This window comes from Physcomitrium patens, chromosome 18, assembly GCF_059467195.1.
Source record: "Physcomitrium patens ecotype Gransden chromosome 18, ASM5946719v1, whole genome shotgun sequence".
In the NCBI taxonomy this organism is placed as follows: Eukaryota; Viridiplantae; Streptophyta; class Bryopsida; order Funariales; family Funariaceae; genus Physcomitrium; species Physcomitrium patens.
Window position 1 is genome coordinate 3,924,935 of NC_143427.1, and position 68,379 is coordinate 3,993,313.

The following is a 68,379-nucleotide window of genomic DNA, read 5'->3' on the forward strand; positions in this document are numbered from 1 at the left end:
CTCATGCCTGAACTTTAATTAGTTTCACAAACATGTTGCACCAATCAAACGAAGGCTTGCAAGGATAAACCTTGCATGGAAGGTCTCTGGAAGCAGAATCAAGCAAAACGACCGCAGCAATAATGAGCCCTAAAACTAGTAAGTGTAAAGGAAAAAGAAAAAGAGACTGGCTAAAGACAACGAGAAACTCGAGTGGACAATGCACATTGATGAGTAGCAGGAAACAGAGCTGAAGAGTTCGCTACTCAAGGCATCGTCCCCCGTTATAGAAAGGCGAGGTGTAATTTTGCAGCTGATGCAAAGACGTGAAGCATCTACCCCACTCCCCCGGCAATAGGAACTCATTATCGAACCCTTGCATCACGTTGGAATGATATCCTAACAGCCGTCTGTGATAAGTGAAAGTAATTGCTGGTAAAAAGCCACCCGCAGTGTTTCGTGCAAGGTCATGTGAAGAATCCAGCCACTTGATGGTAGCTCACGATGATCTTAGGAGTTTGAACTCAGAACTTCGCAACGACTCCTGCGACCACGTCACGCAACTCTGGGCTTACAGATGCTTGCACCTTCCATTACTGGACCACTGGGCCTTTCTTGACTTTCATCCTCATTTTCAAACGCACGGCATACAAACTTTTGAAACCTAAGCCCTAACTACCCACCACATGCAAAGCTTTGGATAAAGGATGTCTTCAAACACGGCAACCAGATCCTGACTGCATCAGAAGATGGCTCCAATTTAAAACAGAAGTGTTGTGTTTGGTCACACGTGGCGCATACGTAAGTTCCAAGCTGAGTACCAGGAGACGCGTTAGAGTGTTCAATTTGTGTTGAACACTGTTGCACAAGGTGTTCGGAGTTACATCGGGGAGAGGTTCATGTGCTCACTCAATCTGTGCCCAACAATGTGCCCTTGCTGGAAGATGCGCTAGTGAAGCACTCCTTGCGGTGATGGTGCCGATGTTGAGGCCAAACAGCCTCAACCATGGGACCAATAAGTAAGTCTTGTTCAAAACCAATTCTCCGAAAACTCTGCTCTACTCTGGTCGGGGGGGGGGGGTTTCTTTGGCCTCTTTTCTTTTGTCAGTTCTTTTGTGAGTCCGAGGTTTCTGCCGGGCACCACAACTCTAACTCCTCTGTGATTCTTCTTCACCTTTACACCTCTCGCCTTTAGTAGGGAAGAATTAGTGGATCCTAAGTGTTGCTTCTCTAGCATCTGATTTGGGATGGGACGTTTAGTTGGAGGATTCTGCCTTTGACGAAGAACTTCACTTGAGAGGTAGTTGTCGGTTTCACATTTGGGTGTGGGCCAGTTCAAGGATCTTTTTGTGTCGAGCTGGACGCATTGCTGGTGTACTTGGCTACGAGCTTGGTTTTGAGTAAGGTACTCAGAGGCTGACTTTCTTACATGTTTATCCGCTTACTAAGGCCCTGAAAACAGTGCGTGGTTTTAAAAGCTTGATTGTTGAAGGAGCTTTTACAGGTTCTAATGTAAACCTACTCAATTAATACAACACGAAGGAAGATAATCGACCTTTCTTTGACTTGTTTGCTATGCAAAAGATCTCATAGTGTTCGTGTTTAATAATCCAAAGTCTGGATTAGCTGCCCTTCTTTGCCTTCGATAACCTAGAGCTGTTATTCGGACGTCCACGTTTACCGACTTACAGTGCTTGTGAAGAGGACTTCTTTCCATTCGTCTCGAAGATAATTTTAGAGTTAGCATATCCCGGTGGCTTGGAAGAATTAGTATCAGTCTTGTCAGGTACCGAATGATCAACTTGATTCTTCTTCGAGGTTGTCCCTGTCTCGATAAGCTTATTCCTTTATTTTAATCAGCATTCTAAGCGACGCTATTTGCATAGTGGTAGCTTTGAACTGCATTTCTAGTTTGAGTTTATACGAGTGCTTTCCATGTTTCGTGGCTCGAAGGAAGTCCTAAAATTGCAGGATGATTCATTCTATAGTACTGAATGAAGCATTCCTCATTCTACAGAATCGCACGGTGGAACTGCAAAATGAAATTTGAAGCAAACCACAAGAGGAATAGGCAGGAGCCCAGAGATTTTGGGATCGCTATATCGAATGTTTTGATTTACCTAGGGTACTTTGGATTGAGTTCACGACCTTGATCTTGACGAATTGATACAAATTGGTGTGCACAAATCATGTAAACGAGGAACACTTGGTATCATCGCCCGCGACTGGACTTGTTCGTTTGTAACAAGTGAAGGCATTGACGAAGAAACGATAGCTCCCTACCATGCACAATGGAATGAGAGCAGGGCCGTCAGGATCCTTGCCAGCTCCCGGTGCGCAGAGCATGGAGCCTCGCAGAGCAGGAACCTCATCCAAGCCAAGAAAAGCCGTGAAAGTGAAAGTCGTTGACCTCTACCAATTCGAAGTGGAGGTTACGAGAGAGGAAGCCGCAGTTCTGAATATGGTTAAAGAAAGAGTGAAAGAACAAGGTCGGGTATGGTGGGCTACAGAAGCAAGTAAAGGAGCTGGATGGTATTTGCAGCCTACTGTTTCTTCTCTAACTGAGAGCAACCTCGTGTCGCATCTTCCTCTCTCCAATTTCACCGACTCCGGGCATTTAAAGAAACTAATAAGGAAAGGAATTCCCCCTGCGCTGCGAGCGAAGGTGTGGCGGGCAGTCTCTGGCGCCATTAAGAAACGGTCAACTGTACCTGATAGTTATTACCAAGATCTCATAGAGGCAGTGCAGGGAAAGGACACCCCTGCTACTCGGCAGATTGACCATGTATTGTCTGTCCCCTTTCTCTTGGGTTGTCTTCTATCGATTGTAACGATGTAGTCAATTCAATTTGCAGCTTGGACTTTGTGGTCTGCGATGTGAGGAGACTTAAACTTTGTCTGCGGAAAAACTTCGAATTGATGCAAGGTCGAATACACCTTAAAACTGTTTGACTTGCAGGATCTGGATCGTACATTTCCTTGTCATCCAGTCATAGATTCTCCAGAAGGACAAGCATCGTTGCGTCGAATTCTAAGGGGTTACTCTTTTCGGGACTCTCGTGTGGGGTATTGCCAAGTAAGCTCCAACTCTTCTTTGAATTATTGGGATGACAGAATATCAATGCACTGTTTTCTTTTTCTTGCCTTGCAATGAAGGGTAATATACTTTTGTGCTAAGAACTAGTTCAAGCACAGCCCTTTTGATGTCACTTAGTGTTTTTCAATGGTTACAATTGATAGAAAACTAGGGTGTTTGCAGGGCATGAATTATGTGGCTGCCTCACTTCTATTAGTCATGAAAACCGAGGAGGAAGCTTTTTGGATGCTAGCGGTGCTGCTTGAAAACATATTGTATCACGACAGTTATTCCGAGAATTTGTACGGGTGCCATGTAGAACAACGAGTTTTTAAAGAGCTTTTTAAGAAGAAATGCCCCAGGTTGTATTTTTCGGCATACTTTTCATTTACTTATTTGGTCGAATAGAAGTAGGAAGTGGTACACATACTCTCTCAACACTTGGTATTTGTTACTGTTGTTCATTTTGTATTTTTTTAATTAAGGCACATCTATGTATTGTGAGTTATTCGTTCATGTCAAATTGCCTCCTTGTCGTGCTAGTTGAAGCTTGGCTCATTATGGTTTATGATACGTATAGCAGTTCTGTAGTGCGAACAATATTTCATCGGTCGGCATTGAGTTCTCTTCCTGAAACATTGAATCTTCAGCTTTTCCTCTGTACATGTGAAGAATTATGCTTTCCGCTCCCAGTTAAGGTTGACTTAGAAGTATGATGTTTTCCAGCGTGATCATGTGATTAACTCCAGCGTGTACTTATTTATCTGTTGCATTGTCGATGGTGTGGGCAGGCTTGCTATGCACTTGGAAAAAATAGATTTTGACTCATCGCTGGTCACAACTGAGTGGTTTCTTTGTTTGTTTGCAAAAAATCTACCATCAGAGGTGTGCATTCAATGTCTTCTTCTTTCCAAGAGACAGTCTGGACATCAGCTTTCTTAACTCCATTATCAGCAGGCATTGTTATGCAAGATGTAGGTTCTAGCATTTATGGTAAAGAATGTTTGGATCTGTTAGTGCGAGATTTGCAACTAAGTTAAGCAACTCGCTAGTACAGCTCATCTTTTGACCCCAAACCAAAATTACAATCCTTTGTAGACAACAATGCGAGTATGGGATGTCTTATTCAACGAGGGTGCTGGCATCTTGTTCAGAGTTGCTTTGGCGTTCTTTAAGGTACTTTCTTCCTCTGCGTTTTTTATCCTTGAAGTGTGCGTGTTTCGGAAAACGAATTCCTGCTGTGGTTGTTGCTTACTATTTGAAAAGGATTTATAAGCATATTTGCATTATGGCATCCTCGAATGTTTGGTTTTGAATTCCTGAAGTTCATTTTACTATATTGATTTTATTGATAATCTTCTCAAATGGGTTTACTGTAGATCAAAGAAGAACAATTGCTTCGCGCAAAGCATGTAGGTGAAGCGATCAATATCCTCCAAGAAGCAACACACAGTGCTTACGATCCTGAAGAAATCCTCACGGTAATTCATTTCGTATTGCCTTAATAATTATGCTGTGAGGTTGGCAATCGCGGGCCACCAAATGCCTATTCACTGGTGTATTCTTTCATTGATTAACACATAAGTATACATTTTCAAATAGGTGGCTTTTGAAAAACTAGGAGCTGTGTCAACTCAAAACATTACCAAGCAGCGCGAGAAAGAACAGCCTGCTGTGATGGCCGAATTGGAGCGACAAGTACAGCGGCTTGCCCGTAGTGACGATGACTCAGCTTCGAACAGTCCCAGACAACAGGCGCCTTGAACCATTAGGAAGTTATTTCTTGAAGGTTTCAGTTTCCTCTGTTCAGCATTTCTTTAGTCCATACGAAGGGTCCCAGCCGTGGGTTTTGATCTGAGAGTAAATCTCCATGTAACAACTTGTTTAAGGCAGGGCGTTCAAATTTTGCATCAAAGAGGAGGTGGTTATGTTCAAATTGTTGAAAGTTGTGGATAGATTTAGAGTCCACTAATAACTCGATGGCCAAACTTAACCAGTAGATCAACATCTGTACTACCGTTACCACACTCATGTGGAAAGAATACCAGGCGCTGACTTTGATCTTAGGTCACTGTCAACCTTTTTCCACTTTTGTAATGTCTTTTCATCTTGGAGGATCTAGATTTATAACCACTACCAGTTTTGTCCATCGAAAGGTCAATTGTTTGTCAAGTGGTTTGATGTTGACCATGTGAATGATACGACTGTGTCTGCATCAACTTCACCTCATCAGTGAAAGATGAGGCGTAACGCACAGGAAATCCAATAAACGAGTTCCATTTGCACATTACTGTCGGGTGACCATGGAGAATGTCTACTAAAGTTTCATGTTTAATTGCATTTTATGCTAGCTCTCAATAGCCCTCAAGGCTCATAGATAAATCTATCAAGGCAAACCAAAGCGGCATCATTTTCTCCTTCCCCAACAGTAATTTGAAGCTGGATGGAAAGCCTGAGATAAAGTTCTTCAAGAGCAACGTGATGATTCCAGCGACAATAGTGGCAGGTCAATCCTCAAATTTCGCAAATCGACAATGTAGTCTCCAACGGTTCCATAACGACAACAATTTATTAAATCGAAATCCAATACACCAATTAGGACTAGTATGCAGCATACTAGGTGGTTGCCCACAAAAAACTTCTCATATACAAACCCCGAACTAGTGTGCACACAAACTAGTCTCGACAAACCCATCGATCCACAGATGTCGGCAGTAAAAAATCCAATTCTCCTGCAACAAGATTCAACTTAGGTATACATGATACATACATTCAGGGACATGGGAAAAAAAACGAAAAAAATAAAAAAACAAAGACCTCTTGCAACCTGCCAAAATCAACTACGATTTTCTATTTTAATATAGAGCCACAAGTTTCTGATTCTCTCAAAAATGGAGCAGCATTACCTCTACACTCTAGGTTAGAAGAAAAAAATTAGAGTATTGGACAAGGTGTATGAAACAGGACACACGGCTATGCCAGAAAGCTAGAAAAACAGAACCAAGTGATAAGGGCCCTGATACTACCTGAAAGAGAGCCTTGTGTTGAGCTCCTTCTACAATAAGCCATAAGCCACGAAGAGCGCAGCTGATTTCAATGTCGAGTTGAAGACACGCCAGTATATCCCACTATATATAATTCGAAGCAAACCTCTATAATTACAGAATCACCACTTGCTGTAAACCTGCTCTCAGTTGACAATCGTACAGTAAGGAAATTTCAAACTTCACAACAGTTCAGTCGAGGACACCAATCGTAAGCGGATGTGAGACTACAAGCTCTCAATTGAGAATTTGGTGAAAACAAAACGTAGAATTCGAAAAGAAAACATGATTCTGGACTCAATGAAGAGAAATTTGCCAAGACAAAATCCTTTTTAGTTTCATGTGCCGAAACAAAATGACTCTTGACTTCGTACCATATCTTCTGTACATTCAGTAACTAGTCACACCGTCCAAAGAGGTTGATCAGTGAAAATATAATAGACAGGTAACCCTGTAAAGCCATGCAAACCAATGGATCACCAAAATTATTTAATAAAGAGTACAATGGTGTGGTGATTTACAAAAGAAATAATATTTCACATACTAGCTTTACGCACTAATTAAGCACTAAGCAAAGCCTGGAAACCACGTCTAGCACCTATGATTGGACGATTTCTGACCATGTAAATATGCAAACTCAAGTGCACCTGGTCCTCAAGCGCCCATGCCAGTGAGAGGAATGTATTGACGTTGAAATTCATGATCCTCTCCCTGGTGATCTTCTCCAAGCAAGTTTACCTGACGCGTAACGAAATACTCAAGGTGAGTGTTCCAGACATCACAATAAATCGACTCGAGATATATTTATGACCAAAAAACAGAGCAGGTTGCAACAATGGCTGAAAATTGCATAAACAAGTTACCACGACAAATTTTACACTACTATATAACAATACCTTGATAATCTCTGATCTTGAATGGGGATGATTGTAAGCCACGAGCATACAGAAGTGAAAATCCTGAAATTAACCAGTGAAATTTGTTTTAGTGTCGTAGTGGACCCGCCTGATCCCATAAAGAGGATTTCAGTGTTTCATCTATGCTATATCCAAATGAAGGATTATGGCAAATAAAAATATCTAACTTTATAAAAAATAAACGTATGGGCATGCGTTCCAAACTTAATTAAGTTAAACTACTTGCACGGATATCTTAAAAAGAAGAGAAAACGGGAGAAAATATTTAGATAGATCATAAGAGTCGAGAGTGAAAGAAAAGAACACGCACAAACATACGGAAAAAAAAACAAAAAAAAACCAAAACAAAAAACAAAAAACAAAAAACAAAAAACAAAAAAAAAGGCCAGAGTAGCGCAGAACAGATATGCTCACCTTGAATGGATCACCCCGTAGTGATTGTACGTACAAGGAATTTCTCAAACCTCGGCCCTGCAACATGAATGGCTCACATTAACCGCATCTAAAGGGATTCGTATTCTCATATATGATGAAAGTCAGAGAAAGATTTGAAAAAATTCAGAAAAATTATTGCATCCAAGGGTATTATGAACGCAAACATAATAAAATAAAATTTCGCATACTTCGAGAAATAAATAGATTAGCTACTATATCTGTGTTTTCGAGTGAAAACCATTCTTGGTTATCTTGATTAGTATCTTTAGAATTTATAACTTAATGATAGCATAATGCTGAATAAGAATTTTACCTCCACTGTTAGATCCCGAAGCCGCCTGCCAGTTTGAGCACAACAGACACGGACGACATTCTCTTCACAGCTGCCACTTATGATGTAGTCACGACCATTGAGATAATAAGAGCGAGTGTAATTTTGACTACTGCCCATTGGAGTAATGTCAAACTTCATGTGGAGTCTACCATCCACTGCGAGATGTTGCCTTACCTGAAGTAATGATTAAATATCATAATTACTCGAAGTGCTCAGAACAACATTGGAAGGAAAGAAAAAAGAATAAAGAAAAAAATCATGCTAAACGCTTAGATCCTTATGAGGTGGGACAACTACTACATGCTCCGGTTCTGAAGGGTCCATATTGGCCTTCAAAATGAACATACAGCTTGCGAATCATTTCTATGAATGAATTCCCACCGGAAAAAGCATTTTCAGTAATACAATTTCAGCAAACTCAAAGCATAAGCTTAAATCGACAAGCTTACCTCATTATCAACAGCTGATGAAAGAAGGTAGTGGTCGTCGCGTGAAAAACAAACCATTACATTGCCTCGATTACTTCTAACAGTGTAGATAGGCTGCATGATTCTCTGTCTTAAATCCCACATCTTAATCTCCTTGTCGAATGACGAAGTCGCAAATATTTGGGGTGAATGGTTTGCAAACTTCACCACGTTGATATGCTCTTTATGCAGATCACGAAAGATTTGCATTCGCGTGCCAGTGCGAAGATCGTAAAGACCAACATGATTGGAATATCCACTTGCCACAAAATAGTCATCACTTGAGTTTATGTGAACAGACGTTAACTGCTCAAAATCATCGTAAGTGTAAATTGTGGGACTCCTCCCATTTCTACCGCCAATGTTCCCAGAGTTAGATTGCCGACCCCAACGTCCATTACTTTGGTGTTGATATATACTGGAAACGCGTCTCTCAGACGAAATCTCAGAGGCTCGCATGTGGTTAACATCATAAAGTTGAATGCATCCATTGTCTGATCCAGCAATCAGCTGCACAGGACGATTAGGGAAATGAAGTTGATAAGAACAATTACATATGCACTTCAATACAGAAAGAACATTTTGTAAAGGAGCACATAAGAGCTGCAAAGTGTACCTTGTTTGGATCCTTGTTCAACCAACAGAGCCCAAGAATACTGTGTGGAGCACCAATGGATTGTACGTATCCCACGACCTTGTCACTCTCATGATTGATAACCACCACCTCTCCTTGAAGTGTTCCAAAAACCATGTAACTTGGCTCTGTAGGATGATACTCAAACTGGCGAGGTCGACATCGTCTACCACCATCTAAACTTGGTTTCTTAAACCGACAGATGGTCTTCATCGTAGGCCATGCATTAGATCCGAGTTTGGCAGCGGAAAGAGAGCGGGTATATGCATCGGAACTCCTCTCATTATTTACGTGAATTAACTTACTACCACGACCAGCTCTAATACCAAAACCACCCACTTCTCGTCGATTGATGACCTGCAAAGTAACAGAGATATTCAGGACAAACAGTACTAGGTATCACACTCTCGCAAGAAGTAGAAAGCTGAGAATTATTAACTGTTTCTTTCTGAGCTTCTAATCCTACGTACGGTTTCAGTACCTGAAGTAAATTCTCCATTACCCTTCGATTATTTGCTACAGGTTCAAATCGCTGTTCATACACATAACGAGCTTTTTCCCTTTCATTCTCGGTTATAGCCATGTTGTCCAGTACTTGAAGACCTGGAAGCATATTGATCAAAAATTCCCGGTAGTTCTTTTCGTAGCATATAGGTGATGCGGGACGAGCACCGGGCCAAGCATTTGATCCTGGAATCGCCATCGGATAGGGCCCGTCTCCATTGTCTTCTGCTCTTTCTGCCTCCCGCTCGCTAGCTCGTTCACCACTGCCTTCACTTCGTCTTAAAGTGATTTCCTGATTAGACTCTTCAATCTGGCTAGCTGATCCTCTAATACTGAGGTGAGTCTTTCGAGCAACAACCCTCTCGAGAGCCTCTAACATTGATATTTCAGCATCATCAGTTTCCAACTGACATAATCCTTCACTAATAGAAGTATTAGACAGAATTCCACCAAATGGGGCCCTTGAGTCAGGCAGTGTGCAAGAATCGACCAAGTCAAGAAGATCCGATATCCCATCTCTGACGTGATCTTCCTCGTGAGCCTCTTGGTTTGATGCTACAAGTTGCTCAGCGACTAACGGAAGCTCTTCATCTACAATGGTGTGTTCACTCTCTGGGTCGCCTTGATCCTCACCACTTCCTCGCATAAGAGTAGGGTAGGCTGGATCATCACCTCTTACAACATCCATGACCTGGCTTTCCCTTGGTGCAGCCTGTAAACAAATCCAAGTTGATAATAAATAATAAATAAATCAAACTGCTTCCAATTAAGTAACATTATCTTCGAAAAAGAGTACAATCACTTCAGATCATCAAACCCTGACCTGCTCAGTATCACTGTCTTCAGCTGATTCCACACTCGAGTTGCCAGATCCCTGATTATCATCTGACTCTGGATATCTAAATAGGTGATCTGAATCATCCTCACTTCCTGAAAGGTCGGAAAGAACAGAACCAGACGATTCGTAAGCTTCTCCACTCCTGTCGGGTGGAGGTACCCACTGCCTGGGCTGATTCCTCTCCGCACCACCCTGTTCACAAGAGCAAACTCCAATCTTGTTTCAAAATTCAACTTCAGCTAGATTTGCAACCAACGCACAAACATCCCATCGAAGCTAATCTTTAGCTACACGATAAAAACTGAATTAAATAAATAAATAAATAAAAATAAATAGCAGAGCCTGCTCTATCTCATTAGAGACGATGTACTATACGAAACACCAAACCTGGTATAAACGCCCCTTCCGCCCACCAATACCATCACTTTGCGGACAAGCTGCTAGAGCTGCACACTGACCTGTGCCTTGACAACACAGACACTTTTGGAATCGGAGCTCTCTCAAAGCTACAAGCTTACGTAAAGCGACACTAGTTGTCCACAAGTTCATGACGCTGGTGCCACACATAGAGAGCTTTGCCAGCTTAGGCATAGCACCAAAGCACCCTTCAGGTAAGCAGGTCACTGAGAAGCAGTAGTCAAGGTTCAAGGTATGTAAGTTGGGAAAATGTCCTGACATTTCCATTTTGCGAATGCGTGAGAAACTAACATCCATACTCTGACAGTTGATTCCACCATGAAAAAGCTCCCTGCAAACAAACACGTAAAGCACTTAAAAGAACAACAAAACATCATATAAGAGTTTTTACTTCACTCATGTTAAAAATTATTAAGCACAAAATATTTGACACTAGGTAAGGGATTCACGATGTCAAAGCAAGTATAAAGTCACAAACCTAACAGCTTCGCGTCCAAAAACATTGTCTCTTAGGTCTGCATTTCGGAGCTTGGAGCCAGCAGCTCGCATGACGTGAACCACCCGTGACCATCTCAGATTTGACACTGAGTTGCTATACACGATATCAATTGCGTCTAGGTCTGAAGTTTCGACTGCTGACAACATCTCCATAAGAGGCTCGATGTCATTATTCGGAATCTGATCCAAGGGAATCGTAAGGGTTCGGTCCTCCTTCGTATGCTGATTTCGAACCTGACATACAAGTGTGCAGACAAAACTAGCAAGTAAGCATATCCATAAATCCCAAAGAACCAAGCAGAATTAAACCCATTTTGCATGATCGAAAAGGTGAATGGACAAGCATTTCTCTTACGTGTCAGAAACAACCAAGTTGAAAACCATAGAAGCTGCTTTTGATGTCCCACTACCTAAATTGGACAGCCCTAACTAAAATTAGTAGAAATACTACAGTAAATTATATTATGCTGTAACACCCTCAACTATGAAAAATATCTGACTCTTCATGAAAAAAATGATCATATAATTGCTAGTACTACTTCAGGACATTTTTCATCCCGCATAGATATGAAGATAATGCACCTACAGAACAAAGAAAATTAAAATAAAATAAAATAATACTTACTAATATTGGCTGTAATAAAAACAAAGTTGTTTACAACGAAATACACGTAATATTTTTCTGTTCTACTTGCACCCTCAACTACACATTAATGACAACTGTAAAGAGGCATTAACTACATGCTCACCTTGTCGAATACTGAAAGGATAGAACTGTGAGGACTCGTCCCATATCTTTCGCATGCACTGACATACCTGCAAAGCAAGTCACCAGTCACAAACACACATTCAAGGAATATTCAAGAATCGCGTGTTGTACATGTAGCAAACTCCTAAAACCAAACCTGGCATCATTAAGGAAGATTTGACAGATTCATAAAGCCGCTGAAGCTGATCCTGATTTTTGCACAAACGTAATGGTCATTTTCTAGGTCGCTGAACGTAAGCAAGTCACCTCGAAATGAAAAGCACACTCATCTCTACGATAATATCAAAAACTGCCTTTTACGATCCCTTAAGCAAGCTACGGAACCTACCAATTATACAGAGCATCGTAATCATAAGCAGTTTTCATTGCTCCCGTGTATATTAAATCCGCAGCCGCAGACTCCTTCATACAAGTACTTCCAGTATGAAGAAAAAAAAAGACCTATTCACAAACTTCTTCACAACTGAAAATCTTCTCCTGGAGGGTGCAGCCAAATCGACACGAGAACGTCGAGCTTGTAATTGAGCGCAACCACCAGCGGCGACAAAGGTGTGCTATCCATATCCTGCACCAAACCCTAAATGATAAAGAATAACATAAACTATGCAATGTCAGAAAATATACCAAATAAAACGCGCATGGGTAATCAGAATTGAGATGGTCACAGCTCACACTCCGGTGGAGCACTACTATCTACACCCAAGAACGGATCTAAAATCGTCAAAATTGTTCCCAAGCTCGGACCTCGTTGTGAAAATTGCAAACACCTCCCCCTCCAAATAAAAATACATATACATGCCTCACCTAGAACTATATCTTCTCACATTCTACAGGGTTTCACAATTGTATCCCTTACAAACGATACTCGAACACAAATAAGAAGTTTAATTGTAGTTATCAAATCCACTACTTGCTTATGTGAAACCTGCGTATCCTGTTTAGCCTTCAGTTTCCGATCACCAAAGGAGATCATGAACCATTAACCAACAAAGAGTGCTGAAATAGCGACTGCCAAAAATTGCCCAACCCGATTTTATAAACCTATACTGAAAAAAAAAAAACAAAACAAAACAAAACAAAACAAAGCGCAGAAATATTAACTCCTAACGAAGTCACAATCAAAATCCCAATCCTGCATACAACACAATGAGCAAAATCCAAATCCGAACTCACGATCAAAAACACGAGAGGCCTTACGTGGATGAAACGCAATTCACGTCGAATTCCAGCAATTCAGAAGCAGCATTTCGCTCTCCGAACCACTATATAGTCCCCACCTTCACATCCGCTAAAAAGAGTACGTATTCTGAGGCTCTCACAAACGCTACCTGTACGTATCCAATTTCTCCGACACACTCAATCTCTTAACACCAAATGACCAAACCTCTGCACCTCATCACAACCCCCATGCCAGGCAAGGCGTCACCTAACAAAATCCAATCCCTTCACCGAAATGCCAATTTCCCACCATCTGAAAAATTTCTGACCTCACCGCTCCTCCCAAAAGCATCACCCTCTACTGAATCCCGAATCGGGCACAGAATGGTGACTGGCGGTGCAAGAGTGACGCAGGCAACGAAAGCACGACCGAATTTCGACCATGAGCGACGACAATTACACCATCCAGAGGTGGAAACCCTAATGGCGAATTGGAAGGAAGTGCCGAGAATCGATGGAATCACCCTAATTAGCAATTTCTTTCTATTTACTCTGTTCTTCCGGTAAACTCTGAGAGTAGGCCGGGCCGGGTAGGGCCGGGCTCGGTCGGGAGTTTGACCAGGACGGGTCGGGATTCGATATGCAGTTGTTCCGAGATCACGGCTGCAATGTGAATGGACAAGTCCAGTTCGTCGAAACTCTGTTCACACCGTCACGGGATCCCGCATTTTGGCTCCGAGTGTGAATCAGAACAACAATTCAACTGATTCTGACTGAATTTTCAATATTTTGATGCATGGTAATGCATATTTCATACTAATATTACACTTCAAATTTTTCTATGAAATTCAAAAAAAATCATGTTTTATTTCTTAAGACAATTCTTTTTTTGATTTCTTTGTCTTGTTCATATCTTAACTTAGATTCTTGTCAGAATAATAAGAGGTTTTACAGCAAATAAATAGAACAGGATGAATTTTATTACAATACTTAATTTTTTCTAATGTAATAAAAAATATATATTTTTGGGTATCAATAAATAAAATTAAATAGAGTCTACCAATGACAACATCAATAAAAATTTGAAATTATTTATTAATATGCATCAAATAAAATTTAAATACTGCAATATAAAATCCCTATTACAGATTTACATTTTTTATGTACTTCTTAAAATAAATATTACAAATTTTAAAATTTAAGAATGAATTGAATATGATGAATTAAATTGAAATTGGCCATGTCTTCACAAATATTATTCGCCATAATTGTTACTTTATAACATATAAAATATTTAAAGTCTTTTTCTTGAAATCAGTCTTTTTCTATCATATAAATGATTTTTCTAATATATCTATAAATCTTCTGAATATTAAATTTTTAAATTTTAAATTTAATTTAATCTGGATAGGTATGAATTTGAACACAATCTTATATGTTTTACACAACATTAAAATGTTTTGGTTGTCGATTACTTTGAAGACCTCGACTTGGGTTTTTTTAATCATAATCTATTTGAAGTCCGTTTTAGCCATTTTATTTTATAGAATATATGACATATACTTTAAATTATTGAATTAACTTTTAGAGATGGTGGATATGATGGTCAAAATAAAACCAAACTTTTTTAAAATTTTAATTATTAAAATAAAAGATTCTTAATTGAAAGTATATTAAATTAAACACCTCAATTTCAAAAAAGTTTTAAAGATTACTCTTTAAGATGTTACATGAGAAGATTATGATGCCATTATTTCTTTATTTTTAAATTCATGGAAAAACTAAATTCATGAATAGGGTATTGAAAAAAGATTAAAGACGCTGTTTCAAATATCATTCAATATATCAGACAATTGTCTTGCTACTGCATAAGTTTTTACACGACAAAATAAATAAATAAATAAATAAATAGTTTCCGAACAAATATCATTTAATCCTTGTAACAAGAGCTATAGTTTTTTTATCTAATTTTTAAATTTCTGTTTAATTTGTAAAATTAATTTTATATCAACTATTAAAGCATCACTGACTAACTAAATAAATAACCAATTATAACTATAACTATAACTATATATATATATATAGTTGGTTATTTTATTATGATATCAAAATCAATCCACCATCATATCTACCATGCTTCATGGTAATTGAATACTAAAGGCAATCACCTAAATCAATAATAATGCACCATATATTTTTATGATTTTATTAAAAATAAATTGCAGAATAAATATTAATAAAAAGTAAAAAATAATGACTATTAAATATTTTTCAAATTAATAAATAATAACATGGGCTAAGTTTTAGATTCACTTTAGCACCACAATGAAGAAATGTATCTTTTATAAAAGGGTGGAGATAAAATTAGTTAGAGCACATAAAATCCATCTAAGATTCTTGCAGACGCATTAGAAATTTTTGGATTTTATATTGATTTTTTTATTTTAATCAAAGTCAATGAATTTAAATTATTTTGAAAATCAAGATTATTTTACAGATAAGTGAACTATTTAATCTTTATTTATTTTAATATTTTTTATAATTTCTTTTATGATTTGTCTTAATCAATTAAAAAAATAAAAAAATTAACTTATGTTTTAAGAATGATTACTTGAAATATTGCTAGATAAATGATATGATCTTTGCAAAATTATTATTAAAATATTAATTCTTAAGAGATATAAATTATACTTTTATTTTATTTTAAATAAATAGTAAGACATAATGTATATTTTATTGTTATCTTACTAAGAAGTTTGGGTTCTTAATGTTGTTGGAGGTGGACAATACATCTATCAATATTTTTAATATTTTGGTTTAAGATATTTGAGAAATCTTCACCAATTACCAAATAGTTGGGTAGTCCAACTGGTCAAGCATTAAGCATGAGTAAAAAGTCAAAAGACATTTCAACTATTCTTATATAGAATATAAATTTAATTTTTTAAAAATATTATATATATATATATATATAATTTTTTACAAACTAATGAAGAAAATTAGGATCTTCCTATTATTTCTTAAAAAAATAAAATTAAAAGAATATATATATATATATAGAATATTATAGCTACTAACATTACCTAAATAAATAAAAGTGAATTGAAATAAGAATATATATATTACTATTAAAATTTCCTTGAGTCTGTAGACCTTAGAAACAACCCATAAATTTGACACATATATCTTAAGTCATTAGGTTCTTATCAAATTCCTTTATGATATTGAAATTAAATATATAAACATACAAGCAAGATTGAAGCGAAATTTAGTCTTGTCAATTCCTTTCACTTGTTCTAATTTTAGTTAAGAAGCTTTTATTTCATTCTCACATAAAATTTTGAAATATAAAATTACTTTTAAAGAACCTTATTATTTTGAAAATATGTATATATATATATGTATTTATTGTATTTTTAACAAGTATCTAGAGGTTTATTTTATGTGTTTTTATAAGACCAATAAACACAATATTAAATTTTGACAAAAAAACACATTACTTATTTTACTTTCATTTACATAAAAATTTGTAAAAAAATTCAACTTATTCTCTCTTGAAATATTACATTATGTTTAAATATTTTTATGTGTGTGTATAAATATATGATTTTTAATGCATTATATACCTATTATTATAATATATTTAAGAATCATTATGAGTGTTATGTATATATATATATATATATATATATATATAATGATATATCAATCAATATATGTAATACATCAATTATGTTTACTATTAATCAATATAAAGATTATTTGGTAATAAAAATATGAAATGGTATAAGTTTCTTTAAAAAGTATACTACTTCAAATAACTATTTACATTATAATTTATGATGCTAATTTGATCTCTTTTATTAAAATGTTTTTAAGAAGTTTATTAATATTAACTAATAGTACTAAAAATTAAGAATCCAAGTGCAATTTATTAATGAAATTCAACTAAAAAGTGCTTTAGATTTGCTATTCTTAATGTATCCATTTATAATATATAATTAATAATAATTTTATATATTTAAAAAATATTTTTAGTAAAATATCAAATTTAATCCATGCATCTATTAATAAGATTTAGATATTTTAAAATAAAAATATATAAAAAAAATATAATATTTCATAGAGAGAATTTATAAATTTTAGTATTAATTATTAATTACCATAAAAATGTAAATCTTTTGTTAATATTATCAAATTAAATTTAAAATAATATAAGAAATAATTGCAACTTTATTTATTTTTTAAAAATAATTATAATATATTTTTTTATAGGTTCGTTTTTTATTTTTTATGTATAATTAAATAATTTTTTATTTTTTATTTTAATATTTTTTGAAAATTTGAAGTATAAAGTACTAATAATAATATAATGAATATTCAAATATCTTATAATACAAAAAATTATAGTTTTCTTTTTTTAATCATTTATAATCCAAAAGACCTACAAATATTTCCAATTACTATTTAAAAAATAGTTCAACCATAAAATATATATTTTGAGTTAATAAAATAATTTCATTTTCCTCTACAGAAATTTTTTTTTCACTTGTTTGATATATTAATTTTGAGTTTTGCAATTTAAGTAGGTTTACTAAAGATTAGATGACTGTCAGTTGCAGATTTAAGTACTGGACATGGACAGTAAAGTTGCACAGGCATTCTAACATGTGCAAGCCAACTACATCTAGTTCTGCAAGCATGTGGTAGAATTAATGCTTATATGCATGCTATCAGAATGCTTGTGTTGTGTAACAGCAAGGGCCAAGTTTTGTACAAGAATTTGTTTAGCATGCTGAACAAATTGAGTCGTGTTTGCCATTCTAGCTATTATTCTGTTCATTATAAGCATTTCTCATCCTGGTCTGCAAAATGTTTTGGTCTAAGGAGCCATTTAGGTTTGCTTTTCATCCAATACTAGGTACAAGCTGAGTACCTATTCCTTTATAGCCATCTTTGAAGGTGTGCCCTTATTAGCAAAATTATGTGAAACTGCAGGTGAAACTATCCAGTTTTGAAGCATTCATTTATAAATGAAGCCACTCGAAATTGAGAGTTTCATCCCCCCCCCCCCCCCCGCTGTTTGTGAATTTTAGGGACTAATTGAAAAGCTTCAGTCTGAGTTCGATCTATAAACTCAGATCTTGAGAGAAACGGGCTGGAAGCACTGCATCATCTATTGCATTTTGGTAGTATTCAGAATATTATTTGCATTGTTTGTAAATAGAATGAATTCAAACTGAGACAATCACCTCGGAGAATTATGAAGAGGACAAGCTGGGTCTGGACAAATCCATTGCCATGAGATCCCATTGACTGGGTATTTGATTACACGAGCTAAGACTCTTTCTCGACGTAGCCTCGAAAAATCATTGGATTTCCAGTTAATCTGCTCAGTATATTAGTATTCACACAACAATTTTTTTTTTTCTCTCTTGGTGATATCATTCATTAGATCTATCTATTGCTGTCCTTAGAGCTTTGAATTGTGAGCAGACGTGGTGTGTTTTACCCTCGTTCTGCAAACGAACGTTTCAACGGAGCTGGCCATTTATGGCGCGAAGCTCCATCAGTGGCCCGTCTAGGAACCGGGAAAACCTGTAGTGATGTAAAGGATTAGATCTCATCCATCGAAGCTCCCTTGGATCCCACTGCACACCCTTCCCGCCAGTTTCGGTCCGTTCCCGCCACTCAAGTAGCTGGAAGTGCCCTCATGTTACTCATCTTCTCGGCCTCTCTCGCGCCATTTCTTGCTATCTCCCGCCTTCACGTCATCCCCCCTTCCTCCTCCTGCCTCAGCTTGGATTGGGTGTCTGAGACTCTCGTTTCGTTTACTCTCAGTTGTATTGTCGCCGCAGACGATCAGAGTTTGTTGGGTTTTCTCTTATTGCAGCAACGAACGCATTTACACGAGTGGAAGAGAGCGCGAGAGGTCGAGTAAGGGATCGACCTACAGAAATTCAAGACAATGTGTAAAACATTTTTATAAGTTGAGGGGATTTTGGTGTTCTCGCCGTCGTGCTGGGAGAACTGACAGCCGATGTGAATTAAGGAGCAGTACTGATATTGTAGTTCTCCGACCCTGCTAGACTCTATGATGGCGTCTTATCCTTGTGTTGCCTGGTGTTGAAGGAGTTTAGAGCTCCTGTGTCGTAGTGTTCTGTGCTGTTGGGGCTCGCAAGATACAGCACAATGTCTTCCATAGATGGGATCTTGCAGAAGCAATCTCCTGTTTTTGAAGACAGTGAAATGGCTGACCGAGGAATGTTGGGTTTCAGAAGTAGAAAGCCCAACTTTTCCAGTGTTAAGCCTGTGGGTAATAATGGAGTCGTTGGTTTCCGTAAGCGAGAGAATGACACACCAGCGGATGTGTATCTTGCTTCCCTAGAGGAAGCCCCTGCTCAGCTTCCTAAGAAGTAAGACCGCTCGCCTGATCTGATTATTGGTGGGACATATGTTGTATTCTTCAGAGTGCAAATGCATACTCTTCACAGTATAATTAGGTCAATGACGAATGTATGGACAATTTGAAATGGTGATGTATTTGCAGGTGTATCCATAAGTACCAGATGAGTAATCGAGGCTGACACCTGATTGTGCAGATATGCTCTGTTGGAATCCTTATACGATGACTTGGAAGCGGCCATTAGTTTTCTCGACATTCGTCGACAACTCTGCTCTTTCCAGGCTGTCTGTTCCACGATCGAAGCCAACACGAAGAGGTACAGCACGCCCTCTGCACTCCCATGTACACAGGACTTTGTTATGTGCGAACTTGCGTGCTATTTATGAATTAATATTCCTCCTGTTCCATTTTGGTTCATTTCACAAATTTGAATACGAAACTGTCTTTGCAGGTGCTTTCTGCAGAGGCGTTTGGCGCAGATTAAGCATATTCTTCCCGAAGCCATTGACCTTGAATATGTGCACCCACACGAACAAAATTCTCACAACAAGAAATATGAGATGAAGATCTCTCTGCTGCCACTACCTGCCGAAGCAGAGGTCCTACCAAGTACATTAGGGTGCTCTACCAAGAAACCTAAAATTGAGGCTGTGCAGCGAAGACGTGTATTTCGTGTCCGATTATCGAAATTCGCCTCCATTCATTCTGAGGTATTCAATATCTGAATCCTGGTCCACCTCGTTTGCCCCATGGTGGTTGTCGTATAAGGTTGTGAATTCTTAAAACCTCATGATGTACTCAGGACTTGGTTTTTGCTTTCAGGAGGATGATGTGCCCGAACACCCGTTGCCTCAACTTATATTCAGTGAAAACTCAGCTTCAAAGGGGGCCTACTCTGTAATGCCTGCTGTGACTACATGCATTGCCATGAGAATTAACACTGCTCCACATAGGGTGAAGCTGTCGGACTCGGAAATACTATTAGCTAGCTCTATGCACTTCTCGAAACCCTTCAAACCCAGTTTCTCTATTAAGTCAGTCAAACCGGCTGGCTCTTTTATTTCTAATGAGAGGCTTGCAGAGGTCTCGTCAGCATGTTCAAGATTGTCGAGTAATGTCCTCCCGATGCCCATCAACAGGACAACCCACAGAGATGTCCATAATGGGGCGGAGTTGCCGCTGGGAACATCGCATTTCACGCCTTCTTTCAGACCTTTCTTCTCCATTTCACGTAGCCTATCAGAAACTGTGTCAGCCAGTGAGGATTGTGCCAATGTCGCCCTCGCTACCGACGCTCCTAGCTCGTCGGTGGAACTCGAACCAGTTAAATGTCATCATGTTCTCCCAGAGGAGGAGCTTGAGATCGTGCAACCTGAAGAGCTCCAAACACCAATAAAACCTGTCCAGACATTTCGAACCCCTCAACGGTCCTCAACGGCCGTGTACAAGAGTGCCAAAAAGCGACCTCATTTCTCTATCGTGAACCAGAGTTCATATGCTTCAAATAGTCTTTTCAGCACACCAGCAAAGCCTTCCATGCGCGAGGAGGTCTCTGTTGAGTGGGATTTAAGAGCACCAGCACGGACGTCAAATGCCGTCGATCAATGTTCCCTGATCGAGGGGGAATGCGATGGACTCAAGACTCCAGTGAAGTCTTCTAGGACTTCGATGAAGTCGTCCAAGTATTGTTACACTCCTGGCACTCCGCTTAAATCTGAACGTGGAGACGGTTCTGTTTATGTTTCCTACCATGCTGACCAAGAAGAATTCCAGTCGCCTGATGCTGCGCCCATGAAGCATGCTTCCTCTGTACGATCCCTGAAGTTCAACTCCCCTGAGGATGACTCAAAAATTTCAGCTGTAACTGGATCCCTGAAGGCAGCTCTGTTCACTTCGCCTTGTCCCAGCGAGCCTTACATGGATGTCCCTTCCACTCCTGTGATTCCATCCAGGGCATTAAAATTCGGGAGAAAGGTTGCGATAAAACATACAAAACTGAACTTAGGACCTTTATTTGGCTCGGGCTTGTGAAGACGTGACAGGTTCAATTTGAAAAGTGCTGCTTCTCCGAGCAAGCCATTGGTGATCGATTCTAGCCGAACTTATGCCACACCCGAGGTCTTGTACCACATAAAGATTACCGACAGGAGAGATGTGCATGAGCGACTGAGGAGGCCTCCGTAGGTATATCACTAATTGGATACCCGCCAAAGAAATTTTATCATCCTGGTGATGAGGGTCTCTCTCTCCCCTCGTCCCATTGGCCTTGGGGATCTTCCATTTCATGTCGCGTGAGAAGAAGATTGTGCGAGATTAGTATTAACCGGTACCGCTTTCAAGTTAGTGGGAGTTAGGTTGTACAATTATATCAATTATTTTTGTAAATCAGGTTTGATCTCCAAACTTGTCGAAGCACTTGTGCCTCAAGATTGTATAGCAGATTGTCTAATGACAAACAATCAATGTCATGACAAATATCAACACACCAAACAAAGTTTGGCTCAAGTTTTAAGCCATTTAATTTGAGAATGTCCGCTTCCTCTGACCATCTCCGACGGGCCATGCCAGACTGATATTAAACAGACACGCATAGATCTTCTTGTTTCAATAAATATCAATACCTAACTGTGACTACACGAATATCTAAGACAGTTTAACCTCTACAACAAAATTGGTTAAATAATCAAGCCGACTTGGTGAGCTCACCTAGTTGGCTGTATGAACGGACTTTCCGGAAGACCCCGGTGCCAGTTCCCAGACGTCGGAATCATGTTCAGCTGCTTACCACGCCCTGTCGAAGACTGATTCTTCCAACTGCTTCCTGCAGCGAGGATGGGGGACGGGAATGTCGCAAGTCCTGTGCGGGGGAATCTAGCGCGTGCTGCTTTGTTCCGAGAACCAGCGTAGAACATTCAACAGGTGATGTGCTCCGGCTGTCCCCACTTCTTCGTTCCGCCCGACTTTTCCTCCCACATGAAGCGAAGCTGGCGCCGCTTCCAGCCTGGGACCCGACATTTCGACGTAGTTGTCTTGAATGCCGACTATACCCACATTGCTCTGCCCCCGTTCTACACGCAATTGCAGCGCGCGCGATACTCCATCTGGATTTGATTGAAGTAACTTGCTGCTAGTGATTTCTTGCGTGGGATTAGTACCGTCGCTCTTACAAGGATCTGTTAAAACTTCGGGTTGTACCCATCTCGAGTTCTTTCATCGTCGACGGTGGAACAGCGCCGCGCTGGATTATGTGATTTCAGAATTCATTTTGCAACCAAGGTCCGGCTTACGTCGATGCCACAGTGATGAATTCTACTATTTGGAACGACTGATCGGTGTCCGTTGTCGATTTCAATTGCTGCTGATCGTTGTGTGCAATAAGGGCAGGTTTCTGTTGCTTCGTTCCTTCGTTCCCTTGTCTTTTGTTTTCTGTTTTATTTATTTATTGTGTTTTGTTTTGTTTTCTCTATTTATTTGCTAGTCTTAAGAATTATCATTATGAATTGTATGTGATGTGTCGATCAAAATTCCAGTGCAGTGAAAATATGCCGATATAACCTAATGGAACTACAGTTGAACCCCATTTTACAGCGTTGTGAGTTGGTACATTCTGACGAAATCCATGAAATGGACTAATAGTCTGATTTAGGGTTTCATTTGATCATTACTGCATTGATTTACTTAGTTTACATTGTGATTGTGGTCCATATACCTACATGTCGTATAAGGTTTACGTTTGTAGCGACGGAATGTTGAAATAACTTTGAATTGTCGCACTCTACCATGAAAACAATTTTAAGCGCCACACCCATTCTACAACTACTGTTTAGTTGATATTGCTACCTATTGAAACCCTTCTAGTGTTATGTGTAGCTCCTGTTCTCCAATCTATACATTGACGGCTGCTAGTGAACTAGGCATTGACATCATCTTCATGTTCCAAGGACAGGTTACATGAATAGAGGTATGTCATGAGACTCCTTAGTGTTTATTAATGAGACATTCAAAAAAACGTCACCCTAGCTTCTCAATGGAGATTATGGCTGGGTTTTTGGTGCAGTGTTCTAACTCGTGGAGTGGTGTTAATCTTGGAATCACTTGTCAGCGCTTGTGTGTTGAGGTTGCTAGACCCAAAGTCTAGTTCATTGTCTGTTTGCGTTGATTTAGGGATCGTTAAATTTTGGATAGAATAATTTTTATGGAGGCTACTCTGAATTGAATTTGAGGAACTACCATTGATCTGGCGCTGTGTCAAGAAATTGGAATGTGAAGAACTCCGAGGTAACGTGACAGGAAATTCTCTTAGCTAAGTCTAGAACCATTTCAGGACTACCTGTACGGGTGCGTACATGCCTTCGCCACATGTATCCACGAACTAATTTTCTGGAGCTAGATTCTGGCAAGCATTTAATTCAATTGATGTTGTTTCGTAGACTCAGACTAGAACTTCAATGGTACAGCTGAGATTTTGCTGCGTGAGTTCCAATTGCGATCCATGGCCTATTTACTGATTGATGCTCATTAGTCCTTCGGTGATGCGGCTTCTATATGATGCTGCTGGAAATGTCAGTTTCTGCATGAATTTTTCCTGGTCTAAAAAGCTAGGAAGATAATCATGTCGGAGTAGCTAGTAAGAATTTGTGTTGGGTGCAAGGCCTATCATGATGTCCGGCCGGTGGTCTGTAATATGATTTGCAATCGCTGATAGAATACTACCATCAATTCAGTTTAAGCATTGAAAGAGCCAAATTTTATGATGTTGCAGATTGTTTATGCTCCAAAAATTACATGCCGAATCATTACGAGTGCTTTGATCCGCTGGAAGAATTGAAGCTTTCCCTTGTATTTTGAATTTTGTTGTTTCAGGATATTATTTAGGACTTCATGAGCTATATGGTATCTCTTGGAAAGAAAGCCATTTACATCCAAGTACAACTGGATTTGCTGGAGTTTTGAAATTATCGCAATTATCTGAGTAAATCAGACGTTGAAAGATGGAAAGTTTGAAAGGTGGTGACAATCTTTCCAAACGTAAGATAATCGTGGGACTTGATTTTGGTACCACGTTTTCTGGGTTTGCCCACGCACATACTGACGATCCAGAGAAAGTTTACGCGAATTATGTGTATCCAGGAGGAGTAAGTAACACATACCCTAAAACCCTGACATCAAGCTTTTACGTAAAACAGGGCGAGACCGGAGTTAAGTGGCAGTTCGAAAACTGGGGATATGGTGCTCGTGAAGCGAATTCCCGAAATAATCGCAACCGAAAAGCTAAGGTACCAGCAGTATATCTTACAAAATTTAAGCTGCACCTAGCAAGCAAAGGTTTCGGGGCACCATCGGCAACACCACTTCCACAGGGGCTTACAGTGGATGTAGTAATTACCGATTATTTGCGCAGGATAGGCGAGCTAATTGTCAATATAATTCGAGATGGTTACAGTGGTGAACTGACCAAGAAGAATATCCAATGGTGTGTGACTGTTCCATCTATTTGGAACAATGATGCCAAGGCAGTCATGAAATCCTGCATGACGAATGCTGGTTTGGTGGGTGGGGTCGATGGAAGTCACCACCCGCTCATCCTGGTATTGGAACCAGAGGCTGCATCCTTTCATTGTTACAAGGTCATGAAGGAACAGATTCTCGAGGTTGGTGACAAGATCTTGGTGGCAGACATTGGGGGAGGAACCTCCGACATTGTTGTGCAGGAGGTCGTTTCTGTCGGTGAATGTTACAGAGTGAAGGAATTGACGACCAGCTCCGGGGGCTTGTGTGGCGGTAGTTACGTGGATTCTAAATTTATGGAGTTTCTACATAGAAAGATTGGACCCTGCTTGCAGAACTGCATAGACAAGTATCCCGAGGTTGAAGAGACGTTGATCAAGAATTGGGAAGTTAAAAAAACTGGATTCGGCTTATCAAGAGAATCTAGCACTTTCGTCGGCCTTCCTTCCAAATTGGCAACAGAGTGGGAGGAACAGGACGACAAAAATGGTGAATTTGGAAGGGAATACGACGAAGTAGAGATCACAGATGAGGAGATGCAATCAATTTTTGATCCCATAGTTGATCAGAATCTGGCTCTCATCGCAGACCAATTGGTTCAAGCGAATGGAGTAAAGATCATTGTTGTGGTTGGAGGATTTGCAGAATCGAAATATCTCATGGGCCGCATTAAAGCTAGATTTAAAGAGGAAGTGCCACACATCATCCACCCACCCAACCCTGCTAGTGCGGTAAGCCTTGGCGCTGTTGCATTGGCATTCAACCCTGGTACGATCGTATCTAGAGTAAGTAGAAAAACATATGGTTTTCACTGTTTGCGTAATTTTGAAAAGGGAGTTGATCCGCCCGAATATCTTGAACTTATCGACGGAGTTTCGAAATGCTATAACCGTTTCAGTGTCTACGTCAGAAAGGGTGACATTGTTTATGTGGACGATTGCATCAGCAAAACCTTTTTCCCTGGAATGCGTGGGCAGCAAAAGATACAATTACAACTTTTCAGCTCTGATGAGATTAATCCAAGATACACAGTAGGGGAGACAATTAAGAAGGAAGGTGAAATTGAAATTGACATATCGTCGGACATGAAATTGGATAAAAAACGTGAAGTGAAAGTGTCTCTCTTCTTTGGACGATCTTCCATAGAAATTAAAGCAGAGGCTATGAACTTTATTAGTTCAGGACCTCAACAATTGGAGCTTCCTGTTGTGATTGGCTACAACCCAGAAATACTTTTGGGGTTGCAGAGTGATGGAGATGCTGGGGTTAATACAGACGACCTACTCTCAGCTGGAGTTGATAAGGTAATCTACTTGTGACATTGTATGGAATTGTATCTCTTGTAATTGGCTTGTGTAGGAGTATCTTTACTAGCCAAGAGAAGGTACTTGGAGTAATCCTAAAAGTATACATGATATGGCGATTCATTTCCCCCTCTTGCAGTGCTTTTTAGGTCGAGCGCATAATATACTACGTTCTCAAAGATGTCATATTTAGTATTTGGTTTCGGTCCTATCTCTTTAACCTGAATTTACTTCTTACAGAAAGCCGTCTACAACCTGTACAAGATAAAGCCCAACCAAATGGGTTTTTCCATCGATTCTAGAAACGGATGTGAGTTCATTGACGATGAAGCACAGGTGATTGAAGGGTTGAACCAAGTGGTGTCCCAGCTTGTTAACATGAAATTAACGAAGCAGAGGGATTCTGCTGAACAAATTGCGAAAGTTACGGATGAGGTTCTCCCAGAACCTCAGGTGGTAGTCGGTCTGGATTTCGGCACTATGCACTCTGGGTTTGCCTACGCACAGTTCAACAATCCTCAAAGGATTTACACTCATTGGGACTATCCGAATGCAGCACATGAAGCTCCATCGTGCAAAACCCTGACCAGTAACTACTATAAAAGACAATCTGGCGGGGAAGGTAGGTGGCAGCTTATGGCTTGGGGTAACAGTGCTTATGCATTGTACGCACGAGATACTCACCAGTCTAACCTTGTGAGTGATACTCTATCACACCCTACTATCGGGATGTATGTAAGTAGATTCAAGTTGCACCTGACTAGCAGAGCTACAGGGAGTTCGTCACTCGCTCCACCACTTCCACCAGGACTTACGCTGGAAGTAGTAATTACAGATTATTTGCGTGAAATGGGTGCACTAATTCTTGAGACTTTGAAAAAACATTACGGAGATGAATTCACCAAGAAGATGATCCAATGGTGCGTGACTGTTCCATCTACTTGGGATAATGCCACCATTGTTCTAATGAAATATTGCTTGACAGCTGCCGGTTTAGTGAATGGGGTTGATGGTAGTCCTCACCCGTTCGTTGTGGTTCTGGAACCCGAGGCTATCTCCTTCAGTTGTCACAACGTCGTTTTAGAAGACAAAAACCTTGAGGCTGGTGACAAGATCTTGGTCGTTGATATAATCGAGGGAACCACTGATGTTGTGGTGCAGGAGGTTGATTCCATGGAGTTTGTTGCTCTTGATCAGAGCAAAAGAGATAAGTCTATGGATGATGTATTCCGAGTGAAAGAAGTGACGAGTCATTCGGAGCCTTTATGCTTCTACTCATACTTGAACGCTGGATTCATGGAGTTTCTGCACAAGGCTATTGGACCCTGCTTGGGTGTGTGCTTAAACCACCATCCTAAAATTTTTGCCCAGTTGACTAGATTACTTGAGCCGTTGATGTCTACCTTCGGTGACTGGACTACAGATGGAGATAGCACAGAAATTTCTCTCCCAAAAATATTATTGAAAGAATGGGAGCGCTACGACAAGAGGGAGGGTAAGTTTGCAAGGGAGTCTTACGACGAGTTAGAGATCTCGTACGAGGAGATGCAATCCATTTTCGATCCAGTGGTAGAGCAGCTTGTAGGACTCATCGCCGAACAATTGGAAGTAGTGGGTGGTTTCAAGGTTCTAGTCTTGAGTGGCAGGCTTGCAGAAGTGCCATACGTCATGGAATACATTAGAAGAATCTTCGGGGGTCATATACCACAGATAATTTCCCCCAGTAACCCTGACAGTGCTGTATGTCAGGGTGCAGTGGCAATGGTTCTTAACCGTGGCAGTGCAGGTATGTCAAAAACATGTAGAAAGACGTATGGTTTCAAAGGCATGAAATTCTTTGAGAGAGGGGTCGACCCTGATGAGTACCTCCTGGAGATCAACGGAGTGGACAAGTGTGCCAACCATTTTCAAGTCTTTGTGAAGAAGGGTGAAACAGTGACCGTGGATTCTAGTATTAGCAAAATTTGTATGCCAACACAGTCTGGTCAGAAGAAGATGAAGGTTGAACTTGTGAGCTCCGACAAACTAGACCCCAGGTACACCATAGGAGAGACAGTTAGACTAGAAGGTGAGATTGAGCTTGACATATCAGAGGACATGAAGTTGGACCAACACCGAGCAGTGAAACTCACTGTCTACTTCCGGAAGTCGTCTTTGGAAGTCGTAGCAGAGGCTGTGAACTTTGTGAGCTCATCCAGCCCTCAGCACTTGCATCTTCCAGCTGAGGTTATGGGCTATTACTGAGCAAATTCTTCTTATTCGAGGAAATTAATGTATCAAATTTGTTTTTGTCACCGAAATTGGCCATGATATTCAGCATTGTCATATTGTCATTTAGATCTAGTAAGCACAGTGTGATCTTATGCGGCCACAGCTTATGCTCAGTTCTGACAATACTAGAAGTTAACAAAACGTCATACACGCATGCCACCATGCACAGAGATTTTCACGTAGTATGCGTGAAAAATCAGCATTTGTTTCCAAGGTTGATTTTTGGTATCTTTGTGGGTCTTGATGAATGGCTCTGTGGATGACACTTGGAGTGTTTTATAGAGGAGTGTTTTAAAGAAGAGTATGTTACATTTTAAATTACTGAACTGCCAAGTATAGTTATTTATGGTTGTATTATTAATTGAAAAGAAGCATTTCATGATTATCAGAGCAGAAAAGATGATGGACAATTTATTTGCATCTCGGAAAATCAGGCATGTCCAAGTTTTTAAAGCCGAACAAGAATAGATTTAAAGAACTTGTAGAATGAGATAAAAATTATCATGGTCAATTAATGAATTACAAATATGATTGTTAAACTTTTTGAAATTTGTATGCTTTGTCTTCTTTTGGATGTACTGGTGTTCGAAGCCAAAGGAATTCCAAGCAATTAAAGCAAACTTAGAAAAGAAAAAATGTCTCTAGTTACAAAATTGTGATACATACTTGAAAATTAGAAAAAAAATATAAAGAATAATGGGAAAAACAGTTTATGTGGACACATATGATGGAATAATAGCCCAAAGAAAATTATCATCATCATGCCAAATGAAAAAAGTTAATTGCAGAATCGACACAACTGTACTAAGAAAATTGTTGAAATATAGAATGATATTAGTGGTGACTTTGTTCTTAAATTGACAAGAGAGTGCTGGAAGAGTTGCTAGAAAGTTTATAGTGCAGCAAAGTTCATAAATGTAATATGTTCCTCAAGAAAACTTCTTGAACATGTAAAAATAAAAGTTATTGGTGGTTCGGTAGAATCGCCACGTAGGACCGACTGCCACGTGGGATCGACCTCCCCGCCGCGGTGAAGTGAAGCGAGGGCTGCGTTGCGAAGGAAAGCTTGGGATTCGCCATGGCTATGGCTGGATCTCGGCGGATGGGCCTCCTGGCCCTGCTCCCCTTGCTGTCCAATTCTCACGACGCCGTTCTCTCTCACTCGAATGCTTACGGTGCGAGTTCTTAATCCTGTTCCCGTGGGTTGAGGTTTCGATTTTTATGGGTTAGAGATGGGATGGGTGGATGAATTTGCGGTGTTGCAATGGGGCATTCTGTGACATGTCAAATTCTATGGGTAGTTTCTATGTGCGTGTGTGCGTTTGTTTCTTGAGCTACTGCTGGTTCAATCTGATCTCGTGAGGAACAAGGTTTGAGTTTTAGGGTTTTGGTCGACAATCCAGAATTGGGGTTGTCTGTGTTCGTGTTTGCCTACAGTTAGCAGCATCTGAATGGAAGATCTAGTTCAGGGTTGGAAACTAGGGGTGGCACGTTTGGGAAATGGGTTCCATTACACTTAATTATCTAGTCTACGTTGTCGACATTTTTCAAGATTTGGGGGTTGTGCGTTGATTGCTGTTGGGTTCTTCGACTGTAGATTCTAGTTGCTGATGTATTGCATGTGTAAGATATGGTGTAGTTGTATTCCAGAGGGTTGGTTGAAAGGTTCAGTACAGCTTCGATGTGCGTTCAGGGTCCAAAGATGTATCCACCGTCCAACGTGTTTGCATTACTACGTAGTTGGATCTGAATGGGAAGAAAATTGGGGTAGCAGAGAAGAATGTGAAGGAGCCCTTCACTGGCATTGAGTTTGAACAACAGAAGCAGATTGACAATAATGATTATCATTTGCAAGCAACTGCAGTCCGTTGCATGCTGGGCCAGGTTTTTCCTCTTCCTTCAGCCCGAACAGAACACTTGAAACCCATGATTACTGAAAGTCGCAAGAACTTATGCAGGAGTACGCTTGTTCAGATTAACACATCAGTGATGGCATCATTTTCTCTACATCCTACACACCAGATTTTAATGCGTTTTCTTCATTGTGGTTGCTCATCGGGAGGTTGTTAATATGCACATTGGATCATACTCATTATTATCTATGGTTGGATGACAGTGCAAGATGGCAATGGCCAGGGCTTACGCAATTGGGTTGTACACGGAAGACAAACAGCCTGTGAGAAACTAAGTTCATTTTTTTGACATGTCTGGCATTATTGCTATCGATAACAAGGATGTCACAGGATACAAATCCCTAGGGCACTTTAGAAGCCAATCACTTGTCCTTCGCTGGTTTGGGTGATAAAATATGTGTCTCGACAAATAAAGAAAAGTCTCTGCGCTCAATATAAAATATTACTGCCGATCATCTGTCGTTTTGCATTATTGTTGGTGATAACTTAACATTGTATGCTTGGTCATTAAGCACTGAGTTATGACAACACACATGCAGTACCTAATTGACCAGGGTCTTACGTAATGTTTGTGAATAGGTTAATGAAACTGCAGTGTTGACTGGGGCGATGAATCGTATTCTTGTACTTGTGATGGATAAGGATGTTGCAGGCCACCATATTGCTAAGGTTTACCTTTTACCCATTTTGAGCTGAATGCGTCTACAAATGTTCTGCAGGAATGGCGACTGACTGTATGGGTGATTGAGTTTGAAACCTTGTCCTGTAGCTCGATGAGAGTGATGGAATATATCATGGGATGTCTGACTTCGGTCATGGTTTGTGAGTAGGGCTTCGACAAGTCATTATTGCCTCGAATTCGTAAAGCACAGGCCGGATCAAAAAGAGGATCAGGCAAAGATGCAGTAAGTGGCCGATCATTTGTATCTGTCAGTTTATTTCCTCTGTATAATAGTCCATGGGACGTATTCTCTACCCAGATTTAGACCTTCCTTTTGATTTGCCGTTTCTTCCGTTGCTTCCTTTTTGTGTATTTATGTGTTCTAGAAGCTGCACCATGTAGTCTGTATGATGTAGCGGTGACTTTATCATTGATCAAGCTCATGTAGAACAGTTACGGGACTTCACGAAATGTTTCAATCGTGAGAAGACGTTGAAAAAGGGTTCAGAAGTTGCGCTGGTTTGTGATCTCTCCTTTGTTTTAATGTCAACATTCGCTCTTGCAGTGTGATTTCTATTCATTCATTTGATAAACTGGAAACATCACAATAGATGTAGCATACTTGAAAGTTTCTTTGTGAAATAATTTGAGCTTTTGATGGTCTGTTCAGTTGAATTTGACATCCGTGATGTTTGATGTGGATAATGTACAGTTGTGGACTCCAGACAACAAGCTTGTCGTATATTTTGATAATCAGTGGGTTCCTTTTCCTTGTGTTTGTTTAGCAGCTCGTTTATTTGCCTACTGCTCAGTAGCTAGTATGGGCTGATCATATAATTTAGAGAATGGTTCAAAAGATTCTTATTTTTGTTCGTTTCATGTGTGTGTATATATATATATATATATATATATATATTTGTGTGTGTGTGTGTGTGTAAAATGTTAGAACCCTTTCATGTTAAAGTCTGACATGGTTTGGATGTGGGTGCAGGATGAGGGCAGTGATAGAGTCGCCCATTTTATGTCGGGCTGTTTTTGACATGTATCTAGGCGAAGATTCCATCTTCCGGAAATACCGAAACATGTCATTTACTTTCCACGGTGGCGCCGCTTCCGAAACATAAGTGGCCTGATGCTTATCAGTTCGTGCACAACTGAGACAATTTTCTTACTGGAATGTGCACTTGCGTTTATTTTCTCTAAGTTTTCTTCGAGTTCTGAATGATCTTGAAGGTGGGCTTATGATGGTAACCTTAATGAAATGCAAGGTTTTCTTGTTGGCCACTCACTAATCTTGGACAGTCTCTTGTGATTTGTATTATATAATACATTTATTCACATAACCTATGTAGCTTAAAGTTGTTCCTGAAGTTAGATTTGGGTGATGCTTGTACAGAATAAATGGTCTCCTACTGCACAAATTGTGTACCTGGTGATGATCGCGGCTGCTGCTTCGTTATAAATTCCAAGTTTTTTGGAATAATATGCATAGAAGTTTCTCATGATTGAATTAACCATGGTGGAATGCCTGAGTTGAAACTTCTACTCGGGTTCTTCCAGGCCTTGAATGATGTATGATGAAAGCAATTGTTGAATTGCGCTATTTTGTGGTTTCGTGAAGGTGGTTGCGGTCATCTTCCCCTGTCAGATGAATAACAGAGGAAACTCGTTTACGGATTGTTATCCTCGAAGGACCTGAAAACTTACCTATTCAAACACCTAAATCCTGCAGTTTGGAATACTGTTGCTCACGCACTTAAACAACATTTAATAATTGCGTCGCTCCGTTAATCGGTATGTTATACCTCAGCCAACATGCTGCTTTACTCAACGTGTGCACAGCTTTTCTGGTCGCCAAGCATTTTTGCACTCTACAGTAGAAGACTTTAGACCTTGAAATCGGTAATCCGTTCGGAGCATTGTCGATATTCAAGTGCATTTTGGTATGATAGTTTCATTTGCTCTTAGTACATTGGAGACTTTTTATCTCCGAAATAGACCTCTTACATGTAAAGACATGTTCCGTGTTGGGGTAGTGCTCGACGTGAACCGAGACTCTGGGACTTACGAGCATCAGGAAATCGGCGCGCTATGTTTTTTACGAAATTTACTAATTTTGCAATTACTATATGGTGGGACCCATGGTCGGCTGTGACTGGCTTCCAGAAATAGATTTTTGTCAAACGCACCTTGCACAATAGAACATGGACTGTTTGTAACATGAGTTGGCTCCCTTTGATTACATGCTTTGCTCTTTTCCAAGAGCTTCATCACAATTCTGAGATCCAATAGCTCCAGGCGTTCATTCTCTATTCAGGAGTCTTGAGCTCCATCGATTGCTGGAGGAGGGTTCCAGTGTCGAAGTCATGAATTTGTTGCAACTGTCTGGAAAGTTCAGGAATCTTCTCACTTACAGTCTTGAAATGTGTCATCCACTCGAGTCGTCTGAATAATCAGTTTCGCAAACTCTATGCGCGATTTATTTAACAAAGAGCGATTTCTCACATCTGCAGTGCATACTGACACATAGAAACTTCTCATTTGAAACCTTCAGTTGTAGATCTGTGCGTAGATCGCAGTCACTTCTTCTAAGAGAACTTAGAAATAGCAAATTCATTCACAGGTTCACGTGAGTGCAGATGCAAACGGAGCCGGTTAGTGTGGGTCCAAGAACTTCGCACTACTTTGTGGGTCTGATTACAATCACTGCGTAACACCCAAGAGCTTATGACATGTAAGGACGTTGAATGACAGCATGCTCGGTGCAATGTTGTATTCTCAGTCCAAGAGTGTTTTGATTTCGCTGATAGCAAAGGGGGTTGGGCTGCGAAGCAGCAACTCTCGTATTCAGAAACCATGAAGTTTGGAAGCGATTCCAAGAGGTTACAGTGCACTTGTGGAGTTGCCACTACTCTACTCTTTATGGTTTTGTGCACTCTATTTACCTTCGGCACTGTAGATTTTGGAGTGGATACATATCCATTCAACAGCCAACAGAAGGGTTTGGAGTGGATGTTTGGTTCGAAATCAGACGTAATCGCGTACAGTAAAAGTGTACCTCATTCTGTGTCTGTAGCGAGGGAGGCACAACATACGTGGGAGGGATTGAATCCACCCTCCCAACCTCCAGAAAACGTACCCACCATGGAACTAAAAGAAGTGTACAATGTGACGCAATCTACAGAGATGGTGCACGTTGCGCCTGCCCCACTGGAAGAATTTATTGATTCAGTCGAAGCCTTGAATGGTGATGTCGATGCAGTGGAAGCTGCTCCTCCCTCTCATGTAGAATATGACAGCGATTTTGCAGATGCTTCACTGGACGGGGATCGTCTGGATTCAGTGAAGGCTGAGCCGTTCTCTGAAGATTCTGAACAAGAATTCAATGCATCGGCGATCAACTTGGACCCCAACGAGGATGTGGTTCTTGAAACTACCGTTGTGTCGATGGGATTGAAATACGACGCATGTTTGTTAGTGATTCTGGGCAGGAGGGCACAGGCCGATCGACAGGCCCTGCCCTATGAAGAGCTCTACAGACTGTTCAATGCCGCAAAGAGGCCTTGGAAAACCTTGAGGGACAAAAAATTGCTCGTAGGGACCGACTCTCCAACCATTTTTTGCAAGATGGTTCGAGACTCTCTGGGTCCGGCGGCTGCTTGCTCCAACTTCAACAAATTCCAAGTCGAGAAGAAACATGTAAGCATGTCAACTTACGATGGCTGCTTCCATCTTCACCATGCAAATGCATGTATATGCCGGAATTCTAAAATTACAATTTTTTAATCCAAATTCTATTTTATAGTCTCCGCAGTGCAAGCTTCTGATTGTCGGAGAGACGAAGAGGTATACTCAACACCCATCACTCAGCCTATTGCGGAAGTCTAATTTGCTCTGGGATTCGGAGGAAATCGTGGATCTAGACGTCGAGGACCCTGAAAGACAACCTCCACTCTTACCCGAATCGCAATGGCGACCCACCGTAGTGACTACCTTCAGCAGCAACCACGTTGAAGTCGGCCTCCTCCTGCTTAGATCTCTCGGTAGAATTGCAGCTCAGCAAAACAAGTACAACATTTCAGTGGTGGTTTGGACGATGAACGATTTCCCGAGTGTTGCCCGAAGAACTTTGGCCTGTGTGGTGCCGGAGCTCCAAACTTTGTACAAAGTTCCCACGGAGGTTCGAGAATTTGATTTTAGTGCCTGGCCGAGTTGGATGCGTATCAATCAGAAGCGTGCTTACAATGGCGGAAGAGGTCACACCTTCTGATCCATTTCTTCGTGCGAGAGGATTAGGGCTTTGAAAATTGCAACACTAATTGTCAGCTGAGCATCCATCGCTGTTCGGAGACGTGGCTTTATTGGGTGAGTACGCGTGGAAGGCAGTAATGATCCACACTGTCTTGGTGGAACGGGGGTTTGTCTACTGGGCAGATGCCGGAAATCGTTTCCGAACCGTCAACGGACTAATCCTAACGCTAAATCACGTAAGACTGAAAGGGTTTGCATCACGGTTGTCCGGCGGGCGCGTGAAGAATTGGTGCCATGTGAAGCAGCTGGAGTATTTTGGCGCAAACAAACCCGCCATAAAAAGGTTGCCAAACTGCGACGCATCAAGTATTGGCTTCACTCTCCTTAGGTGCACACACCCACACAAATACATAATTATTTATATATGTATGTATGTATGTAGAGGATTCTGCTTTTTTTCCCTGCACAACTCATGAACTTTCACCCAAGCACGAACCTGGAAGCCTTCAGAATTAGTAATGAATACCTGTTTGTTGCCACCTACAGTTACACCAGGTTAGTAAGGCCATGGTACGAGTGTTCAATCACCCGGCAATGCATTGCTCCTGATGGAACAAGTCGGAAGAACCACAGACAAGACCAGTCTGCTCTCACCGTGCTCGCAGCACTGTCCGGAGATAGATGCGCAGGAGTGGATTCCGGAATCAGCAAGCAAATGGACAGCCACCCTAGGAGCTACATGGTCGGTGTCTCCACAACTCACTGCTACAAGGATCCGCTCAACATAAAATGGCATTGACCACCGTCCCGCTCATCAGTCTTCTTCGGGAATCTCCCAGAACGTGCAAGGAGCCGCTATACATTCATAAACACCCAACATTTGTGCTTCACTGGGAGTTGGGAGGAGACACAGCTGAGCTTGCTTCACTCTTGCAACCCAATCTTGCTTAGATCATCCCCACCAGCAACACAATTCCCTCAGCGATTGCTGATGTTTGTAAACCTCATAAGGAAACTATCTGCACTGGCTGCAGTAGAGAATTTCATTTCCTATTCCGTGGGTTCGAGGTTACGAATCCGAGTGCTCTCAGAGCTGGTCACCTCGACGTAATTGTTCATGCGGTGGCCCATTCGAAGATGCAGGATCTCATCGTCTGTATGTACACACAATTCCTGCACGTCTAAGCTTTGCACCGATTCTTCGTTATCGATACAAAGCTGGCTCAGGTAGATAATTTTCCAAGCCGTGACTCGTTCTTCATTTTGTATCAAATCACTCCTTACTCGAAATTATCAAAGACAACAACACTTTATTCAATAGAAAAGTCTTATATATCATGTAGAAGTTAATCTTTCTTGTAACTCATTAGTTACTAAACTTCACCACCATAGCACTCAGTCCTTATGCTTGCTTGCTGTGATTGTCTACAGCAGTTATAATGGGTACCATCTTTTACACTAGTGCACAACAACAATGCAATTTCCACTTGCAAAAAATAGTGTTTTCAGGTCTTGCAGACGTTAAGGGTGCAATCTCTTTGCAAGCTCTTTTGGCAAGGAAGGGTCTCCACTTCGTTCATGTAACCTGAACTCAACCCATGCTGATATTATATGTGCAAGTTAGTAAGTTTTTTAGTCTGATTCTTTTGAGAAGCAATGAATTGAACTTTGGTTAGCGTATTTGAATCAAAGGATGAATTCCAAGCATGGTGAAAGTCATATAAAGGTATCATCTTTTTGTGGTCCAATGCATTTTATGTGTCATTACTATTTCAACCTCATAAATGTAAAGATGTCACTCTTGAGTGACTTCTTTTGTTTATACTCAATTTATTAAGTCATCCCCAAAATGTTTACAAACTACTCCTTTTGGATTTTTGAAAATGAGTTAGGAAATATTTGAGAATATACTTATATTTTTCTAAGTAGTATTGTGTGGATCCAATTTGATTATGCCACAATATTCTACTAAATGTAGAGTAAGTTTCTTACAACCAAGTCTTTGTCACCAAGTCAAAAAGTGACATTGAACTTGTCTCCTTCTGGTCTTGAGACATTATATGACAATGCTTACAATTTGATTAAAAGAATCTATGAAAATCAGAAATGATTTTTTGAGCTTATTTAAATAATAAGAAGAAGTTTTAAGACCTTGTAGTGGAGTAGAAATTTCTACTAAGTGGTTCTAGAGTTTCTTCAGAACTTTGCAATATCACCTTGAAAGAATTATTATTATTATTATTATTTATTTTTTTAAAAATATTACCAAGTCCTCAAGAACCATATAAAAGAGCACGATTTTTAATATCCAAGTAAGGTATATGAATTTTTTCCAAAATACTAAACGAAAATATAGAAGAACTTTAATTCTTCATTAATTTTTTTCTATTTAAAAAAATATCTTATTACATAATTTGGTTCCCTCTAATCTTTTCATTAAAATAGCTTATTTAATACAATACAAATTAAAAAATTGATTTTTTTTCATTTATACTTTATTTTCGATATTTCTTCTTTTATCTCATTTAGATTTCTATTTAAGAAAAAGTATAACTTTGAATTTCTATAAAAAATTTCATATTAATAATAATATAATTTATTATTTTAGAAAAGTGAATGTAAATAGTTATAGATTGAAAAAATAAGATTTTTTTTAAAATAATGTAAAAATAATTAATAAAATAATGGAATAAAAAAATTGAAGAAGTTTTAGTAAGAAATAATATTAAAAAATAAAAATATGTAGATATAACACATGTGGTTAGAAAAGCATATGTACATTGCAAAGCTTTACAGGCATAAATAAGTATTTGTATAGAAAATATAAAATTCAATAAAAACAATCTTACATTATTTCTGTTACATTTTTTGGTAAATAATGTATTGTGCACTAAAAATACTTAATGAATTTATACATTTATACCCTACTTGCAGGAATTTGTTTTTAAACTTTTTGAAAGCTCTCAGACATAAAATTGTATTTTGAATTTATGGTTACTAAAAAATTGAAATAAAAACCAAAATCCATAAGCTTCAACAACAGAAATAGAAACATATTCCAACATGAAAGTGAAACCAGCTTTGATATCCGGACCCGAAGAAATGTGCAACGCCGCAACAAACTGCACAACAACTAATGTAACAACCCTACAATTCCAAATCTCAAACGCTCATTCTTACACAAAGCACTGTAAAAGCTAAAACAAAACAGTCTCAATGAAGGGTTTTCTTCCTCAATTCTTGTCACGTATTTATATATATATATATATATATATGTGTGTGTGTGTATATATACAAATATATGTATTTCTTGTTGGTTTTAAGTTCTTGTGGTTCACAGTGGGCAAAATGCACTATCTCTATGCTACTTTCTAGCATCGTGGTTGACTTGGCGGTGCCGAGACATATCCGGTTCAGTTTCAAAGCAACACAGACAATAAGTTGAACTGGGAAAAGTCAACGTCGACATCGCAGTCTGTCAAGCCTGATCGGCGGTCAAAGCGAGCGTTTCTAGAAGATTGAAATAACGGAACTGTGCATGGTTTGATTGATTGTGCTAAGGGTGAAGAAGTGAATGGTCGCAAGCACGGGCGGAGGGATTGATAATACAGAAGAAGAGCGCGGCACTCGGGGGGTTCCAACAATGAGTTGGCAGCTTTACTTCAAAGGCAAACAGGAGGAATTCGATGAGAATGAGGACCAGATAAAAGCAGGCTCATCGGTTCCGTCAATTGTAGAGGCGCCTGAATGTTTACTTATCCCTGAGCTAAGGCTAGACTGATCGCTATACATTACATCGCCGCAGGAACGGTAATAAATTTACAGATATGGGTAGGGAGGAAGTGAGGGAGGGAGGGGGGGACTTTGATTTGACGACAACCGGTAACAGGTCTCAGACAGACTCACTGAAAGACTCATGAGGGAGAACTTCATCGACATGTTGCGAGTATCGATCTCACAAGTTAATACCAGGACTTGGTGCACAGCCCAGTGTGTGTTCAGGGAGAGCCGCATGGGGTTGTTGTTGTTTCTAAGCTCTCATGGGACTCATATCCATGGGATAACTACCTAGAACTCTTAAGAAAGTGGCGAACTCTTGTAAATGTCCCAAAGCGTTCTGGGCGCGGACGTCGGCCATGGATGCCTCAAAATCGATGTAGAAGAGGTAGTCGAAGTACTTGGCGGAGCCGTTGTTGCTGTCGTCGACAACCCGCAGTGGTCTCTTCCGCTGAGGCCGGCTTTCGATTTTTGTGAGATTGATGTCCCGGAGGGCGAAAACTGAGAGTGCCTTGAAGAGGACGCCAGGTCCTTCCTCCAAGGTGAACACGATGCTGGTTTTGAATTTTCGGTCGGTTCTGGGCATGACGGGCTCCCTGGCAAGCATGAGAAACCGGGTAACGTTATCCAAATCGTCTTGGATCCCGTCCATCAAAATTTCGAGTCCGTAAATCTCCGCAGCGCGGGCGCTCGCAACAGCTCCCGTATCGCGGAGGTTGTGAGCGGCGATGAATTGTGCTGCCCCAGCTGTATCGTCTACCGCTTCGCGCGTGACGCCCAATTTGGTCAAAGTCTGCTCGCACTGCGCTAGAGCTTGAGGATGACTCACCACTCGCTGCAGTTCCTCCTTCTTCACACCCGGAATGCCCATGAGGCAGTGGTGAATGCCGAGCTGCACTTCGCCAACTATGTGCAAGCGATGACGGAGAAGAAGGTCGTAATTGCGATGGATGCTGCCTCCTAGGGAATTTTCTACCGGTAACACCGCTCTGTCCACCAACCAGAGCTCCACCGCCGAAAATGCTGCCTCAAACTGCTCGCATGGAACTGCTTCACAACGCGGGTACGCCTTTGCCGCTGCTGCTTCACTGTACGCCCCTGGAACCCCCTGATATGCAACTCGCAGATCGGCAGTTTCTCGCGGCGGTAGTACACCGATATCAGTTATAGACAATGGCTTCGGCAGGTGCAAACTCACCATCTGACTAGTCGACACTTCCAGAGTGGTTCCATTCGACGCCGCTTGCGTGTCCAAAACCTCCTGAAATTGCGTCAAGCCATGCTCTGGCTCAGACTTATCCTCCTTCCGACTCGCCCCATTTTGTGTCACCTTCTGCAGAAAAGCGTTCGATGCTGGCCATGAACTGGATGCAGCAGCTCTGCAGCTAAGGGCTTTCTTATTGTCGCTCGTCCTCTGCAACACTATCCGTGTGGCCGTTCCCAACCATCCAAGCGTCTTCTTTCCATTCGGCGCATTTCCGACTATGGGAAACGATTCAATCCTCAACAATTTATCGCCAGGGCATATCTTCAACGCCATGGTGCTTGATCTGCCGCTGTAGCCCAACAGTACCAGTGAGAAAAATCTTACAACTTACAAGCTGATTCAGGTTGCTAATCACCACGCTAATTACAAAGAGTGGTTCTTCCCACCCTACGGCCTTTCCCCTGGAGTACGTAGCACTGCACACGAAGGGCGCGACAAAGAAGATTTTACCAAACACACGCCAACAAAATTGTCAATCTATGAACTTCTCACACTCTGTAGCGCAGATTAACAAGCGGATTCCTAAATTCCACTGAGTTGCGCAAACACAGAATTCAGGTAGTTCCAAGGGGTTTCTTTAAAAAAACTACTGATGATCATTGCAGACCTTGAGTCCACTCACATCTAGCACTTCTTATGAACACTCCTGCTCACAACCTACACTAAGATTTGTCCGTGCCGAGGGTATCAGGCCCAAGGAAAAAAGTTTGTGTAGCAATCTACGCACTTATGCAAGGCATCACACAAATTCACAAACACAACAGAAAAACTAGTCGCATCTCTCTTGAACGAACATCAACTGGAGATGAAAGATCAAACTTCCGTGAACAAACTTGCCCTACGCTACACCCTGGCTGAGGCACTTTAGAAATCGGACGTCTCGGAGCCAAAGAGGCTCCCCCAGCAACACGGATAACGGCAACTAGGAATGAATTTCAAGGGAAGCGCTGTGGAGCTCTCCCAACTGCACATGAAACACAAGCGTCGAAGGGGGGCGAAAGCAGAAATGGTGCAGATCGAGGCCTCTCGGAGGCTGCGCTGTACAGATTTGAATAGGCCTTCGTCTCTAACCGCTTCGGTGAACCCCCCAGTCAACTTATCCACGCTACTTTTCGCCACCGCGGTGCTTTCTCGCAGGCTTCTCCCATCCCGGGCCCGCTACACTCCATCTCAACCATCGATTCCACTGCGACTTCGTTCCTCCGTTTTCCAGCTCACTCATTCTCATGCACCACATGAATGCGAAACCTCGGAGTTATGGAACAAAACCTCCGATCCGCGTGATTGCCAAGCCCCGGAGTGTGAAGAATATTCAAACCGCCGCACTTCCGAATTCACTGCACAAATGTGAAGCTCTTTAATTGAGAACCACAGTCATGATCTGTGGACTACGCAACTAGTATGAAGTTTTGTTTTTTTTTGTATAAAAACCCCCTCCGTTTTTTAAGGTCACATGCTGGCTGTGTGTGAAGGGACCAATCACGAAAATAGCACCCACTGTTGATCTCACCGTTGAAATTAGGGTTCCAGGTCCAGGAAAAAAGTATCATTGAATATGCACAAAGTCCACTAACTAGGCAATCCCACTTCCACTGTTCTCAAGAGTCCACTGGAATTGACCACAAGGGAAACTCATGAAGGAAAAGGAAAGGCAATAGCCATGAGTCACCCTCATTGACCTCTGGGAAGAAAACTAGCATTACTTCTGAAGCTTTTTGTTGACTCTGAGCTGTTCTTCCAGTCAAAGCTTCTACTCCCTCTTGTTTCCACCTGGCCAAAATTCTCTGTTGATGGCCTGCAAAGCTGTGCCCCAAAAGCTGCACAAAAGTGGGGTTTGATCCCCATCATGCACAGGAAACCAGAACTGTCCCACCTGGATGTTGCTCCCCCAAAACCTCAGTTGGGGTGGGGATGGGGCATGGGTGTGTGTGTGACAAGATCCCCCCCTTTATTTTCCTATGCACAATTGAGAGCTTGTTCTAGGACCTATTCTTTCACATTATGGGTCTCAACCCTGGGTGGGAATCATAGGGAAAGGGAGTCAATTTCAGTGCACAGAATTCAACTTGAGAGACTAAGGAGCATTAAACATGTGATCCCACCATTTATATGGAGATGATGAGGTCATGGCTTGTTGCATTCCTTGAGAATTGGTTGGCCAAGCCTTGGTATACCAATCACAGTTGAATTACATTCAGGATTGCAGCTCAACTTTTTGAAAGAAACCCTCACAATGTTTGGGCTTTTGAATATACCCTGCTGATGGAACAGAGGGAGAGTTATAAAAATGAAACCTAAAAGAAACTGTAAAAATGTAAATGAACAAAAATGAATCAATATATATATATATATATATATATATATGTTTTGAATACAAGAGAGGTAATATGATGTGAAAACTTAACTCTTAATATGGAACAGTTATATCTAAAAAGTTGTGAGTACTTTAGTCTATTGCAAAATACAATGTGTCATTCAAAATTACAGTTAGTGCATGTATGTACAACATGGAAATTCCTCAAAGAAATATATTGTAATAAGTTAACCATGTAGTGTATAAGTTGACCATGTAGTGCACATAAAGGAAACTCGCCTTATAAATTAGACATATGTCTTGCAAGTTGGACAAGTATTAGTGGTCTTATAGAATATTACCACATAGCTCCTAGTTAAATTCTATGTATAGAGGTAAGAATAAAGCCTTCTTCACTCTTATTAATACCTTTATTGTTCTTAATCTTGTTTCATGAGTCTCTAGTCTTCTTGTTTTTGGCAATGGTAATCGTATGTTTTTCTAGTAACAAAAGAACATACTTATCTTTTAATTTTTTATAATTTATGTCCTTGACAATTTGATAAGAGTGCTAATTTATTATTCTTCTTTTATTTTAAATTAAGTAAATTATTCCACTTCTTTTGTTAAGTTTTATAGGCTATGGACTATTCATCTTTAAATTAACATTTTTGTTTTCTAACATTGATCTTTTTGTTAAAATGAGTGGACTATGTTTCTTTGTAAAAACTATTATTTGATTTTAGAGGTTATATATTATTGTCCTTTAATTTGACTCTTGCATTTATTAAATTTTTTTATTATAGAGATGGAAGGAAATATTATGGATGTTATACTTAATAGAAGTGTGAATAGATTTACAACTATTGCAATTTTTTTCGAGCTTCCCAACATTCTTAGGATCAAAATTTCATATATTATCAATATCAACCATAGAGGTACTATTCCTATACTAATTAAAGAAATCAATAATGAAATTTAATATTTATGCTGATATGTGGTAACACAACTATATGATAAAAGATAAAAATATAGATTTTATTATAGAAGAACCTAAGAAAAAGATATAAAAGTAAAATATGGATAAATGATAAGAAGATAGTCTTAATGTTGCCTTTCTGTCACGGACATATGCATGTAAGCCAATAATTACATGTATAAATAGGTAGAAGTAAGTAAAAGTAAGTAAAAATAAATTAATTCTATAGTATTTGATATGAAAGCTTCCTAGAAGCTTCATAGATGGTGCTTTGACTTTATAGGTGTCTTTAATTGATTTTTTGGATTAGAAACGTGGTCAACAAGTTGGCCATGTACCACACATGTTGTTAGCTTGAAGACCAAGATAACAATGTGGCCCACACATAGAAAAACTTGCCTTTTAAGTCAAGGCATGTGTCCTACAAAGTCAACACATATTGGTCGTCCTATAGAATGTCGCCACGTAGTCCTTAATAAGATAGTATATATAGAGACAAGAGTAAAGCCTTCTTCACTCTTGTCAACTCCTTTCTTGCTTCTAGTCTAGTTTCAAGGGTCTCTAGTTTTCTTGGCTTTTGGCAATAGCCATTCTAGTTTCTTTTTTAATATACATACCAAGTTATTTCTATTTTTTCATCTTCCTTTGAGAGAAGTCTCACTTGTTTCTTTGTCTTTATCATGTTCTTGTCCTTGACAGATTGACATGAGTGCACTTACAATATCAGAGCTTGGTCTAATCTTGATTAAGAGTGGATTACCCCTTTTTCTTGATAAGACATAAGCATATTAGAAGTTACGGATTACCCTCTTCTAAATTGATATTGTCCTTAGTATTTTCTTTGTTCTCAAGTCCTCTCTTCTATTTGACTTGAGCGATATTAGACATCTTCTCTTTCTTAAGTATTATCATGGCAGAACTTGCTGAAATGAAGAGTGCAATGGCACAATGCAAGAGAAATTGAGGGAGTTAATGCTTGCGATACATCAACTCAATTTACCACCACAAGGAACAACAAGATTGGCAAGAAGTGAAGATATAGAAATGATTGGAGCTGCTTCAACATCTGCATCAAATCATATCCATCTTCCTATAGTGGAACACCCTTCTAGTGTTAGAGAACCAAGAATTGCCCTATCCGAGAAGTTTGATGGCACCAGATCAAAGTTTAGAAGATTTATCAATCAAGTATAACTTGTGATTGAACTTCAATCCCAAAGCTATCCAACTTTAGGATCGTAAGTTAGATTCATTGATACGCTTCTTTTAAGTTCAACATTATTATGATTTTCATCTTTTCTTGAACAACGAGATCCAATATTGGATAATCTAGAGGCTTTTTTGGTAGGGTTTCAATCCATATATGGAGAACATGATGTAATTCATGTTGCAACCAATAAGATTCGTATTTTATAACAAGACAATTGATCAATAATGTTATATGCTTCATAATTTTGACAACTTGCAACTGATATCAAGTGTGATGATGCTGCACTTATTAGCCAATTTCTCTACAGATTACAATATGAGGTAAAAAAATTAATGCTCAACTTACTTGATCTTCAAAAATTGAGTCAAGTAATTGACTTTGCTCTGAAGTGCGATAATTATCTTTTTGAATTCTGATCAGAGAACCGTATAAGTGGACCTCAACGTTACTATAATTCAATGGTAACACCAACATCGCTTCAATACATACATTCGGAAGTAGAGGATATGTAAATTGATGCAGTACGTTTCAAACCTCTTACTGAGCAAGAAAAGACCCGTCGTCATCAAGAAGGATTATGCTTATATTATGGAGAACCTAAGCACACTGCTCAACATTGTCAAAAGAAATGACACAACTATAAAATGAAGAGTACGACGATCAAAGGAGATAGTATATCAGAAAACGAATTTATCAAGCTATAAAAGGAATCGTGTGGCTGAAACCTTGTACAACACCTAGTGAAGATCCTATTCTCTCCTTAGAAACCTCTCCATGTTTTACGATAAATGTTATTCTAGGACCTAAATATCTCAAAGCCTCTTCCTTACTAGATTTAAGAGCCTCAGCATGTTTCTTAGATGAAAAATTTACTAAAAGACATAGTATATTTTTAATAAAGAAAACTAAACCTATTCATGTAGAAGTCATAGATGGTCGTCCGTTGTCTTCTAAGATGTTATTTATAAAACCTTTCTTATAGAAATAGCAACTAATGGTCATAGTAGCTTTATAATATTTAATATCATTAGATCTCCTTCTAATCCAATCATTTTAAGTTTATCATGGCTAAAAAAATATAATCCTAAAATAGATTAGACTTCTCATAGTCTTGACTTTTTTGAAAGTATAACTAAGAGTATAGTTAATCAAATAGAAAGTCATAAGTCTAATATAATTAAATCTATATTTGTAGGTGCAAGTGCTTTCTTGCATGCTGCAAAAAAAGGATCACCTTGTGTCATTTATGCCACACGTGTTTCTACTAGTGGAAAGACTTTAAGTGGCATTCGAAGCCAATATCAAGATTTTCAAGATGTATTTGAAAAAAAAAATGTGGATACTCTTCTAGAACATTGTCCCTATGACTGCTCAATTGACCTTCAAGAAGGAGCACAAGCGCCATTTGGACCAATCTACAATTTATCTAAAAATGAATTCGCTAAATTCAAGGAGTATATTGAAGAGAATTTGGCCAAGAACTTCATATGCCATTCCAAATCTCCAGTAGGATCTCCAATTTTATTTGTGAAGAAAAAAGATGAATCATTACGGATGTGTGTTGATTATCGAGGACTCAACAAAATCACTATAAAAAACAAGTACTCGCTACCTTTGATATCTGAACTTCTTGATTAGTTGAATGAAGCTAAGATCTATATAAAAATAGATCTACGAGGAGCATACAATTTGGTATGCATCAAAGAAGGAGATGAATGGAAGACTACGTTTTGAACAAGGTATGGACATTTCGAATACAACGTCATGTCTTTTGGACTTATAAATGCACCAACAGCATTCCCACATCCAATGAATGATGTCTTTCGGGAGTTTTTAGATGATTTTGTTGTTTCTTACCTAAACGACAACTTAATCTATTCTAAGAACTCAGAAGAATATAAACTTCATATTTGCGAAGTATTACAAAAACTAAGAGATGCAGGACTCTATGCTAAGATAGAAAAGTATGTATTTCACACTACTCAAGTCGACTTCTTAGGATACATCATTTCAAATGATGGACTTATGATGGATCCTAAGAAAGTTCAAACTATTATGGATTGAAAGATTCCAAAAATGGTAAGAGATGTCGAATACTTTTTGGAATTTGCCAACTACTATCGGATCTTCATCAAAGAGTTCTCTCAAGTTACAGCGCCACTTACACGTTTGACTTGCAAAGACAAACTTCAATGGAATCAAGAAGCAGAAGTAGTATTTGAAGTTTTGAAGACAATCTTTATTTCTACATCAATCTTGTATAGCGTCGATTTTTCTAAGCCATTTTTTATGGAAATAGATGCATCAGACTTTGCTTTGGGTGTCATATTGTCACAAATGGGAATAGATAATAAACTTCATCCAATAGCTTTTTATTCCAAAAAATCTTTAGCAACTGAGATCAACTACGAGATCTACAATAAAGAATTTCTTGCAATCGTGGATTTGTTTCAAGAATGGTGCCATTATCTGGAAGGTACTTCTAGTCCAGTCACACTGTATATAGATTGCAAGAACCTTGAATATTTTATGTCAGTATGAGTTTTGAATCATTGCCAAGCTTGGTGGAGTATGTCTTTATCAAGATTCAAATTCAAGATCACTTATCGACCAGGAAAACAACAAGATTTGTCAGATGCACTCTCTAGATGATCTTACCTTGTACCAAAGGAAAGAGATGTTGCTTTTGATCAACAATGAATAATTTTCTTGAAGCCAAAGCATCTTCATCTTTGAGCAATGAAATCAATACTAACTGTTGATTCAACTTTCATTAAGCAAGTTCAGTCAAGTATGTCTTTTGATCCTCTTATTTATAATATTAAGAAAAATCCTTCAAAGTCTCATGATACTTCCAAGTTTGAATTCAAGAAGAATCTACTATATTTTGAGGGATGCCTATATATTCCAGAAAGTGAAGCTCGATTACGTGTTCTTCAAGCTCATCATGACTTCTCAGCAATAGGACATTTTGGGTACAATAAAACTTTAGAACTAATATCCAGGGATTTTTGGTGGCCGCAAATGTGAAAAGAAGTAAAAGATTTTGTAAAATCTTGTGATATTTGCTCGAGATAAAAAAACTCCTCATCATCAACTTTAAGGACTTCTTCAGCCATTATCCATTCCAGAACAACCATGGTCTTTTATTTCTATAGATTTCATCATGGATCTAATAAACTATGATTCTTATGACTCTGTATTTGTGATAGTAGATCATTTTACTAAGATGGCACATTTTGTACCATGTACAAAGTCTATCATAGGTGAAGAAATAGCTAAGCTCTTTCTTGACAATATCTATCCCTATCATGGATTATCCAAGGATATTATATCAGATAAGGGAACTCAATTTGTATCAAGATTTTAGCTGATTCTTTTCAAGATTCTAAAAGTGGATATAAAACTATCTTTGGCATTCCATCCTCAAACAAATGGACAAACGGAACGTGTTAATCAAGTTTTGGAACAATATTTAAGATGTACCATTAACTACCAACAAGATGATTGGACAACTCTTTTGCCATTGGCAAAAGTTTGCTTATAATAATATAGTACATTTTTCTACAAAATAAACACCTTTCTTTGCCTATTATGGTTATCATCCATGACTTGATACTTTTGACTTTTCAAAAGTTGATAATCCTGCTGCAAAAGATTTAGCAATTCATTTGTTAGAGCTACATGCAACAATGAAGGCGCAATTGAAAGAAGCTCAAGAACAACAAAAGGGCAATGCGGATGTCTATCCAAAAGAATAACCACCATTCTACATGAAAGATAAGGTATGGTTACTTTGTCATAATATCAAGACCACTTATCTTTGTGACAAGTTGGACTATTGAAGGCTTGGACCATTTTTTATTTTTACACAAATCAATCCAGCTACATATTATTTATACCTATCGGAGTCAATAAAAATCCATCTAGTATTCCACATGTCTCTTCTTCAACAATATAAGACAATGGACATACCAAGAAGAAGACAAGCTCCACCTCCTCTTATAAAAGTGGACAATAATGAAGAATTTGAAGTAGAAGAAGTCTTAGATTCAAGGCGGTGCCAAAATAAATTAGAATATCTTGTCCATTGGCGCGGATATGATATTAGTAAATGTACATGGGAGCCAGTAAAAAATCTTGCAAATGCAACAAAGGTGGTGGAGGCTTTTCATTGACGAAATCTATCAAAATCAAGATGAAAACCTTCTTTATAAAAGAAATAAGATCTAGGCAAGATAATATTCTACTTTCAATCCTTGTTTGTAGCTTTTTTTGTAGTTGTGATGCTAAGGAAATGAAGAACCACCAACCAATGGATCCGACTCAAAAGCCTTCATTTACTATCCTGCCAGATGAGACATTATAATTGTCACAACCTTCAAGATGATGTAATCGAGATGAAGATCTTCAAAAACGACATGTTCTTCTTTGAATAGATGGCAAGATACAATGCATTTGATATCACGACCTTGGAAGGGACTCTCGATGTTTGGTAATTTTATTAGAGGTAGGAACAACTACTAATGGTGTTCCAAATATTTTATTCAAAGGAACTTATGAAGGCCTCAACAATGATCAAATAACTGGGTGGTCTTTCCGCCTTGGTATGGAACACTATCGATGGTTGAGAGGCCCTATCAATCATCTTTGAAGAGAACAAAGATCAGAATATGTAACAAATACAATTTGTCACATCATAGATTTCCTCAACATATGATTACCACTCCTTGTGGAACTCATCCCTAGAAGAGGGGATAATGTCACGTACATACACATGTAAGCCAATAATTACATGTATAAATAGATAGAAGTAAGTAAAAGTAAGTAAAAGTAAGTTAATTCTATAGTATTTAGCATGGAAGTTTTCTAAAAGCTTTATAGATGTTGTTTTGATTTTATATGTATCTTTAATTGACTTTTTGGAATTAGAAATGTGATCAATAAGTTGGCCATGTGCCACACATGTTGTTAGCTTGAAGACCAAGCTAACTATATGATCCACACGTAGAAAAACTTGCCTTGTAAGTCAAGGCATGTGTCTTACAAAGTCAACATATATTGGAGGTCTTATAGAACGTCGCCACGTAGCCCCTAATAAGATAGTATATATAGAGACAAGAGTGAAGCCTTCTTCACTCTTGTCAATTCCTTTCTTGTTTCCAGTGTAGTTTCAAGGATCTCTAGTTTTCTTGGCTTTTGGCAATAGCCATTCCAATTTCTTTTTTAATATACATACCAAGTTATTTCTATTTTTTCATCTTTTTTTGAGAGAAGTCTCACTTGTTTCTTTGTCTTTATCATGTTCTTGTCCTTAACACTTTCTACAAAAAAAAGGCTTCTACTTACTTTGTAGGACCATAAATATGATAAAATAAAATAGAATAAAAAAATAAATAAATTATACAAGTAAATATAAGAGGAAGTTGAAAATAGATTTTTATAAAAATAACTAATAAATATCAAGAATTAATACTCTAAGAGGAATAATTGTACACCAAGGTTGAATTCACATCCTAAGAGACAAAATCTCGCACCTATGGTGTCGTGAGATAAGACAATAAATAGATGAAAAGGGTGAAGAAATTATTATATTATAAAAGGTCTTACTTCAAATATTATAAAAAATTGTCTTAAAAAATAGATAATAGTCCAAAAAGAAAGTAAAACTAAAAGTGTAAATATTATCTTTTTGCAAAGTAGGCTTCTACTTACTTTGTAAGTCCATAAATAAGGCAAAATAAGATAGATTAGAAAAATAAAAAATATGAATATGTGTAAAAAGAAGTTTGGAGTTGATTTTAGCAAAAATTAATTCAAAAGGATAAAATTTAATATCCACAGAGGACGAGTTATTAATCTGGGTTGAAATTAGACCTCAAGGCACAAAACCAAGGACCTATGACAATTTCAAGGTTTGTTTGCAAATACAAGTTTTGAGAGCAGACTTGATAAAGTTTTTTTAAGCATTAATTATGAAGGTTTTGAGTATGTAATGACTTTGTAAGAACTTTACAAAGTCATAGTTGTTTTGGATGATTTTAGAATTTGTAAAATAAAAAAGGTACTACGTTTTAGAAAATTTTGTGAATTTGGTAGTAGATCTACATTTCAAAATTTGAAGACTTATGTGGTTAGTTGTTTGAAGTATATGTTGTAAGTTTTAGCTTGATCAAATAATTGAATTGAAGGTTATTGCATTTCAAGTAGGTTGAGGTCTTGGAAATTAGACTTTGAGGGACAATTAGGATTTTTAAGATCTTCAGCAATCTACCAATTGGATTGGAGTGAAATTTATATATGAGGATAAAAGACTTGATTTTCTATACATATTTGAATTTTGAAAATAATTGAATGGTTAAAAAAAGAGATATTAGCACTAGAAATTCAACATTGAGATTAGAATAGGAAGTTAGCAAATATTCAAGCGGATTTTAGGATTTTCTTTCTATTTGGTAAGGGTGATTATCTTCAAATTTTCTATGATTGTTGCTAATTTAGTTGTTGAAAAGTATATAAAATTTTAAGTTAGATCAATAATTTAATGATAGATATTGAGATTCTTAATTGTACTAGGATTAGGTTGAGCTGATTAGATTTTGATTAAGATTTGATTTAAGATTACAATTGAATTAGGATTTAGAATTTGACTAAAGTTTGATTAGGATTTAGAATTGGAGTAAGATTTATAATTTGGTTTAGAATTTGCTTAGGATTTAGGATTTAAAATTTGCATAGGATTTTGTTAAGGTTTAGGGTTTGTTTAAGATTTAGGATTTAGAATTTGCTTAGGATTTGGTTAAGATTTAGTTAGGATTTAGGGTTGAAGTTGGATTTAAGATTTGATTTAGGAATTATTTAGGATTTAGAATTTATGATTTGCTTAGGATTTAGAATTTATTTAGGATTTAAGATTTAGAATTTGCTTAGAATTTAAGATTTAAGATTTACTTAAGATTTAGGATTTGGCATAGGATTTGATTAGAGTTTATTAGAGTTTTAACTAAGTTTAAATTAGGACTTAGTTGAGATTTATTTAAGACATATTTGTAATTATTCTATTATTTCTTTAGGATTTTTTAGGAATTCTTTTAAGATTTATTATGGATTTGTTTTGAACTCCTTTAAGATTTTTTATTGATTCTTTTGTAATTTCTTTAAGGTTTCTTTTGAATTTGATTTAAGCTTGTTTAGTATTGTTTAGGTTTAATTAGAGTTTATTTAATATTCTATTAGAGTTAAGATTTTGTTGTTGTAATTTCCATTCTATCTTCTATAAGCAAGTGCTTGATGCATTCTTGAGCAAGACTTCATATAATAGAATATATTTGGTGAATCTAATATAAAAAGCTTGAGATAGAAGGTATTTGATATTTTTGGATTATTTAAATTATGGAGAAAAAAAGTAATAGAGTTGAAATAGGACCTATGGGTGGTGTTTTAATTAGAGCTACAAATGGAAGTATTAGTGGAGGACAAGGTATGTATTTTGATCTCAACTTTGTAAGCATGTTTGAAGCTTTTTTCTTATTCATGCAACATCAATACCTTAAAGATTGCAAAGAAGATATAAGAAATAAAAAATTATAACAATTGTAGATAAAAATGATCAATTTGAAGGAAAAGAAACATTATAAAGTATTTAAAGTACTATGTGAAAGAAATAGAATTGAAGCATATTTCAAAAAGGAAGATGGTTCAATTATTTAAATTAGCTATTGCATCAAAGATAAGAAATCAAGTAAAGTCTCTTACAGGACATTTTGGAGGTTTATAGGAGAAATTTTTTCAAACATTGAAGGATGAATTTTTCTTAGAAGATAGTGATAAGATTACAAAGAAGTCATTTTTTGAATGGATTGAAAGGCCAAAGAAGGATCTTCTAGTAATAGAATTATTAAAAGAGTTTGAAAAGAAATATTTTTATTTATTTGAAAAAGAGAGATAATTATTGGATTCAAATAAAGTAAATTTTTTTCTTCAAGTGGTTGATAGAGAGTTACAAGAAAAGTTTGAAATCTTGCTTGAAGATAAAAAAGAAGATGAAGAATTGACAAAAAATTAGAAAGAAGTAAAAGATGTAGTAGGATTGCTTACAAAAAAAGAAAGAAAGAAAAAAAATGGCAAGTATTTAAAGACCATTACAAGTTTCTCAGGTAAAAATGCCCACTACTAATCTTATATCTATGACTCAACCTTCAATAGCTATATCAAAGAAAGAAAAAATGGACACTGATGAAATTATCAAAGAAAGAAAAATTTGACAAGGATGAGAGATTTACAAATAAAATTTGTAAAATTTGAAGAAAAGAGGCAATGATTAAGAATATCAACAAAACAAAGATTAAGAACGATAGAAGGTGTAAAGCATAGGTACATGTAGTGAAATAGGATGGATCATTTGTGAAGATTTTATAGAAGTACTATGTAAAAGGATTATTTTTTTTAAAGATGGTATAATACACCTAAAAGAAAGTGGAGAAAAATTAGAGACAAACTTTGGAAATGGAGATATGAAAGCATTGATGGTTCATACAATAGAAGCAAAGATATATAGGATTGAACTTACTTGAGATTGTGTAGGCATAAGCATTGAAGTATCAAATTATATAAGTTCATTTTCGCCAAGTACAATGAAGTATGCAGCAAATGAGAAGGTTGCTAGAGATTTATTAGCTAATGGAGGCAAGTCTATTTAAGAAATCACAAATTGGAATGATTTGGTTCATAGTATATCTGTACATGTATATATTATAAAGAGTCAATATAAAGCATTAATAGAAGAAAAACAAAAGAAAGATGAAAATAATGAAAGACCATAAAAAAAAACTACAAGACAAAAAAAACATGACAAAAAAAAATCCTATGTATGAAGAAACAATAGAAAATATTTCTACAAAGGAAAGAAAAATTGTGAAAAAAAAAAAAAAAAAAAATCATGCTTATAAATTACTATTGAATATTAAGGCAACAATGGATTTGAAGAAAATTTTAAAAGAACACATTTTAAATGGCAAGGTAGAATTTATATTAGGAGAAGTTCTTAGAATGGCAAGGTTGAATTTACATTAGGAGAAGTTCTTGGAATAACAAAGATGGAATTCCATGAAATTATTATAGATATTATTAAGAAGAAATGACAAATTTTGGATGAGAATATGGCTTCAAATGTACATAGGATAAATGTGACAATAGATGAAGAGGAAAATGATTATATATATGGAAATGTTTTACATATAAGGATTATAAAAGAAAAAAAAATCCAAACTTTGAATCATTATTCTTGTAGTCATTGAAGAAGAGCAATAACAAGAACATTAGTAAAGTTGAGGAATTTAGAGGAATCTATTGTGGCATTAATTGACCATGGTTTGAAGATCAATTTGATGTCAAAAGAGTTGTATGAAAGGAGAAAGTGGCCTATTGATACCAAGCATGGGTGGATGATTTGAGTGGCAAACAATTCACAAAGAGAATTATATGGGACATGTCCAAATGTGAAGGTTACAATAGAAGATATTAATGATGAACAAAACTTCTTTCTGTAAGATATGTATACTTATCCTATCATTCTAAGAAAATCTTATATTATGACTACTTGTATAGAAATAAAGATTATACATAATAGATTGACATATGCTCAGATTAGGAATTAAGATAGAATAAGAATGGTATAATTTTTGATGGTATGTGCTAATCATAAGAAAAATCATGGGAGGAGTTTGATAGAGCAACCTTTGCCAAAGATTACTAAAGAATTTAGAGATGAATATGTGAGGGATTTTTACCACATATCATTGTAATACAAGATTGCAATGGTAAAAGTGGTAATAGCTTCCTCTTTATTAGTAGAAATGATGCCATTGTTGTATTATCACGAGATAGATATATTTCATTCAAAAATATAAATAATTTTGAAAGAATAGAGAAGAAAAATATCAAAAATATAGAATATGAATTAAAGAAATGTGGAGTGCTTGATGAAGATAAATGTATATTAGGGATATTTGAAGAAAGTGGTTTTGGTGATACTATAGATAAATTACAAGTATTATTGGATTTGGATTTTGAAGGTAATAATAAGGTAGTAAATGTATAATCTAAGAAATTTTATAATGAAGTGAAAAAATATATTGATAGATATGATGTGAAGGTGGAAACTAAGTACAAGACTATTGCTAAGAAGGTTAAATTAGTAGCATTACTACTACCATTGGATTATAAAATAAGGGTTGAAAGGGCTTCTATACAATCCAATTTGAAAGATCCAAAGAAAATAGGGCATAAATTTAAAGATAATTTGACATTGGATGGATTGAAGATTGGATGTACGGACTTTTTGATGGGAGATGAAGAAAGATGTTTCAAAGAGATGATTTTTTGACATGGCAAGGTATTTGTATTTGAATCAAATGAAATAGGATGTGTAGATCTAAGTGTAGTGGCACCTATGGTTATTTTCACAATTCTATATGAACCATGGAATTTAAGGCTAATTTTGATTTCAAAGGTCCATTTACCTAAACTTGTTAAATTTCTCAATGAAAAGATTAAGATGAGAATTTTAGAATCATCTATTGTACTGTATTCTAATCAATGGTTCACAGTACCCAAGAAAAATAGAATATTGAAGTTTATTCAAGACATGCAATAAATAAATTAAATGTTAGGAATATAGATTCTAATCCAATAGTGGATGAATTTATAAAGATATTTGTGAAAAAAAAAATTTATTCTACTTGTAATCTTTATTCAGGATATGATTAATTTTAATTGGCAATACAAAGCAGAGATTTGACAACTATGAAGATACCATTAGGATTGGTCAAAATGTATATATTACCACAAGGAGCTACAAATTTTGTGACACACATTTTGAATGGAATGCATAAGGTGTTAGGAGAATTTATTTCAAGTATAACAATACCTTTTCTAGATGAGGTGCCAATTAAAAAATGTAAAGAAGAAAAAAAAGATGAGACATTGGATTCAAAGGGATGTAAGAAGTTTGTGGCAGATCATATTGATGATTGTGAAAAGATTTTAATAAGATTAGAAGAATTTCATTTAATCTTATTGAGGACAAAATCAATGTTTGGGATAAAAAAAGTTTTGGTAGTAGGACATATGTATGGATCATATAAATACAAGTCAAGTATAAAATTTCTTCAAAATTGGAGGTAAAAAAAGATATATGAGCTATATAAAAGAATCAAAAATTTCATTAGAAAAGAGAATAATGAAAAGCTATAGAAAAATTGAAAGTATTTCTTTTTTAACCTCTAATTTTGAAAAAAATAAATTATGAATGTGGAAGGTCAGTGATATTAAGAGTCTAATTAGAATAAGTTGGACAGTTGGATAAGATGATGAATAAGAAAATAGATATGTAATAAGATTTGGGACAAAGGTTTTGAATGCTAGGTAGAAGACATATGCATAAATTAAAAGATAATTAAAGGATATAACAATAACTATAAAAAATGGTTGAAATAAAAAAATACTTAAGTACATTAAAGCGGCAAGAAGATTGGATGGATTATAAGTTTAATAGAATTTGGAAGTAGGCCTATGGATATTTTCCTCAAGATGGATTTTTATAGAAGTATCCAAAGCAAAGAGGTGGAGTGCCACAACAAGTTGTATGTGACTATGGCACTCAATAGAATATCATTAAAGAATTTTATGAAATTTGGTAGGATGGACATTAAGGCATTTGGGCAATATTTACAAAGATAAAATAAAAATATTGGTGGAAGAGCATGTATAAGGATGTCACAAATTTTAGTAGGATTTTATGAGACTTGTCAAATATATTCAAATATTTATCATCAAGGTAGATTGTACTCAACATATCTATTAGTAATTTACTACAAATAGGTGGTTGATTTAGTTACAATATCAATAAAATTTGTACAAAAGAAATATTTGATACTTGCTTGAGAAAATTTGACAAATGAATTAGAAGGGAGAGTACTTCAAACAAAGACTACGAAAAGAATATGTCAGTTTATAATAGAGGAAATTATTTTTTGATATGGTTGTAGTAGAAAAATCACTATAGATAGAGGGAAATTAGATGCAAATGAAGTTGAAGAGTTCTTTAGAAGGATATGCATTAGATTTGCATTAATAATCACATACAATTTGGAAAGAAATGGCAAGAGTGAATATGTGTATTCTCCAATTGTTAAAACATTGATTAAAGCATGCAAAGGCTAGATAGGTGATTGGCCTAAGTTATTACTATTTGTATTATAGATGGATCGCACAACTCATAGTACAGTTATATGATACATGTTAGCAGAATTGATATATGGACAAAAATTGGTGATGCCAATAGAGGAAGTTGTATCAATATGGAATGTATTACCTTAGCAAGATGGTTTAATAAGAGAAGAATTATTAGTATTATGAATTCAACTATTTGAAAGAAGATCCAAGGACATTGAGGTAGCTATAAAGAAGTTAAAAAAGACAAGAAAGAAAAAAAAAGAGAGATTTGACAAAAAGCATCAATTGCATCTAAAACTAATTCAAAATAGTGATTGGATATTCATTTATGATAGTAGTTTCAACAATCAATATAACATGGCAAAGAAATTTTCAAAGAGATGATTTGGGCCTTTTATTATCAAATAAATATATGCCAATAGAATATACTTATTATAAGAACTTGATGATATAAAATTAAAGATACCTATAGTAGATAAGAGAATCAAGTTATTTAAACAAAGAAGTAAAAATATTAATTTTGATGAAGAATAAAATCTATTATAAGTCATTGAGATGGATGAAGAAGAAAAAATTGAAGATTAAGAATCTAACCAAGACAAAAAATATTCTATATCAACATATTAAAAAATCATTGGCATATGCCAAAGGATGCATAGGTTTAGAAGAAGGTGAATGTCATAATGTAACATAATTAATAGATGAAAAGAATGAAGAAATTATTATATTATAGAAGGTCTTACTTCAAATATTGTAACAAATTATCTTAAAAAATAGACAATAGTTCAAAAAGAAAGTAAAACTATAGATGGAAATGCTATCTTTTTGCAAGGAAAGCTTCTATTTACTTTGTAAGTCCATAAATAAGGCAAAATAAGATAGATTAGAAAAATAAAAAATATGAATATATGTAGAATGAAATTAGGAATTTATTTTAGTAAAAATTGATTCAAAAAGATAAAATTTAATACTCAAAGAAGACCAGTTATTAATCTGGGTTGAATTTAGATCCCAAGGTACAAAATCGAGGACCTATGGCAATTCTAGGGTTCTTTTGGAAATGCAAGATTTGAGAGCAGACTTGATAAGGTTTTTTTAAGCATTAATTATGAGTGTTTTGAATATGTAATGACTTTGTAAGAGCTTTGCAAAGTCATAGTTGTTTTGGGTGATTCTAGAATTTATAAAATAAAAAAGATATTACGTTTTGGAGAATTTTGTGAATTTGGTAGTAGATCTATATTTCAAATTTTGAACACTTATGTGGTTAGTTGTCTGAAGTATATGTTGTAAGTTTTAGCTTGATCAAATAATTGAATTGAAAGTTATTGAATTTCAAGTAGGTTGAGGTCTTGGAAATTGGACTTTGAGGGCTAGTTAAGATTTTTAAGATCTTCAACAATCTACTAATTGAATTAGAGTAAAATTTATATATAAGCATAAAAGACTTGATTTGCTACACATATGTAAAATTTGAGAATAATTGAATAGTTTGAAAAAGAAATATTAGCACTAAAAGTTCAACATTTAGATTAGAATAGGGGGCCAATCAACATGTGAGCAGATTTTAGGATTTTTTTTCTATTTGGTAAGTGTGATTATCTTCAAATTTTGTATGCTTGTTGCTAGTTTAATTGTTAAAAAGTATATAAAATTTTAAGTTAGATCAACAATTTAATGATAGATATTGAAATTTTTAATTGTATTAGGATTAAGTTGAATTGATTACATTTTGATTAGGATTTGATTTAGGCTTAGGATTGAGTTAAGATTTAGGATTTGATTAAGAATTTTTTAGGATTTAGAGTTTAAGATTTTTTTAAGATTTAGGATTTGATTTAGAATTTGATTAGATTTTATTAGAATTTTAACTAAGTTTAAAGTAGGACTTGATTGAGATTTATTTAAGATATATTTGTATTTATTTTAATATTTCTTTAGAATTTCTTAGAGATTCTTTTAAAGTTTATTGTGGATTTTTTTGAATTTTTTAAAGATTTTTTATTATTTCTTTTGTACTTTTTGTGAAGTTTCTTTTGAATTTGATTAAAGCTTGCTTAGCATTAATAAGATTTAATTAGAATTTATTTAATATTCTATTAGAATTAAAATTTTATTGTTGCAATTTCTATTCTATCTTCCACAGCCATGTACTTGGTGTATTTTCAAGCAAGACTTTATGTAATACAACAATAGGAATTTTGTGTCAAGGATATGAATTTCAAAAGAAGAAATACTCAATATATTCTTATGACTTTCAAAAGGATTAAAAAATCCTTCAAAGATGATATAATATTAAATTAAAATGACTATTATTTAAGATAAGAAAACTAAAAGATCTTAAAACAAGACTAAAGATTAAAAAGGTGTTAACAAGTATGAAGAAGGGTTCACTCTTACTTCCATATATACTATTACTTAGGAGCTATGTGGCAATGTCCTATAGGACAAAAACATGTTGACTTTGCAAGACACATATCTTAACATACAAGGCAAGTTTTCTATATGTGTGCTACATAGTTAGCTTGTTCTATAAGGTATCAATACGTGGTTAACTTATTGACTAAGTTTTTAGCCTACCAATCAACTACAAATACATGTAAAGCCAAATAGCATCTATGAAGCTTTTAAGAAGCTTTTCTAAAAAATATTATGAAATAAAACTAATATTATTTATTTCTATTTAATCATATAAATAAATGTTAGAATAAATATATATGTTTGTGACATTAGCTTTTCTTCTAGGAACAAGTTGCACAAAGAGCAATCATCATATGTTGAGAAAATTTAAGATGTGGAAAATTATATTAGCCACATACTCTAATCTTTGTTTTCTTTGAAGATGGTTGATGGATCCTCTCAGCCATTGATAGTGTCCCATACTATGGCATGTAGATTATCTTATTATTTGATCATTGTTGTGGCCTTTAAAACTCACTTTAAATGAAATATTTGAAACACCATTAGGAATTGTTTCTACTTCTAATAAAATCACTAAATATTGAAGATTTCTTCTAAGGTCATGATACCAAATACATTATATTTTACCATCTATTTGAGAAAGGACATGTTATTCTTGAAGAACTTCATCTTAATTATGTCATCTTGAAGGTTGTGAAAATTACAATATCTTGTCTAGTAAGTCAATAAGTAATAGTTGTTGAGTTGAATCTATTGGTTGCTGATTTTTTATCTTTTTAGTGTTACAAATATATATAAGTTATACAAAAAATTAGAAGATAGAGTAATATCTTCTTTGTATCTTATTTCTTTTATAGCAAAGATTAGTTATTCTTTATCTTGATTTTGATGGATGTTATCAATAAAAAGCATCAACTTTCTTTACTATATTTTGGTGCTACCTTAAATCTAAAATTTCTTCCACCTTTAATTCTTAATTATTATTCATTTCTAAAAAATGACGTGAAATTTGTCTTCTTTTTAAGATTATTATTGTCATATATGGCTCAAAAAGAAACAAGTAAAATATGAGATAGGTCTTCATAGATTCTAGTAGATATAATTAATAAGCAACAAGATTGATTTATTCACAAATAAGAAAAGGTTCAAACCTATGATAGTCCAACTTATTACAAGGATGAGTAGTCTTGATATTGTAATGAAGTAGCCATATCTTGGTATTCACGTTGAATTATGATTATTCCTTGTGATAAGCATCTACATTGATCTTTTGTTATTTTTTGAGCTTCTTTAAACTACATCTTTATTATTGCATATAGCTTTGACAAAGGATTTGCTAAATCTTTTGTCACAAGATTATCAAGTTTTAAAAAGTTAAAATTATCTTGTTATAAATGATAATCATAATTAATCAAAAAAAGTATTGAATAGAAAAATATATCAAATTATTATATGCAAACTCTATGAATATCAAAAAAATTGTCCAATCATTTTGATGATAGTTGATGGTACACCTCAAGTACTGATTTAGAATTTAATTCACTTGTTTTGTTTACTCATCAGTTTGATGATGGAAAGTCAAAGAAAACTTTATATCTATCTTTAAAATCTTAAAAATGATTATTTAAAATCTTGATACAAATAAAGCCCTCTTATTCAATATAATATCTTTGGATAATCTATGATAGCAATAAATGTTGTCAAAAAAAAATTTAGCCATTTTTTTATTTGTGATAAATTTTGTATATGATATAAATTTTTCTATTTTGATAAAACAATCTCATATCATGAATATAAAATCATACCACCTTGAGACTAAAAGATTCACAATAAAATCCATAGAAATAGAAGATCATGATTGTTTCAAAATAGGTAATGGCTGAAAAAGTCTATAAAACCAATGATGAGAAATTTTTGATCTTGAAGAAATATCACATGATTGTAAAAAGTATTTAATTGCCTTCAACATTTGAAGCCACTAAAAATCTCTTGATATTAGCTTCAAAGTCTTATTATATCCAAAATATCTTGTTGCCAAAAAAAATCATGATAAACTTAAAGAACAAATAATTGTGCTTTTTCTTTTAGAATATATAATTATCATTTGCTCCCATTTGTCATAAAATAATAGCTATGGCAAAATTTGATGCATTTGTTTCTATAAAGAATACCTTTGAAAAGTCAATGTGATATAAGATTGATACACAAATAAATGTTATTTTTAAAGCTTCAAAAGATGCTTTAGCTTATTTCATCTACTCAAGTTTGTCTTTACATGTCAAGTATGTAAGAGGAGCTATAGCTCAAAAAAAGTTTTTGATAAAGATTTAATAATAATTGATAAATTTTAAAAAATATTATATATCTTTGATTATTTTTAAAATCTTTTAATCCATGATAGTCTAGATCTTCTTAGGATCCATCATAAGACCATTGTTTGAAATAATGTATCCTAAGAAGTCAACTTGAGTAATATAAAATATGCACTTTTTCATCTTGGCATATAATCTTGTATCTTTTAATTTTTATAACATACAGCAAACATAAACTTCATACTCTTTTGTGATATTAGAATATATCAAAATATCATTTAAATAACAGACAATAAAATCATTAAGAAACTCAGATAAGACATCATTCATTAGTTGCTGAAAAACAACTAGTATATTTGTGAGTCCAAAAGGCATGAAATCATATTCAAAATGTCCATACCTAGTTTAAAATTTAGTTTTCTATTTTTTTCTTTCTTTAATAAATATCAGATTATATGCTCTTCATAGATCTATTTTTGAATAGATCTTTGCTCGATTCAATTGATTAAAAAGTCTTAAAACCAAGGATTGAAGGTACTTATTTTTGATGGTGATCTTGTTGAATCTTCAATATCTTTTAGACATCCACAGAGATCCATATTTTTTCTTTACAAATAAGATAAGAGTCTCAATTAAGATTTAAAATGACATATAAATTTTTTAGCCAAATTTTCATTAATGTATTCCTTGGATATTACCAACTCATTCTATGATAGGCTATAGATTGGTCCAAATAGTGGTTGAGCTCCTTAAAAATTGATAGAACAATCATAAAGACAATGCCCTAGAAGAATATCTATATTTTTTTTTTCAAAAATATCTTAATAATCTTAATATTAGCTTAGATTGCTACTTAAAATCTTTTTCTATCAACAATAGGTATGGTGTATATAACAAAAATTGATCTATTTTTTGCAATATGTATGAAAGCTCTTGCATCTACCAATAATATTTTAGAAGTATCAATCTTATGGGTTTCTACTAGCCTAATAAGATCTTAGCCTTAATTATAGAAAAAATCAAGATTGCAAGAAATTTGGACTATTTGAGGGTTATACCTTTTTAATCACAATAATCCTAAAATAATTGAATTAAAATAAAATCTAATCATATTTAATATAACTAAACTATTATGATTTCTAATAACTATTTCTACAAGAATAGTTTCATATATAATATCCTTAGAAGATAATAAATGATCATCTATTAATTCTACATGCATATGTTTTATTTTCTTAATTAAGAATATATCTTATTTTTTGACAAAGTCTTCATCTATAAAACAAGCTCAGGCTCTTGAATCCAATAAGGCTAAGACTTTTGTAATTTTTTTATCCTATATAAACTTATATTATAAAATAAGGTGAGAGATTTGAAGAGAGAATAAGACCTTTACTAGGAGTTATATAAGATTTCAACCCCATGATCCCTCTTGTAGTTGGAAAATTTTATTTTTTAATACATTGTCCTCTTTCGCAACCATATTCTTTATATTATCATTGTATTGTTTCTTTGGACAATGTTGAATAGTATGTTTGGGTTTTCTATAATATAGGTATAAATCTTTTTTACAATCATGAGTCTTTTCTTTCTCAATAAGTAGTTTAAAATATATCATATCAATTTATATTAGTTCCAACCTTAATGAATAAGATTTTAAAAACTTAGGAATTACCATCATTACTTGACTTGTTTTTTTCCAACTAAATCTTTATTTTTAAAGCCTTTCAAAAAATTCATTATTACATGTAATAGCTTTAATAATAAATTGTTTCAAAGATTCTGCTTTAAGCATTATCAATAATAAATCCTTGAAGTTATTCTTCAAACCATATTAAATTTTTTTGATAAGGACTTTATCATTCTAGTCTATATTGTAAGTAAGGTTTTGGAATTCAGTAGCATATATGGTGACTAATTGTGATCCTTGTCATAAAGATAAGAGCTTGATTTCTTCTACTCTTTCTCAATCACTTTTTCTAAATGTGGCCATAAACACTTCTAGGAGTGAATTCAAATCATAATAGAGTTGTGAATTCTTTTCTATTAAAAATACAAACCAAGAGAGAGCACTTTTAGATAAAAGTGCACTTATGAATCCAACTTGAATAAATCCATGAAAGTATTAGCAGAGATGCAATCTTTGATAGAACTTAATTTGTTGCAAAAATCCTTGAAATTTTGATCTTATTCTATCAAACTTCTTAGACATACTAATCCTTATCTCTATTATACTTATAGAAGCAAAACTTCTTGGATTTAATTTTGATGTTGATTTACTTAATTTTTTCAACTAAACAAATTTTTGATGCAAATTATGAACTTCTTTTATAGGTGTAGGATTAAAGTTTCTATGGTTGGTACTAGTGATGCATGAAATTTCCATCCTAAGAGTGTTAGCAAGTTCATGAAGATTTGTAATAGTTGAAAATCTATTTTCACTTCCATTAAGTAAAGCATCTATAATTTTTTCATTTATTTCAAGCAACTTGAGCAAATCCATAAGTCAAGTTAGATAAGAATAATCCATAACCTCTAATGTCAAAAGAAGGATAATTCACCCTCTTTAAGAAAACAAAATTAGTATTAGAAAATAAAATAATTTATTTAAATATAAATAATTTGAATGTAAATAGTTTGACAAGAATGTTAACTCATTGTTCTTGTCTTGTTTTAGAAGTGAGTGGTTTACTCCACTTTTATTGTTGTGTCTTGAAGATTGCAAGTTATTTATATTTAAATAAATTATTTAATTTTCTAACATTAATTTTTTTCTTAATTCCTTGACTTTTGTTTTTTAGATCTTCTATTTTATTACATACTTTTATTTACTTCTATTTTATTATATTAAAATATATATGTATATATATATATATATATATATATATTTATATTTTTTTTGATATTTTGGATTTTTTTTACTAATTGAAGAATGTGGTTAGAAAAAAGAATTTTAAAAAATGGTTGTATAGGCATTGATTTGAAAAGAATTGGATAATTTCAAGTTTTTGATAGCTTTTCAAAGTCAAGGTGTATTTAGAGTTTTGAAATTTTGAGGAATAAAAAGAAGCTTACATATTTTAAAAATTTATAAGTATTATAAAAAATTTACAAGTGAAATTTTGTGTACTTATAATTATGCTTGTCTTAAATATATTTTATAAATTTAAGATTAATTAAATGATTAGATTGAAGGATATGAAAATTTTATTAGATTGGAGTCTTAAGTATTTGAATTTTAAGATCAATGAAGGTTGTTGCAATCTTAAAATATCTGCTCGTTCAATTAAAGCAAAATTTTGTAAGATCATTTTTGACTTATGTATCTACAATTTTACTATTTTATATAGAAATTCAAGAATTCAGCAAAGAAAAATTGTTGTTGAAAAATCAACATTCAGATTAGAAAAGAAAGACAACCAATATTAGAGAGTTTTAGGAGTATTTTTTCTCAATTCATAAGTCTAATTTTTTTCAAAAATTGTATGTCTATTATTTTCTTGTGATTTAAATTGTGAGTAAAATTTTAGTTAAAATCAAAAATTCAATTTATATTTATTAAGATTTTAAATCTGCATATAAATTAGTTAGAATTTACTTAGGATTTTTTAGATTTTTTAGATTTTTTAGAATTTAATTATAGATATATTAATATTGAATTAAGATTTAATTACAATTTCATTAGATTTTTTTATGATTATTTTAGAATTTATTAGAATTTATTTAAGGTTTGTTTAGGATCTATTAATATTTGATAAAAGTTTGGTGATGGTTTATCTAAGATTTTTTATGATTTCATTTGGATTTACTTAGATTTGTTAGAATTTTATTAGGATTTATTTAGAATTATTTAGAGTTATATTAGAATTTAATTAGGATTTATGTAGGATTTTTAATTTTAATACTATAAAATATTCTTTATTCTTTTTTAATATTTCTATTTTTAATATATATATTTAAAGATTAATTTATAATTTTTTATATTATTTTTAGTATTTTATTTTTATTTTTTTAATTTGATTAAAATTTGATTATGTTTATTAAGATTTAATTAGAATTTATTAAAGATTCTATTAGACTTGTTAGGATCTTGTATTGGACTTTTTTATTTACTTTCTATAACTAGGTGCCTAATGCATTCTCTAGTAAGAATTTACAAAATTTAACAATACCATGAAGTTCTGTAGTAATGAGAAGCAAGCAGATCAACTTCTAAATTGAAGTTAAGAATTTTTATTACTACAAGTATAAAAGAGATAAAGATCAATATACTAGAAAATTTTGATAGAACAAGATCAAAATGTCAAGGATTTTAAACTCTATTTAAGGTTACATCTTTTTCAATACTTAGATGGATTTATTCAAGTTAGATTTAGAAGCGTACTTTTAGTTGGAAGTACTTTCTTTTTATTTGTACTTTTAATAAAAAATAATCTATGACTCTTCTATAATCTAAATTCATTTCAAAATATTTTTATGGCCATATTTAGAAAAAATAATTTAAAAAGGTAGCAAAAACCAAACTCTTCTCTTTATTACAAAGATTACATTCAACCATCATATATGTTGCCAAATTCTAAAGCCTTGCTTGCAATAATGTTGTGTTGTAATATGACTATATGATAAAAGATAATTATATAGGTTGTATTATAGAAAGGCTTAGTTAAAAGTTATAATAAAAAAATATGGATAAAAGATAAAGATGTATTACAAACTTTTAGTCTTCATATTATTATTTTTGTAAAAAAGACTTTTATTTATTTTTTACGGCTATAAATAAAATAAAATAAGATTAAAATAAAAATTATTGGCATAGTTAGAAAAAATTCAAGAATATTTTTTTTAGCAAAAACAATCCTAAAGAATCAAAAATTAATATCTAAAAAAGACATGTTGTAAATCCAAATCAAAATCAAACTTTGAAGTACAAAATCATACACCTTTGGTAGTTCTAAGGTTTTTTTGCAAATGAAAGAGTAGAATTTGAGAGTTATTTAGAGCAAAGATCGTTGAGCATTAATTTTGAGTGATTTAAATTTGTAATATATTTATATAAGCATTGCAAAGTTAGAATTTTTTTTGAAGTGACTTAGGTATTTTAAAAAATATAAAGATTTTATATTTTAGAAAATTTTGTAAGATTCATATTTAATCTATTAATAAAAATTTGTGATTATATAATTATATTAATATATATATATATATATATATATATATATATATATATAATTTGAGCTTAATTGATAGTTTCATTTAAAGATTATTCAAATTCAAAGGTACTAGACTCTTGGAAATTAGAATTTAGAAGATCAATAAGGATTTCTAAGATTTGCAAGAACCTGATAGTTGAATTGAGATAAAATTTTGCAAACTAGTAGTAGACTTAATTGCTAATAATTTTTAAAAGTTTAAAAGCAATTAAATGGTGAAACTAAGAGGTATTGATATTGAAAGATCAACATCAAGGTTTGAGAAGAAGGTTGATCAATATTCAAGTGAATTATGACATTTATCTTCTATTTGGTAAAATAAAACTTTTTGAAATTTTTCGAAATTATTTTTAATTAAATAATTAAAATGTGTACAAATTTTGATTCAAAATCTATAATGAAATTATTAGTTATTAAGGTTTTTATCAAGTATAGAATTTATTATGGATTTATTTAGGATTTATAATTTGATTAGGATTTGATTAGGATTTGATTTAAGATTTAGATTTTAGGTTTTAGTTAAGATTTGATAAATATTTTTTCAAATTTTATTAAGATTTTATTAGGATTTAATTAAGATTTACTAAAGATTTTTATTTTTAATATTTTCAAAGTTATTTTTTATTATTTCTTTAAATTTTCTATTTTTATTATCTTTTTATTTTTTCTTTATTTTTATTATTTAATATTTTTTTAACACTTCTTTTAGATTTTATTAAGACTTTTATTAAAATTATAATATTTAATTAGAATTTATTTAGGATTCTATTAGAATTATTATGACATAGTTGTTGTAATTCCTAATTTACCTTCTATAGCCAAGTACTTGGCATATTCTTAAGTAAAGTTTTACATATTACACCAATGTGGATTAGAATGACAAAGTCTTTATGAATCAATTTTGATATGTATTAAAAGATAATATTTAAGATTTATTATTGATAATGCCAAAATCAAACTCATTAAAATTATTTATTATTCAAGTTATTGCATGCAAAAATCAATTTTTTCAAAGACGCCTAAAAATAAAATTTTGTTGGAGAAGAACAAGACAAGTTATGATGACAATTCCTAAATTTTCAAAAACTTCAGTAATAGAGCTGAAACTTATGCAAATTAATATAATATATTTTAAAACTTTTATTTAGTAAGAAAATACTTAACTTCATTAATAAAGATTGAGCTTGTATTACAAAGAATGTAAATATATAACTCAACATTGTCGATAGAAGCAATATAATCACAAAATGAGAAGCATTGTGAACAAAAAAGAAAATGTGTTGGAAAAGAGG

At 35.3% G+C, this 68,379-nt stretch overlaps 6 protein-coding genes across 24 annotated transcripts; 4 read left to right on the forward strand and 2 right to left on the reverse strand.

Moving 5' to 3' along the window:
• Nucleotides 1-674: 674 nt before the first annotated feature.
• On the forward strand, nt 675-5,147 carry LOC112295625 (uncharacterized). 3 transcript variants are annotated; one of them, XM_024547452.3, is made up of 8 exons: nt 675-998; nt 1,997-2,764; nt 2,939-3,055; nt 3,239-3,417; nt 3,847-3,940; nt 4,154-4,231; nt 4,435-4,536; nt 4,658-5,147. In XM_024547452.3, exons 2-8 carry the CDS (start codon nt 2,264-2,266, stop codon nt 4,817-4,819), a joined length of 1,233 nt encoding a protein of 410 aa, XP_024403220.1. In that variant the 5' UTR covers nt 675-998; nt 1,997-2,263; the 3' UTR covers nt 4,820-5,147. The 3 variants fall into 3 exon arrangements, with proteins under 3 accessions (XP_024403220.1, XP_090100601.1, XP_090100602.1); XM_090244475.1 differs by having other exon boundaries at nt 905-1,384; XM_090244476.1 differs by lacking the exon at nt 675-998 and adding an exon at nt 1,541-1,797.
• A 458-nt stretch (nt 5,148-5,605) lies between these two features.
• Nucleotides 5,606-13,578, reverse strand: LOC112295624 (protein DWD HYPERSENSITIVE TO UV-B 1). 7 transcript variants are annotated; one of them, XR_016498396.1, is made up of 17 exons: nt 13,110-13,247; nt 12,354-12,477; nt 11,893-11,959; nt 11,499-11,553; nt 11,124-11,377; nt 10,616-10,976; nt 10,214-10,420; nt 9,368-10,102; nt 8,869-9,243; nt 8,235-8,762; nt 7,765-7,959; nt 7,431-7,487; nt 6,996-7,058; nt 6,747-6,837; nt 6,474-6,550; nt 6,082-6,239; nt 5,606-5,787 (listed from the first exon to the last, which is right to left on the reverse strand). XR_016498396.1 is itself a non-coding variant. In XM_090244474.1 (13 exons), exons 2-13 carry the CDS (start codon nt 12,318-12,320, stop codon nt 6,754-6,756), a joined length of 3,006 nt encoding a protein of 1,001 aa, XP_090100600.1. In that variant the 5' UTR covers nt 12,321-12,489; nt 13,110-13,578; the 3' UTR covers nt 6,574-6,753. The 7 variants fall into 7 exon arrangements, 2 of the variants coding, with proteins under 2 accessions (XP_090100600.1, XP_024403219.1); XR_016498395.1 differs by lacking the exon at nt 11,499-11,553 and having other exon boundaries at nt 12,241-12,489; nt 13,110-13,578; XR_002973691.3 differs by lacking the exon at nt 11,499-11,553 and having other exon boundaries at nt 6,720-6,837; nt 12,241-12,489; nt 13,110-13,578.
• A 5,201-nt stretch (nt 13,579-18,779) lies between these two features.
• Nucleotides 18,780-22,005, forward strand: LOC112295080 (uncharacterized). The gene is made up of 4 exons (XM_024546242.3): nt 18,780-19,486; nt 19,673-19,792; nt 19,928-20,186; nt 20,299-22,005. Exons 1-4 carry the CDS (start codon nt 19,263-19,265, stop codon nt 21,505-21,507), a joined length of 1,812 nt encoding a protein of 603 aa, XP_024402010.1. The 5' UTR covers nt 18,780-19,262; the 3' UTR covers nt 21,508-22,005.
• A 138-nt stretch (nt 22,006-22,143) lies between these two features.
• On the forward strand, nt 22,144-28,588 carry LOC112295078 (uncharacterized). Of its 8 annotated transcripts, none has more exons than XM_090244491.1 (4): nt 22,144-23,068; nt 23,335-23,437; nt 24,340-26,288; nt 26,529-28,588. In XM_090244491.1, exons 3-4 carry the CDS (start codon nt 24,468-24,470, stop codon nt 28,530-28,532), a joined length of 3,825 nt encoding a protein of 1,274 aa, XP_090100617.1. In that variant the 5' UTR covers nt 22,144-23,068; nt 23,335-23,437; nt 24,340-24,467; the 3' UTR covers nt 28,533-28,588. The 8 variants fall into 8 exon arrangements, with proteins under 8 accessions (XP_090100617.1, XP_024402004.1, XP_024402005.1 ...); XM_024546236.3 differs by having other exon boundaries at nt 22,144-22,860; XM_024546237.3 differs by having other exon boundaries at nt 22,144-22,752.
• Nucleotides 28,589-29,632: 1,044 nt separating this feature from the next.
• Nucleotides 29,633-32,425, forward strand: LOC112294958 (uncharacterized). Of its 4 annotated transcripts, none has more exons than XM_090244495.1 (8): nt 29,633-29,734; nt 30,199-30,443; nt 30,676-30,735; nt 31,052-31,141; nt 31,303-31,377; nt 31,587-31,652; nt 31,846-31,889; nt 32,125-32,425. In XM_090244495.1, the coding sequence occupies exons 2-8, from the start codon at nt 30,432-30,434 to the stop codon at nt 32,255-32,257; spliced, it is 480 nt and encodes a 159-aa protein (XP_090100621.1). In that variant the 5' UTR covers nt 29,633-29,734; nt 30,199-30,431; the 3' UTR covers nt 32,258-32,425. The 4 variants fall into 4 exon arrangements, with proteins under 4 accessions (XP_090100621.1, XP_090100620.1, XP_090100619.1 ...); XM_090244494.1 differs by having other exon boundaries at nt 30,236-30,443; XM_090244493.1 differs by having other exon boundaries at nt 30,253-30,443.
• Nucleotides 32,426-39,019: 6,594 nt separating this feature from the next.
• LOC112295651 (arogenate dehydratase/prephenate dehydratase 6, chloroplastic) lies at nt 39,020-41,724 on the reverse strand. The gene has a single exon (XM_024547498.3). The coding sequence runs from the start codon at nt 40,699-40,701 to the stop codon at nt 39,415-39,417; it is 1,287 nt and encodes a 428-aa protein (XP_024403266.1). The 5' UTR covers nt 40,702-41,724; the 3' UTR covers nt 39,020-39,414.
• Nucleotides 41,725-68,379: the final 26,655 nt, after the last annotated feature.

Excerpts from the sequence above, each read along its gene's own strand:
- LOC112295080 (XM_024546242.3), top strand. The coding sequence starts at position 19,263 with ATGTCTTCCATAGATGGGATCTTGCAGAAGCAATCTCCTGTTTTTGAA. Across the intron at positions 19,487-19,672 it reads CCTGCTCAGCTTCCTAAGAA|ATATGCTCTGTTGGAATCCT; the intron begins GTAAGACCGCTC and ends CTGATTGTGCAG. Across the intron at positions 20,187-20,298 it reads TCGCCTCCATTCATTCTGAG|GAGGATGATGTGCCCGAACA; the intron begins GTATTCAATATC and ends TTTTGCTTTCAG.
- LOC112295625 (XM_024547452.3), top strand. The coding sequence starts at position 2,264 with ATGCACAATGGAATGAGAGCAGGGCCGTCAGGATCCTTGCCAGCTCCC. Across the intron at positions 3,056-3,238 it reads CTCGTGTGGGGTATTGCCAA|GGCATGAATTATGTGGCTGC; the intron begins GTAAGCTCCAAC and ends GGGTGTTTGCAG. Across the intron at positions 3,418-3,846 it reads TTTAAGAAGAAATGCCCCAG|GCTTGCTATGCACTTGGAAA; the intron begins GTTGTATTTTTC and ends TGGTGTGGGCAG.
- LOC112295078 (XM_090244491.1), top strand. The coding sequence starts at position 24,468 with ATGGAAAGTTTGAAAGGTGGTGACAATCTTTCCAAACGTAAGATAATC. Across the intron at positions 26,289-26,528 it reads TCTCAGCTGGAGTTGATAAG|AAAGCCGTCTACAACCTGTA; the intron begins GTAATCTACTTG and ends TACTTCTTACAG.
- LOC112295624 (XM_090244474.1), bottom strand. The coding sequence starts at position 12,320 with ATGAAGGAGTCTGCGGCTGCGGATTTAATATACACGGGAGCAATGAAA. Across the intron at positions 11,960-12,240 it reads TACGATGCTCTGTATAATTG|GTATGTCAGTGCATGCGAAA; the intron begins GTAGGTTCCGTA and ends CTTGCTTTGCAG. Across the intron at positions 10,103-10,213 it reads AAGACAGTGATACTGAGCAG|GCTGCACCAAGGGAAAGCCA; the intron begins GTCAGGGTTTGA and ends ATTTGTTTACAG.
- LOC112294958 (XM_024545977.3), top strand. The coding sequence starts at position 29,638 with ATGGCTATGGCTGGATCTCGGCGGATGGGCCTCCTGGCCCTGCTCCCC. Across the intron at positions 29,735-30,333 it reads CTCTCACTCGAATGCTTACG|AGAAGAATGTGAAGGAGCCC; the intron begins GTGCGAGTTCTT and ends TTGGGGTAGCAG. Across the intron at positions 31,378-31,586 it reads GAGGATCAGGCAAAGATGCA|TTACGGGACTTCACGAAATG; the intron begins GTAAGTGGCCGA and ends CATGTAGAACAG.
- LOC112295651 (XM_024547498.3), bottom strand. The coding sequence starts at position 40,701 with ATGGCGTTGAAGATATGCCCTGGCGATAAATTGTTGAGGATTGAATCG.